The sequence below is a fragment of the Thalassophryne amazonica genome, chromosome 4, assembly GCF_902500255.1.
Source record: "Thalassophryne amazonica chromosome 4, fThaAma1.1, whole genome shotgun sequence".
Lineage (NCBI taxonomy): Eukaryota > Metazoa > Chordata > Actinopteri > Batrachoidiformes > Batrachoididae > Thalassophryne > Thalassophryne amazonica.
Genome location: NC_047106.1, coordinates 66,168,810 through 66,240,898, shown reverse-complemented (window position 1 = coordinate 66,240,898; position 72,089 = coordinate 66,168,810).

The window sequence follows — 72,089 nt, the reverse complement described above, 5'->3', positions numbered from 1 at the left end:
ACATTTAGGTCTTCTTTTTCAGAAAATCCTCCTCTATACCACTTCATCAAGAAGCTGTACAACTGGTGATGAAAAGGGGCCAAAAAGCAAATATTCTGCCAGGGGTATGTACAGTAATGTTCAGAATAATAGTAGTGCTATGTGACTAAAAAGATTAATCCAGGTTTTGAGTATATTTCTTATTGTTACATGGGAAACAAGGTACCAGTAGATTCAGTAGATTCTCACAAATCCAACAAGACATAGCATTCATGATATGCACACTCTTAAGGCTATGAAATTGGGCTATTAGTAAAAAAAAAAAAAAAAAAGTAGAAAAGGGGGTGTTCACAATAATAGTAGTGTGGCATTCAGTCAGTGACTTCGTCAATTTTGTGGAAAAAACAGGTGTGAATCAGGTGTCCCCTATTTTAAGGATGAAGCCAGCACCTGTTGAACATGCTTTTCTCTTTGAAAGCCTGAGGAAAATGGAATTTTCAAGACATTGTTCAGAAGAACAGTGTAGTTTGATTAAAAAGTTGATTGGAGAGGGGAAAACCTGTACGCAGGTGCAAAAAATTATAGGCTGTTCATCTACAATGATCTCCAATGCTTTAAAATGGACAAAAAACCAGCGTGGAAGAAAATGGAAAACAACCATCAAAATGGATAGAAGAATAACCACAATGGCAAAGGCTCACCCATTGATCAGCTCCAGGATGATCAAAGACAGTCTGGAGTTACCAGTACCTGTAAGTGCCGTGACAGTTAGAAGACGCCTGTGTGAAGCTAATTTATTTGCAAGAATCCCCCGCAAAGTCCCTCTGTTAAATAAAAGACGTGCAGAAGAGGTTACAATTTGCCAAAGAACACATCAACTGGCCTAAAGAGAAATGGAGGAATATTTTGTGGACTGATGAGAGTAAAATTGTTCTTTTTGGGTCCAAGGGCCACAGACAGTTTGTGAGACGACCGCCAAACTCTGAATTCAAGCCACAGTTCACAGTGAAGACAGTCAAGCATGGTGGTGCAAGCATCATGATATGGGTGGGCATGTTTCTCCTACTATGGTGTTGGGCCTATATATTGCATACCAGGTATCATGGATCAGTTTGGATATGTCAAAATACTTGAAGAGGTCATGTTGCCTTATGCTGAAGAGGACATGCCCTTGGAATGGGTGTTTCAACAAGACAATGACCCCAAGCACACTAGTAAATGAGCAAAATCTTGGTTCCAAACCAACAAAATTAATGCCTCGCAGATGTGAAGAAATCATGAAAAACTGTGGTTATACAACTAAATACAAGTTTAGTTATTCACAGGATTGCTAAAAAAGCAGTTTGAACATAATATTTTTGAGTTTGTAGCGTCAACAGCAGATACTACTATTATTGTGAACACCCCCTTTTCTACTTTTTTTACTAATAGCCCAGTTTCATAGCCTTAAGAGTGTGCATATCATGAATGCTTGGTCTTGTTGGATTTGTGAGAATCTGCTGAATCTACTGGTACCTACCTACCTACATACATACATACATACATATATATATACGAGGTCTATTAGAAAAGTATCCGACCTTATTATTTTTTCAAAAACCATATGGATTTGAATCACGTGTGATTACATCAGACATGCTTGAACCCTCGTGGGCATGCGAGAGTTTTTTCACGCCTGTCGGTTACGTCATTCGCCTGTGGGCAGTCTTTGAGTGAGGAGTCGTCCACCCGCTCGTCGATTTTTTTCATTGTTTAGGAATGGCTCAGAGACTGTTGCTTTGTTTGATAAAAATTTTTTCAAAACTGTAAGGCACAACTGAGTGGACACCATTCAATAAATTCAGCTGGTTTTCGGTAAAAATTTTAACGGCTGATGAGAGATTTTGGTCTGGTAGTGTCGCTTTAAGGACGGTCCACGGCACCTGACGGCGATCTGCGCTTCAAGGCGGCAGCGTCTCGCCGTTTCAAGTTGAAAACTTCCACATTTCAGGCTCTGTTGACCCAGTAAGTCGTCAGAGAACAGAGAACTTTCAGAAGAAGTCGGCATGAGGAGTTTATTTGGACATTCCATTGTTAACGGTCATTTTGTAATGAAAGAACGTGCGGGCAGAGTCGCATGTCGGGCTGGACCCGACCGCGGTGAGTCGTGGCAGGAAAAACACCTCCGTTGGAAATCTTAACGGGCAAGTTGGAACATGCCCAAGCTGTTAAACAATTTCTCAGTTACTCACTTGTTGAAAGCCATTAAAAGCCGCCTGAATTCTACAAATGGTTTTCAACACGGAGGTGTTTTTCCTGTCGCGGCGCACACAGATTTGCCGAGTCGTCACGGAAACGACTCGGCGAATTTGCGCGTACGTCTTTCATTAAAAAAATGTCCTTAAACAGTGGAAAGTCCGCATAAATTCCTCATGCCGGCCTCTTCTGAATCTTCTCTGTTCTCTTGCGATGTCCTGGGTGAATTAAGCCTTAAATTAGGATGTTTTCAGCTCGAAACAGGCCGACGACAGCGCCTGGAAGCGCTGCAGGACGTCCCGCTCCGTGGGAAGTCCTTACACCGACAGAAACACCCAATAATCTCTCATCAGCCGTTAAACTTTTCACAGAAAACCAGCTTAATTTCTCGAATAGTGTCCACTCGGATATTCCTCACAGGTCCAGAAAAAATTTTGATAAAGCAACGCGCGCCGTCTCGAGCAGCGTGTGAAACAAAGGAATTCAGCCAAGAGGGCGGGACCACATCTCACTCAAGGCCTGCCCACAGGGAAATGACGTCACCGACACGCGTGAAAAAACTCACGCATGCGCACGAGGGTTCAAGCATGATTGGTGTAATCGCATGTCATTCAAATCCATATAGTTAAAAAAAATAAATAAAAGGGTCGGTTTATTATCTAAGAGACCTCGTATATATATATATATATATATATATATATATATATATATATATATATATATATATATATATATATATATATATATATATATATATATATATATATATATATATACACACACACCATGGTCAGTGAGAATTCCATGTCTAACTGGCGTGCATTATTTTCGTATATATGCACAAATAGTTAACTCCAGACTGTCTTTGATCATCCTGGAGCTAATCAATGGGTGAGCCTTTGCCATTCTGGTTATTCTTCTATCCATTTTGATGCTTGTTTTCCATTTTCTTCCACGCATCTCTGTTTTTTTTTTGTTTTTTTTTGTCCATTTTAAAGCACTGGAGATCATTGTAGATGAACAGCCTATCATTTTTTGCACCTGCGTATAAGTTTTCCCTTCTCCAATCAACTTTTTAATTTAAACTACGCTGTTCTTCTGAACAATGTCTTGAACGTCCCATTTTCCTCAGGCTTTCAAAGAGAAAAGCATGGTCAACAGGTGCTGGCTTCATCCTTAAATAGGAGACACCTGATTCACACCTGTTTGTTCCACAAAATTGATGAACTCACTGACTGAATGCCAAACTACTATTATTGTGAACACCCCCTTTTCTACTTTTTTTTTTTACTAATAGCCCAATTTCATAGCCTTAAGAGTGTGCATATCATGAATGCTTGGTCTTGTTGGATTTGTGAGAATCTACTGAATCTACTGGTACCTTGTTTCCCATGTAACAATAAGAAATATACTCAAAACCTGGATTAATCTTTTTAGTCACATAGCACTACTATTATTCTGAACACTACTGTAAACATTTGAGCACAACTGTACAGTTTGAGCAAAATAGGATTGGACCTAGACACATCAGGTCCAATCCTATTTTTCCACTTCACTGAACAAGGTATTGATTATACACTTGTATCCACTTGCAGGTTTTTCTTTTCTTTTATTCCTTGGGTCAGTATCAGTATCACTCTTTTTCATATTCCTTCTAAAACTGATCAATCACAAAAGTAAACACATAAATAAATAAATAATTACACAAACCAACAACAAAATAAATATTTGGTCTAAACTATAAGTTTAAATTTTGTAAGCAGATCTGCTAATATTCTATTGCCCAAAATCCCAGTGTGGTAGTGTTTCTTGGTCAGCAACATGCTTCAGTCAATATCCCATAAATTATCTACTAAAGTGAGCAAACCTCCATTAATCCAATTGAATTTCAAGGTGCAAATTACAGGCGGAGGATGGGCAGCACACAATTGTGTATTTTTGTTATATCTGGTGCATACAAAATATATTTTATCCTTGTATTAAAAACATATATAATGTTGTTTTTGTTCCACTTGGGGTGCAGACCAAATTTGAACTCAGTCAGATAAGATTCAGAGGTCCCCCAGAGTGACACAATTTCTTCATCCTCCGCTGGCAAGGCAATGTCACCCTAACGGGAGAAGACTCTGATGCCATTATTTTTCTTTTACAGGTACATGTGATGGTTTCTAATGCTGGTGATTGGTCACCCAGAAGTCGTCTCCCCTTTTTGCTTGTTTGGGGAAAATTGTTGCTTTGTGGGGGACCCTTAAACAATTAGAACAGGGGTGGGCAATGAGGGCCAAGACCCTGCAGGTTTTCCTTGCAACCAATCATCTCACCAAGTGGGTTGCTGATGAGCTTCTCCCCTGCACATAAACACCTGGTTATCAATGAAATCACCTGCTGAGACACCTGAACATTAATGAGTTGTAGCAAGGAAAACCTACAATGTCTCAGCCCTTTATGGCACATGATTGTCCACTCCTGAATTAGAGGAACAAGAACAACACGTGGCCCAAAAGATTTTGTAACATTTGACATTTTGAACAGGTCTAAAACACACTCATACTGTCAATTTTGAGTCACTAATTCATCTGACCTGCATGTTTTGGAGACCGGAGGAAGCCGGAGCACCTGGAGGGGACCCACTCAACAAGGTCGGAGGCGAAAATAGGACCTTTTCACTGTGCACGAAGCCACCTTGCCACCAAAATACTGTCTTGATAAATTAAATGTATTAATCTCTCATCATATGGTTGAATTTTTAATGATTTTTTTTTTTTTTTTTTTGCTTTAACATTACCCATGATTCTGTCACATAAAATTCTAACTGCACAAACGCCTCACCATTTCTCTGAAGTCCAAAAAGAACTCAGCTAAACTTCCTGACGACACAGAGAAGGTTGTCTTTCTGCATGTCGAAATGACTGTTAAACAGTGATTTTCATGAGAAGTGATGAAAAACGATCCTGCATGTTTGTCGTTTTAGTCAAAACCAGCTTGGCAGAATGAAATAAAAAAAAAAAAAATAAATAACATTGCAAGAAAGTGCTTTTTAAGCTTTGGTAAAGGAAGTTGCCCTCATACTGTAGCTCACTGCCAAGAAGGTCTGGATTAGTCAAAAACAAAATGTTTTTCCCTCTGCATCTGCAAAGTTCAAATGAAGCTCTGACGGAGGTCACTGTTCGCTTCTAATATACTGGAAACATCTTTGTTTTTTTTTATTTCATGCCAACACCTTCAAACAATTTATTTATTTTTTTCTGAATGCAGTTTACAAATTCCTTCTTTCAAAAGTAAGAAAAACAGAAGACACAATAAAATGTGTTTATTTGAAGTGCCCAACTCAGATAAATTGATGAATTTCATTCCATTCACGGTGGTTTTGGTGGCAGTGAAGACATCAGACTGAATTACATCCTGCTGATATTCTGTCACACTGGAAAATCCATAACCAGTGTGTCTGTGGCACCAGCACTCCTGGGCCTGTACAGCAACAGCATAATCTTCACTGTCAAGGGAACTTGCATTTGTTTGTATGTTTGTACTACCTCAGAAAATATTGGGACAGTATAGAGAATGCAAATTAACAATAAGTAAACAAACAAAGAAATAAATCAGTGATTCTTACATTTACTTTGACTTTTATTTGATTTCAAACAGTATGAAGATAAATATGAATAATTCATGTTTTCTGTCAACTTAATTTTATTTGTTACTATAATACATTCCTGCATTTTTTGGATTGCCACACATTCCATTCATGCATTTTTGGACACTCCAAAAAAAAAATGTTGGGATGCTAAAGCATTCACCACATTGCATTTTTGCCATTCCTTCACAGAGTTTTACCATTCCTTCACACTGCAAGATGCTTTGGCATTGAGGATACCAGGTCAAGAGGTGTTGATGCCCAACCAGTCCCAGCAGAAGACTGCCCCTCCCTGAGCTTGGTTCTGCTGGAGGTTTCTTCCTGTTAAAAGGGAGTTTTCCTTCCCACTGTCGCCAAGTGCTTGCTCATAGGGGGTCGTTTTGACCGTTGGGGTTTTTCTGTAATTATTGTATTGCTTTTGCCTTACAATATAAAGCGCCTTGGGGCAACTGTTTGTTGTGATTTGGCGCTATATAAATAAAATTGATTTGATTTGATTTGATTTGATGCCACATCTGGATGATGTTAACATAAGGCTGATATATTTATTTATCTATTTATTTGCAAATTAAGTTTTTAATGGCAGTTGTGAATGTATCTCTGTATTGTAGTGATTGGCAAAGGTTGTCCAAAGTAATCCCTTGCAAATGTGGTTATATCAGCTATTGATGAAAGACAGTTCTTGATACAGTACCATCTGAATGATCAGTGACCACGAGTGTTCAGTTTTGGCATGTGGCCTTGCCGTTTATGCATTGAAAGTCCTCCAAATTCCTTGAAACATTTAACCTTGCTGTCATGTTCACGTAAAATCTGACCAATTTACAACTTAAAACACTGATAAATATTGTGTTTTAAATCAGACTGCCTCGAGGCCTAATGGTATCCTCCACACTGTCCACTTGAACATATAAAACTCATGATCACCATTTTTATTGAATTTTGAGTGGTTTACTCAACCTTGTTACACCTGCGGTGTTCCTGGTCAAAAGTGACCGCCGTAGGAAATGCATGAGTATCCACATTATATTCATTCATCAGATGAGAAAACATCCCTACACACACACACACACACACACACACACACACACACACACAAACCCCCCCCCCCCCACCCCCCATGTGAACCGCACCTTCCAGACCAATCAGTGTATGATACCTCACACAGACCACCAAAATACAGCTTGATGTTTGCCTTACATCCTTTTAGTTGGAGCACAATGAGTAGGTGATTGACCAGGCGGATTTTTGGCAGAGAGTGTCTGGACCAGACTTTAGAACAAGATGAAGGAACTGAAGTTGAACCAGAGATAGAGGAGGATGTCTCGGAAGTGAAAGACAACACTGATTTTGATCCAGAGTGTGAGGAGACTGACCAGTCAACAGATTGAGAGGAAGAGGCACCTGAAGAAAAGGCACCTGAGGAAACATTCCAGTCCAAGAGTGGAGAGTTGTTCTGATTTTCATCCCACCAGGACAGAGGAGGTAGAGCGAGAGTGGAAAACATCATAAAGATGATATCAGGGCCAAAACAGTATGCAGCATCTCATGTGGATGACATCAAGTCCAGCTTTCAACTCTTTTTGCCAGAGTCCACTGAGGGAATTATACTGGAGATGACCAACCTGGAGCGGAGGTATGCGTTTGGGAACACCTGGAGAGAATTAGACCTGGTAGACCTCCAAGCCTACATGAGTCTGTTGATTCTAGCAGGAGTATATCACTCAAACAATGAGTCAAACAAGTGTCAAATGCCACTCTTGTGCATCAATTCACATGCACACCAACACAGATGCATGCACGCATGCAAGCGCGTATATATATACACACACACACACACACACACACAACTTCATGTTGAGGAGTTTTCTCTCTGGTTTTCCATTTCTTTTTTACATTACATGTTCATTTTGGAATTCATTTTCAGTGCCTATTTGTATTTTCACTGCAGTTATTCATTTTAACCACTACTCTGAGACATTATTCACAGCTCAAAGGTGTGTTAAATAAAAATTGGTGGTGATTAATGGTTTTGTGTGAATTTAAGAACAGTTAAAACAGACTGGTCAAATTTGACTGGCTAAAGTAAAGGGTGGGGGTGATCACGGTAGAAGGGTTCATATTATGCTTCATATTATGCACTGTAGAGGGAGAGATATGCAAATCCTTTATGAAAACCATCGTTTTCTAAGCATTCCAATCATTTTCTAATGCATTTGTTAATGAACTGGAGATCCTCTGCCCATCTTTGCTCAAAGACTCAGACTTTCATGGATGCTGCTTGTTATGAGTTCATTTGAGGGAATTAATTTGGATTATTGGTGTGTAGCCAGTCGGAAGAGCTTTGGTAGGTTGGGGATAGGTACAGTGGTAATGGGGGAGCATCTACATCATGTTTTCAACCTGAGCTTTCAAATGGGGAAGGTTCCAGCACTGTACCACTGAAACCATCACGCCATTGCCTTATCCTAGTTCCAAAGAAGCCATACCTCAGTGAGCTGAATGACTTTAGCCCCATCAATTTAATATATTGTCTTGTTTTTTTTTTTGTTTGTTTTTTGTGGTGTACAGTAGCTCTGCAGGAGCACCCCAATTTCATTGTATCCACCCATATACAATGACAATAAACACTATTTCTATATTATAATAGCCAAGTGGCCTCTGTGTGCAGTCGTGTGTGTATGGCTTCCTTTGATCACACAGAAACTGGGGAGAGCTGACATCTGCCATTTGATATTCTTATGTATTTTGAATGCTGCAAAAACAGAAAGTTGATAGGACAAATATTTTTGGAGAAATTAGCAATTTTATATAACTAGTAAACAATGGCTGTTGTGCTGCAATGCATCATAGAGATTTGGGGGTATTAAATGTTGTAATTGTGCTTCATGTTAGGTTTACAATTTTGTCAAGTGTAATCGATTTATTCTGTTTTTGTAGTTCATTTGGTTTAGTCAATTTGTTAGTTAGTGTAATTTTTTTACATGCGTGCGTATGGTGTCCATCACGGAGAAACTGAGGACAGCTGACATTTGTCGTTTGGTATGCTTATGTATTTTGGGTCAAGGATGAAAGCTGTGGAAATGGAAAGCCGATAGGACAAATATTTTTGGAGAAATTAGCCATTTTAGCTAACCAGCAAACAATGGACATTGTGCTGCAATGCATCATGGGAGTTTGGGGTTTAAGGGTTTTAAATGTTATTGTGGTTCTTGTTAGTTTAACCATGTTGTTAGTGTTACTGATTTATTGTGTTTTTGTAGTTCCATTGGTTGCATCAGTTTAGTTAGTTAGTCATTTAGTTTACTTTTGTTGCTGGTACCATAAGTGAAATATGTAGTGCATTTGATGTTTTCCACCATCATCTCTGTTTGTGTCTAAAACTAGAAGCACTTACTTGTGGCAGAATGCGGAAAAGACATAAAGCTCTGTGTGCCTGCGTGTGTGTAACTTTGATCACAGACAATGTGAGGACAGTGATTTGCCATTTGGTATGCTTACGTATTTTGGGTCAAGGATGAATGCTTCCCAAATGGAACGCTGATGCAACTTATATTTTTGGAGAAGCTATGGATATTAGCTAACAACACTGATCAATGGATGTTGCTTACTACTTTATGGACTCACACACCGTTCCAGCAGAGGGCGGTAAGTCATCTTTGTATTAAAAGATTGAGTGTGGTGATTAACTGTAGTAAGTTCAATGTAAGTACACAATATAACTGTAAATATGTTAAAAATACATGTATGACACAACAAAGTGAAAACACATATTTCCATTGTGGTCCATTTAAAAATCATAAATAATTAACAGGAAATAAAAGAGCTCAGTACCTCTTCTAAAAATTGTTGTAATTTAAGGTTCTAAAGACATTCTGGACTCACACACCATTCCAACTCATTATACAAGCTTTTCTTAATTTACTACCACCCTTGAAAAATGCCATCTACCTATTTTATAAGCACTACACAATCTAGAGCCTGTGGATCCTCACAAACTAGTAGAAGTAATATGTTCTTGATGACTATAATAGTTGTTACTACTTGTTTGCTTGAGGCTGTCCTGCTGAGAAATATTAAAGCCAAAACTATCACTGAGGCACTCTTAGGGTTCTTTTCTCTATTTGGCTTGCCAAAAAAATTGCAGCATGATCATGTAAAGAGGTTATGTGTGATCTTGGTGTTTGACAAGTTTAATCAGCTTTTCACCCTTATTCTCAAGGAAATCTTGAATGGGCTCATAAGACTTTAATATAACACAATGCTAAAATATCTTTGGCCATATGAGCATAAAAATAGGAATCAGAATCTGACCCTTTAATCCATGAAAATAGGTCAAGGTAAGCTATCTTTGAATTTGTCCAAGGTCTCTGGCCCAAGAATGCTGCCTGTGAATTTGAAGACTCTGGCAGTCATAAATCTTGTCTATGGCTGATGCCTACACCCTGATTCATGCATTTGTTTCTTCTAGATTGGACGGATGCAATGTTCTATTTTCTGGTTTACCACAATCCAGCATTAGGGGTGTCCAATTTGTTCAAAATGCTGCTGCCAGACTTTTGACAGGAAGCAGAAAGTTTGACTCATTTTGGCATCTCTTCATTGGCTTCCTGTCTTTGTGAGATCACATTTTAAGGTTCTGTTATTAAACCTATAAAATTTTTCACAGACTAGCACCTCCTTTCTTAGCTGATCTACTTAAACCCTATGTACCTGCCTGGGCTCTGCGTTCTCAGGGGGCAGGACTAGTTTGTGTCCCTAGAGTGAATAAAAGTCTGTGGGTCACAGAGCTTTCTCTTATCATGCAGCTCGTTTGTGGAATGATCTCCCTGCATCAACAAAACAGTCAGATTCTGTGGAGACTTTCAAGTCCAGACTTAAGACACACTTATTTTACCTTTCGTATGGCTAGCATACTGACATAGTATGGTACTATGCTTTCTACCCTTTTAATTTCATTTTATTAGTAAACAGAGAGGGCCGCGGCCTCAACTTTATCTACAGTCTGGGTCTTTTAGTGAAACTTAGAGCTAGTGGTCGGCGATCATCTTAGCATTTCTTCTGTTTTTCTTGTTGCTTAATGCTGACAAATTATACTGTATCTTTCTGCCGCCTGATTCTGTTTTTTTTTTTCCTCTCTCTCTCTCTCTCTCTCTTTTCTCTGTTTGAGGTGGGGCTCCATCCAGAGATGGGAGTGGATGTCTTTGTTGGGTATTTTCTCCTCCAAACATTCTTAAAACCTTTAACAAGACAAACAGAGTCAAGAAACACCAGTGAGACAGAAAGTCAAATTTAGCTCGCGAGGAGTGCAGACAGTCCGTACATGTAGTACCACTGAAAGCACTGGGAACTGCTGCGCATGCTCACTCTTTTTATTAGGAAAACCTACCCACATTGTGAAACTTGTCCTAAGGGGGGGTTCGCATGACAAGTTTCCTCCCGTAATACAAAACATCTCATGGCACGTATGCCAATGGTTGCAGCTGTGTGGAGAAACGGTTCCTTTTGTTTAATCATATCTTTGAAGGTCAGCACATCTTGTTCTTGCAGGCTCCTCTGTTTGCACTTATCATCTGTTCTGCAAAAGCTTGGAGTGTCCTGTTTAAAACAGTAAGCATTTGTACAGCATAAGGTCAAAATAACCTCCATCTCTTCACTCCCAGTCGTTAGTGGCTACAAAAACAAAGTTGTGCTGTCAGTGTAATAATAACAAGTACATTCTCAGGGTTACGTTAAGACAGGTGCAAAACAGCTCAATAACATTTCATCAGAACAAAGACAAAGGAACAAATGTTTAACAGTGATAAAAATATATATATATATATAAAATCTTTAACAGTCTTCTTCTGCAGGCCTACCGCCCTGTGCACCAGCATGGACTCTCAAAATTTCCTTTATATTTGTATTGTCAATTGTGTCAGTAGCATGGCCCAAGCAGAGGGTCACCCCTTTGAGTCTGGTCTGCTTGAGGTTTCTGCCTCAAATCATCAGAGGGAGTTTTTTCCTTACCACTGTCACCTGTGTGCTTGCTCTAGGGATTGGTATGGGCCCCTTCACACATTGTGCGAATTTGGTCGATTTGCACATAAAGTACGCATCTGTGCGTGACTGTCAGTTCATGTGGACATGCAGCAGGCGATCTGAATATCATGTCTGGCAGGACATACATTGGATCATGAGGGCTGTGAGTAGCACGCCACAAGACCAGGACAACCCAATGCCCTACCAAACGCTGTTTGGTCAGTTATCACAGTGCTTTTTTTCTTTTTTAAGATACATTTATCTGCTTGTTGATTTTAGCCATTTCACACTCCTGTTACAAGACAGTGATTGCAGTGCAGTGGTAAAGTTTCTGTCTGGTAATCAGAGTGTGTGGGAACAAATCCTGTGAGTGGCATTTTTTATTTATTTTTTTTTTATTTAACCAGGGTTATTTAACTGCGGGCTTCTGTATTGCTTCCCCTTTTATGTATTATTTATATCAACCCAGTGATATTCACTAATTATGCAGCTGGTTTTTATTTTATTTTTCCTCCACATCAGCGGCACCATGTGTTGCACCTCGTCCCATGGAACACAATGCGAGCTCAAAAGACACCGTCGTGTGCACGAACTGTCGCACCGGGATCCTGCACACCTGCCCGTTGGTGGTGCGCTCATACAAGCTCTATCTCTGTGAGTCACCCTGAGTTGTGCGTATTTGCACTACATGTGAAGGGGCCCTAAGGTTAGACCTTGCTTGCATGAAGCTCCTTGAGGCAACTTTGTTGTGATTTGGTGCCATATAAATGAAATAAATTGCATTTATAGGAATGGACGTATGCTAATCACAGATGGACAGACGGATTGCAAAGTCTTCGCAATAACCGATTGCCATATTTTGGCCTCAGGTAAAAAACCATGTTGAAGAATTACAGCATTACATTTCCTGGTGACTGGGATGTTTCCCTTCCATTTTCACTTTTTGCTACGAGAGACTTGGTGAATGAGTTGACAGGATTCATCCCTTTTGAGCTGGTGTTCAGCCATGAGGTTAAAGGCTTGTTAAAATTGTTTAAGGAGCACTTGCTTCATACTGGCCCGGATACAACAATACTGTAGTATGTGCCTGAGGTTAAAGACTGTAGTGTGGATGGCAAGTTGCCAGGGAGAATCTTAACGAGGCTCAACTAATTAATTAATCGCCATTTTGGCCATAACATGCTTTTGTACGAAATCATGAATACAGTTACCTGTTGACAACACCTTTTTTTAAACAACACAATCATTTATTTATTTCCTCTTTGCTAACCCTAAACTAGGGGACAGATCAATGCTTTTTTTTTTAGAATATGTTGGTGAACTGAAATGCAGGAATGGATGTATACAGTGCATCTGGAAAGTATTCAAAACACTTCACTTTTTCAATATTTTGTTATGTTACAGTCTTATTACAAAATGGAGTAAAGCATTTTTTCTCTTATAGTTCTAATCCCAACACCCCATAATGACAATATGAAAAAAGTTTTTTTTTAATATTTTGCAAATTTATTAAAAATAAAAAACTAAGAAATCACATGTACATAAGAATTCACACCCTTTGCACAATACTTTGTTGATGCACCTTTGGCAGCAATTACAGCCTCAAGTCTTCTTGAATATGATGCCCTAAGCTTGGTGCACCTATCTTTGGGTAGTTTAGCCCATTCCTCTTTGCAGCATCTCCCAAGCTCCATCAGGTTGGATTGGGAGTATCGGTGCATAGCCATTTTGAGATCTCTCCAGAGATGTTCAACTGTCCCACTGTCTGAAGTCAAGAGGGCTCTGGAGCAGGTTTTCATCCAGGATGTCTCTGTAAATTGCTGCATTCATCTTTTCCTCAATCCTGACTAGTCTCCCAGATTCTGCTGCTGAAAAACATCCACACAGCACGATGTCACCACCAACATGCTGCACTGTAGGGATGGTGCTTGGTTTACTCCAAACTCCATTTACAGATGATGGAGGCCACTGTGCTTATTGTGACCTTCAAAGCAGCAGAAATGTTTCTGTAACCTTTCCCATATTTGAGCCTTGTAGGCAGTCCTGTCTCGGAGGTCTAAAGACAATTCATTTGACTTCATGCTTAGTTTGTACTCTGACATGCACTGTCAACTGTGGGCAGTGATGTGCCTCCCCTTACTGTTTCTCATCTGTCATCATGGAAAGAAAGAATGTAAAATGAAAAAAATAAATTAAATGGCTATATTTATCCAGTGATTTGTACTATAAAGTTGTTTTCCTTTTAACTTCACCAGTTTTAGATTATTTTTTTCAAAACTGCTGAATTTTCACGTATGCCGTTCAAATACTGAGAAGAGACGTGAGGTGAGGCAGCAGCCAGTCGTGCCTCACTGTGGATTGCACAATCACAGGGCTAATTGCTGGAATGCTGAGCAGAGAGACTCTGTCTCACTGTCTCTCTGTATGTTGCTATTAAAATGGTCAAACACTTTGGTTATTCCATAGTTTCCATAGAATTCCTTAGTTTAGTTGATGTACATAATGTACAGTGTTTTTTGTCAACATATGTATGTGTAACACAATCATAAAATGGCTGCAAAAAGGCACCAAGTGAGGCATGCAGTTCTCCTGCATAGTTGTAGGGGGCACTAGTGATCCCAGGGAATTTTCTTGCAGCAATTCCTCAGCTGCAGAATAAGTGACAGCAAGCTTCAATTTACAGTTAGCAAGTTTAAAGCCACGGTCCATTTATTGTACTTTCAGAATGGAGGATTAAATATCCAAACTGAAACAATTTTCTAAACTGAACTTTCAATCAAAGCAGGAGATAATAATTTAAGGAAGGGCTGCGGGACAGAAGACCCGCTCTTTTCAAACGGAGCGGGACACTCGAAAGTCTGGCTGTGTGGACGTCCAGAAAACGCCTTTTCTGCTGCCTTCTTTTTTCAACTTGTGATTGTCTGGACTCAGATGGGATATTGTGACCTGAAGAATTTTCTCATCAAACACGAGCAGTCCATCACTCACAAGCCAGATAGGAGGACTTTCTTCCCTGGCAGTGATCTCCACTGAGACAGAGACTTTTAAGACTGAAGGAAGATAAGGAACACTTACAAACAAGTCATTGATGCTTTTGTTCAGAAGGAGCGGCATATGTGGACTTCATTTATAAGTAAAGGCAAGACCATAATAACCTTTTTTTAATTAAATGTGCTTTTTTTGTGTGCTACACTTTGTATGCGGAAAGAATGCTGATATGAGATTTTACACATAACCCGTTAACTGCTGTCAATCAAACGGTGAATAAGCTACTCTTTGAGCCTCATGTTTGGAAATTTGATTGTGATGAAGTCAGCGCCATCAACCGCACCGCACGGACCTTATTTGTAGACAGGTGTGTGCCTTACTAAATCATGTCCAATCAACTGAATTTACCCCAGGTGGAAACAGGATGCATCTGAGCTCAGTTTTGAGCTTCATGGTAAAGGCTTTGAATACTTATGTACATGTGACTTCTTAGCTTTTTTGTTTTTAATAAATTTGCAGAAATCTCAAAAAACCTTTTTCACATTGCCATTATGGGGAATTGTGAATTTTGAGGAGAAAAAATATTTGACCCATTTTCCATGTAACATAACATGGAAAAAGTGAAGCACTGTGAATACTTTCCGGATGGACTGTATTTCAAATAAAATTCATATGAATTCACAAAACATAAAATATCTTGGGCTCATACTCTCTGCAGTGAAACAGAAGTCATTGTCAGAATCAAATCAGTTTGAAAGTCAAATGCCTTGACCTTGACATTTGCCAAAGTGAATACTTTAAGGATAATTTCAGGTCAGCTTTCATTGACAGAATACATTTGGTAGAAATCATCTCAAGGACCTGGGATGAGTATGCCCCAAGATTGATCTTTGGTAAATTTGATGTTGCTGGACAAATTTGAGTGAAAAACATAAACTTTGACCTTAATGACTTTGACCACAATGATGGATGTTTGTGTAATTTGATTGTGTATGGGCAATTCCAAAGTCCACCTACATAGTATGTGTCTTAATCTGGGGGGAGGGGGGAAATAAAAAAATAACCTTTGATCCCAGTGACCTTGACCTTTGCCAAAATAATGCTTTTAAGGGAGATTCTGGGACTAACATTCATCCACATAGCAAGTTTCTTGGAAATCAGACAAAGGATCTGGGAAGAGTATATCAGAATCAGAATAGCCTTTATTTGCCAAGTATCTACAAGAATACAAGGAACTTGACTGGGTTGATCTGTACTCTCTCTGTACAAGCATGTATAAATATACACTAAATAATTACCTCCGCCAGGGAGGTTATGTTTTCAGCCGCGTTTGTTTGTTTGTCTGTTTGTCTGTTTGTCAGCAGGATAACTCAAAAAGTTTTGAACAGATTTTGATGACATTTTCTGGAGTGGTTGGAAATGACAAGAGGAACAAGTGATTACATTTTAGTGGTGATCCGGATCCCGATCCGGATCCCGATGCTAACGCGTTAGCATGTCTATGGCATTTTCAATGTTAAAAGTTAGTATTAAGCAGTTGCAGCTGTCATCACGTTCGGGTGCGTTTGTTTTCAAATTGTAATATTTCTTAAATTTATTTTTGTTTATATATTAATAATCTAATGATTATTAGATACAATTTTAGAGAAAGAGACAAAAAGAAATAGATCAGTGTGCCAAGGAGGGAATCTCTTTAGGGTCAGTGACCCTATGGCCTTGTTTAGAGAAGTGTTTCAAAAATGTTAAAAAAATTCATATATTTGCAGTTTAGTTGAATAATAAATTGAATTTTGTCTCTTATTTGTTTTTGTCTATAAGCACATGCAATATCAATATCAGTGCTCAGATGACAGTAGCTTCTGGGAAAGGTATAAGTTGCAATAAACTGTGATGCCAAGCCCTAAGGATACATGCTATCCAGTCACAGCAGATGAAACTTTTTTTTACTACTGAGCAAACATCGTTAGACTTTTTTAGGTTCAATGATTCCACGGCGTGTGGATGTTATGGCGTCAGTGACCCCATGGCCTTGGCGGAGGTGTGCACTCTCTGAGTGCTTCTAGTTTATAATAAAATAATGTGCAAATAAAAATGTGTAATAAAAAATGTGTGCAAAGGAGAACAGATAGACTGAGCTGTACATGAGGAATATTAATTTGTGAGTTTTGTGGCAGGTTAAACTGTTCATGAGTGTGATGGCCTGTGGAAAGAAACTTCCTGTGTCTCGTTGTTTTGATGTACAGAGCTCTGTAACATTGACCAGAGGGGAGGAGTTTGACCAGTGTGTGTCCAGGATGTGAGGGGTCTGCAGAGATGTCACCAGCTTGCTAGATGGACAGACAGACAGAGAAATGTTGCTCATATTGTGATTTATAATGTGATTTAGTGACTTTTTTCTCAAACGTATATTGGTGAAAAATAATGTGTCATTCTTGGTATCTTTCTTCACAGAAAGATGGCAGGCAAAAAGCTATAGTTGGTCAGAATGGCACTGTGGATTTCTAAAGTGTATAATATCTAATAAGCAGACAATAAATGAATAAATAAATACATAATAAAAACAAATCAAAGCTCAACATAATGTGTGTGTATTTATGTATATTTGTAATTCAGCAGTGACCTTGAGCAATGTGACACACTTGACAAGCCTTTCTTGCAGCTGTGAAAATAAAGAGCGCTGTACAGATTTTATTTTTACGGCAATTAATGACGGGCTGTACAGAGAAGCGAGGAGCGTCGGAAACCTTGAAAGGCTAAATTTGATTTGTACCTTCCATGCACATTTTTTTTCTTTTTCTTTTGCATAAGGAAACAAACAAGTCAAAGAAGCCTTGTGACAATACCACAAAGATGAGCTCTGGTGAATTTCCCTACACATTAGTGCTGCTATCTGATGCAATTCGTGACGTGCTTTGTTTTGCAAGTGGCACATTTCTCGGCACAGCCAGAAGACAAAGCCTTCAAAATCTGATTGAAAAGATTTGTTTTCTGCACTTTTCAATTACCTCGTGCTTGACACAGAAGCTCTACTCCCACACAGTGTGACAATCCAAGGATAGAGAGAAAAGGAGCGGCAGCAGTGATTTTGGAATGCTTTCTATCAACACAAAATAAGCATTCGCACAGTTCCTGTTTTCAGAGACAATCAAGAAGAACATAAAGAAAACCTCATAATTATATTTTCTGTGTCAGAAGGAGTGGTGGTTCCAAAGTTTTGTTTCTGTCCTTGGTGGGGGCATCATTATTTAGTGTTGGGATGATGGTCTATTGGTTAAGCTGTGGCTTTGAGAGCAGAAGATCCTTGGTTCAAAGCCCCATCTGGCTGGAAAATCTTAAAGGGTCCTATCCCATTGTGCTGTGACTGCTTGTGACCGGCATTTGCGAGTGAAATCACGAGACTGTTGTGGAGTGGCGCTAACCCCTCGTATGAGTCGCTCACATGTTGCTTGAATTTTGAACATTTTGATGTTGGCAAGGTAACAAAACCCCTCGCCAAGTACTCGGAAAGCCTTCGCAGGCATCTCAAAGTGCCCTGATTGTCGTTGCCCTGTCTCATAATGTGCGAGAATCGTGAAGAAACTGTGGGTGGTGTGGCCACATGCGTGAGCTGTGGGGGACCATGCCACATTAGTGGAGATGATAGGAAAGGAACAGCCACTTTTAGAAGTGGCCAACCTGCTGACAGTCTGCTGGACATCAGGAGTTCTGGACTCATTCATTTAATACTTTGTTATTTTGTTTGTTTTTTAATTGAGGCACACAATTCTGCAGGAGTGCAGCACACAGCACAGTGTCACTTTTAATCTTTGTTTATCTGTAGCGCTGTCTCTGTCTCTCTCTCAATCTCCTGCTCCTCAATTTCAATTTTTTCATTTATTTTCATTAAATAGCACCAAATCACAACAGACTTGCCTCAAAGGACTTCACACAGGTAAGGTCTAACCTTACCAACCCCCAGAGCAACAGTGGTAAGGAAAGTAAGTAAGTAAGTAAGCTTTATTTATATAGCACTTTTCACAGACCAAGGTCACAAAGTGCTTCACACGATATAAATAGACAATAAAAACAACACATACAAATATAGAACAATAAAATAAATTGACACTAAAATGCCAGTTTAAAAAAATGTGTCTTTAGTTGCTGTCTAAAAACATCCACAGAATCTAGTGAGCGAAGAGAACAGGGAAGCTCATTCCAGAGGCGAGGTGCCACAGCTTTAAAAGATCTGTCCCCTTGAGTTTTAAAACAAGTTCGGGGAACCATCAGCAGGTTCTGATTGGAAGACCTCAAACTCCTGCTGGAAACATAAGGCTGGATCAGGTCCTTAATGTATTCTGGTGCCTGCCCATGTAGAGCTCTAAAGGTCAGCACGAGGATTTTGTAATTTATCCTGTAAAAAACAGGGAGCCAATGTAAAGACTTGAGGACAGGAGTAATATGCATTCTCCTGTGGGCGCGGGTAAGAAGTCGTGCAGCAGAATTTTGCACTACCTGCAGGCGGGCCAGCTCTTTCTTACTGAGGCATGTAAAGAGACTGTTACAATAATCAAGTCGTGAAGAAACAAATGCATGCACAATCATCTCTAGCTCATTAAAAGCCACCATTTTGCGTAATTTGGAAATGTTTCGAATTTGGAAAAAACAGTTCTTAACGAGCTGCCTGGTGTGATGTTCCAAAGACATCCCTCCATCCAAAATGACACCCAGGCTACGCAGGCTGCGTTTAACAGAGCTGCTCAGATTACCAAGGTGATTCTTAATGACAGACATAGCACTATCTGGAACTACAATCAATGTCTCAGTCTTATTAGAATTCAACTGCAGGCTGTTTTCAGTAAGCCATTCTGTAATTTTAGTGAGACAACTAATGAGAGAACAAATTTTCTGTGCTTCAGTTGTCTTAAAAGAACAGTACAGCTGCAAGTCATCGGCATACAAATGGTAGGACACATCGCAGAACTGCTGGATCAGCTTACCAAGAGGAAGGATATACAGCAGGAACAAAATTGGACCCAGGACTGAGCCCTGCAGGACACCCCACAAAAGATCAGCAGATTCAGACATCACATTGTTCACAGAAACACTAAAAGGTCTACCAACCAAGTAAGAGCTAAACCACTCTAATACAGGACCTGACATGCCAACCGTATTCCGCAATCTATTAATCAAAATGCCATGGTCAGCGGTATCGAATGCAGATGACAGATCCAATAAAACCAGCACAGAACATTTACCACTATCAGCGGCTATCATAATGTCACTAGCCACCTTCAACAGGGCAGTTTCAGTGGAATGAAACTCACGGTACCCCGACTGAAATGTGTCATAGATGTTGTTAGTCTGCAAAAATGATTTAAGTTGGACACAGACCACCTTTTCCAAGACTTTAGCCAAAAAGGGGGTCTTTGATATTGGCCTAAAGTTCTTCAGTTCCATAGAGTCCAATCCTGCTTTCTTTAGCCGTGGTTCCACAACAGCATGTTTAAAAGAACAAGGAAACACACCAGTCGACAAAGACATATTGAAAATTTTAACAATACAAGGCCCAATAGAGTCAAAAACATTCATAAACAATCTAAAAGGAACTACATCCAAAATACCAGAGGTTGGTTTCATTATGTTGATGACAGATAGAATGTCCTCAATTGTAACAAGCTTAAAAGAGGTCCAGCATTGAGTGTGAGGTCCCAAATACCGGGAATCACAACAAGAGGGCAATGAGAGCAGCAAACTATCTTTTATGACTCTGACTTTGTCAATGAAGAAATTAAGGAACTCATCACTACTTGTTTTAGGAAGAACAGGAGTTACAGCAGCAGCAGGTGACACAATAGAGCTGATTGTGTCAAAGAGCACTTTGGGATTTCTCTTATTTGAGGCAATCAGCCGATAAAAATAGCTTTCCCTGGCCTCCTCTAACATCTTATTTAAGGAGGATATTAGATCTCTTAAATGTAGCCTGTGGACCTCCAATTTTGTTGATTTCCATAAACGTTCAATCTGACGACATAATCTCCTTTGATTCATAATCACATCATTGATCCAAGGACAGAATCGGCCATGGGAAACCTTATTAGCTTTAAGTGGTGCTATCTGATCCAAAATAATAGCACAATGGCTGTTAAAACAGTGCATAAAGCCATCAATTTCAGTAAATTCACTAAAAAGTAAAGGGTCAAATTTATCACAGAACTGCATAGCGACTGCGTCTGTGATAATCCTCCTCTCCACCCTAGTAAGTACTGATCTAGGCTCAGGTGGGGCCATCAGATCAAAGAAAACACAGCAATGGTCACTCAGAAAAACATCTTCCACACACACATTGGCAATATGCAAGCCCAATGCAAAAACTAAATCCAAGGTGTGACCTTTAGTGTGGGTGGGGCCTGACACGTACTGCTTAAAATTAAAAGCCTCAACCATTGATATAAGTTCCCTAGCTGGGCTGGAAGTGTCATCATCAATGTGTAAATTAAAATCACCAATAATCAAAACCTTTTCCAGACAAATTATAGATGTTAAAAAATCAGTTAAATCCTTAAGAAAAGTCCCAGCATGACCTGGAGGGTGATAAATCAATATGCAATAAAATTTATTCGAGGAGCCAACTTCCATCATAAGCGCCTCAAAAACTCCCTCTGAGGAAGAAAACCTCAAGCAGACCAGACTCAAAGGGGTGACCCTCTGCTAGGGCCATGCTACAAACATAAATTACAGAACAATTCACAGAACAATTCACAGACAAATATACAAGAAATGCTATTGGGACACAGGACAGGAGGACTGGCAACACGAATACAACTCCCATCTCTGGATGGAGCTGCACCTTAAACGGAGAGAAAAAACAGAATCAGACATCAGAAAGACAAGTATAATTTGCCAGCATTAAACAACAAGAAAAACAGAGAAATACTAAGGTGATCGCCGGCCACTAGCCCTAAACTTCACTAAAATATCTATCTCTCTCTCTCTCTCCTCCCTCTGCCTCTCTCTCATTCTCTCTCTCTCCCCAGCTGTCCTCTCTCTGTCTCTTTCCCTCCCCTCTCTGCCTCTCTCTCTTTCTCTTTTTCTGAGGATGTGTGATGGGAATTCTTTGATGTGCTTGTTGTGAGGGACACATGAACAGGGAGGAAATATGATGACATGCTTTCATTACAGGCACACACTTCTCATATCCAGCTCCAACAGTGCACATATGTGTTTTTAAACTGCTTTCTGCTAAATGCTGTACCATGGACATGCCACGTCATTTATCCATCAGAGCCAAAATGCAGGCAGACCAAGGAGGATGTGCCAAATCAATGTGCAGATCCACTTCAGATCCGCTATGGACACCCTGAGTAAAAACACCAAGGCAACAGCGGAAGGGACTGACAGTGTTATTCTAGAATAAACTGAATCAAAGGATGCGCACCCCTGAAGCAATGGTGGACATTGCTGCATCATGGATAAAAGGCATTTCCAGTGTGGGAATGATCTGCTGTAGGCTTTACTGCTATTATATAGTTTGTATTAATTATAATTTTATTACTTATTTCATTTAATTTTGCTATTAGTGGGGGGAATTTTCAGTCTATTCACAGTCTATTTTTTCAGTCTATTTCGTGAGCAGGTGAGAGAGGCACTGGATGGAGGAGAAGCAATTTTGGACAACTGGAAAAGTACTGCAGATGTGGTGAGGGAGACAGCTAGGAAGGTACTGTGTGTGACATCTGGACAGTGGAAGGAAGACAAGGAGACTTGGTGGAGGAACGAAGATGTCCTGGAAAGCATACGGAGAAAGAGGTTGGCAAAATGAATTGGGATAGTCAGAGAGATGAAGAAAGTAAAGAGCTGTACAAGGAGATGCAGTGTAAGGCTAAAAAAAAGTGACAAAAGCTAAGGAAAAGGCATTTAGTGAGCTGTGCAACTTCTTGTACAGCTCACCCTGACTGACTGAGCTGCAGTAACTACAGATGCATACATCATTAAGTTATGGGAAAAAGTCACAGAATCTAGTCTTAGAAAATGGGTGATGATCTGTGAGGAGCAATATGGTTTCATGCCGAGAAAGAGCACTACGGGTGCAATGTTTGCTCTGAGAATACTGATGGAAAGTATAGGGAAGGCCACAAGAAGTTACATTGTGTGTTTGTGGATTTAGAGAAAGCTTATGCTAGGGTGAGAAGAGTTGTGGTATTGTATGAGGACGTCTGGTGTGGAATATGTCAGGAAATATGTCAGGGTAGTGTAGGGAACATAGAAGGATAATGTGACAGTGGTGAGATGCGTAGTAGGAAAGACAGACTCATTCAAGGTGGAGGTGGGATCACACCAAGGATCAGATCTGAGTCCTTTCTTGTTTGCAATGGTGATGGACAGGTTCACAGATGGGATCAGACAGGAAGACTCCTGTCTGATCTCATCCCATGAACTATGATGTTTGGAGATGACATTGTGATCTGTAGTGAGAGTAGGGAACAGGTTGAGTCTAGCCTAGAAAGGTGGCGATATGCTGTGGAGAGAAGGGAAATGAAAGTCAGTATAGGAGCAAGACTGACTACATGCGTGTGAATGAGAGGGAGGTGGAATAGTGCAGTTACAAGAAGTTGAAGTGGTGAAAGTAGATGAGTTTAAATAATTGGGATCAACTGCCCTAAGTATTGGAGAGTGTGGTAAAGCGGTGAAGAAGAGAGTGCAGGCAGGGTGGAGTGGGTGGAGAAAGGTGACAGGAGTCATCTGTGATCGAAGAATATCTGCAAGAGTGAAGGGGAAAGTTTACAAGACAGTAGTGAGCCAAGCTATGTTTTACAGCTTAGAGACGGTGACACTAATAAAAAGACAGGAGGCAGAGCTGAACATGTTGCAATTCTCTTTCAGAGTGACAAGAATGGACAGGATTAAGAATGAACATATCAGAGGGACAGCTCAGATGGGACAGTTTGGAGACAAAGTCAGAGAGGCAAGATTGAGATGGTTTGGACATGTGCAGAGGATGGACCCAGGATAAATAGGGAGAAGGACATGGAAGATGGAGCCACCAGGCAGGAGGAGAAGAGGGAGGCCAAAAAGGAGGTTTATGGATGTAGTGAGGGAGGTCATGCAGGTGGTTGCTGTGACAGAGGAAGTTATAGTGGACAGGGTGAGATGAAGTTGGGACATTGTGTAAAATGTAAATAAAAACAGAATACAATGATTTGCAAATCCTCTTCAAGCTATATTCAATTGAATACACCACAAAATCAAGATATTTAATGTTCAAACTGATAAAGTCTATTATTCTTGTGCAAATATTTGCTCATTTTGAAATGGATGCCTGCAACACGTTTCAAAAAAGCTGGGACAGTGGTATGTTTACCACTGTGTTACACCACCTTTCCTTCTAACAACACTCAATAAGCATTTGGGAACTGAGGACACTAATTGTTGAAGCTTTATAGGTGGAATTCTTTCCCAATTCTTGCTTGATGTACGACTTCAGTTGTTCAACAGTCCGGGGTCTCCATTGTCGTATTTTGTGCTTCATAATGCGCCACACATTTTCAATGGGTGACAGGTCAGGACTGCAGGCAGGCCAGTCAAGTACCCGCACTCTTTTACTACAAAGACACGCTGTTGTACGTGCAGAATGTGGCTTGCTATTGTCTTGCTGAAATAAGCAGGGACGTCCCTGAAAAAGACGTTGCTTGGATGGCAGTATGTGTTGCTCCAAAACCTTGATGTACCTTTCAGCATTGATTGTGCCATCACAGATAGGTAAGGTGTCCATGTCCTGGGCACTAACACACCCCCATACCATCACAGATGCTAGCTTTTGAACTTCTGGATGGTCCTTTTCCTCTTTTGTCCAGAGGACACACGATGTATATGGTTTCCAAAACCAATTTGAGATGTGGACTCATCAGACCACAGCACACTTTTCCACTTTGCATCTGTCCATTTCAAATGAGCTCAGGCCCACAGAAGGCGGTGGTGTTTCTGGATGTTGTTGATGTATGGCTTACGCTTTGCATGGTAGAGTTTTAACTTACACTTGTAGATGTAGCAACGAACTGTGTTAACTGACAATGGTTTTCTGAAGATAGCTAGCTAGCTAGCTAGCTAGCTAGCTAGCTAGCTAGATAGATAGCTAGATAGATAGCTAGATAGATAGATAGATAGATAGATAGATAGATAGATAGATAGATAGATAGATAGATAGATAGATAGATAGATACTTTATTAATCTCATGGAGAAATTCAGTTGTCGTTCGTACAGTAGCAAATCCAATTTTAAAAGACAGAAAGACAATAAATATATAAAAATATTTTTTTAAAACCCTGTAAGATAACCCCCCACACACAGCTAAATCAACAATAGTCATTGTGGGCTCAAATAGCAGCAGGAATGAAGGATCTCCTGAAGCGCTCTGTCCTACACCAAATGGACAGGAAGTGCTCAGATCTATTACTCCTCTGGACGGACAGAGTCTCATGCAGAGGGTGTCTGTTGTTATTGAGGATTGCCTGCACCTTCCTCCTCATACACCTCTCCGCAGCTGCCCCCATGGTGTCCAGTGATTCAGTGGCCACAGGAGTCCACTTTCTGAAAATCCGTGTTGTTATTGGCTTTGCAATTACACAAGGCTTATATACAGGTCTTAGATAAATCATGTTGGGATCAGATTTACCTAAAGGTGGGAGTGCAGAAACAGTATAAGCCTCTTTGACATTAACATAACACAAGTCAAGACTTTTTTGCTCCCTTGTGGGGCAGTCCACATATTGTGAGAATCCAGTCAGATGGGGGGCAATATTTACATGATTAAAGTCGCCAGAAATAACAAACAGAGCTTCTGGATGTAATGTTTGCAATCTCGCGACAGTTTTGTGAATGACATCACACGCAACTTGCGTCTCCGCTCTCAGGGGGATGTAAACAATCGTGGCGATGATGCTGTTAAATTCTCTCGGAACATAATAGGGTCTCAATCCAACTGCCAGGAGCTCAGTGTCTCTACAACACACTGCTGCTTAACAGAAATATGACCGGGATGACACCATTGCTTGTTCACAAGTGCAAGACCCCCGCCTTTACTTTTCCTGCTTGATTTCACATCTCTGTCCACTCGTACCAGGGTAAAGCCCGGAAGCTCCACAGCACTATCAAGTATATTATCATTGAGCCAGGTCTCTGTAAGTCCGATCAGGCAGCGTTCTCGGAAGGCTCATTCATGCTTGACAAACGCCAACAGCTCATAATATTTGTTCAGGTAGGAGTTAACATTACCCATCATGATCGAAGGCACCGTGGGCTTAAACCTCCGCTTCCTAGCCTTTAGCTTAGCACCCGCACAGCAGCCTCTGAAGGGTTTCTTAACATCCAGAGGAATAGTATGTTTAATTCCATGCCCAGATCAGCACAGCAAAAGAAGTGCTTCTTTGCTGTACACAATTCCACACATGACAACAACCAAAAGCAATAAAACTATAAAACATCCGGAGCTACTGTCAGACGTGCTGCTTGCGAGAGCGCACTCTCAAGACTCCCTGAAGTGTTCCTGAGCCCACGCAGTAAGATCCTTTACACAATGATGTCGGTTTTTAATGCAGTGCCACCTGAGGGATCGAATGTCATGGGCATTCAATGTTGGTTTTCGGCTTTGCCGCTTATGTGTAGAAAGTTAACCAGATTCTCTGAATCTTCTGATTATATTATGGACTGTAGATGATGGAATCCCTAAATTCCTTGCAATTGAACATTGCATAAAAACATTGTTTTTAAACTGTTGGACTGTTATTTCATGCAGTTGTTCACAAAGTGCTGATCCTTGCCCCATCTTTTCTTATGAACAGCTGAGACTTTTGGAGATGGACCTTTTATACCCAGTCGTGACACTCACAATTAGTGTGTTCAGTTCCCAAATGCTTATTGAGTGTTGGTAGAAGGAAAGGTGATGAACACAGTGGTAAACATACCACTATCCCAGCTTTTTCAAAACCTGTTGCAGGCATCCATTTCAAAATGAGAAAATATTTGCACAAAAACAATAAAGTTTATCAGTTTGAACGTTAAATATCTTGTCTTTGTGGTGTTTTCAATTGAATATAGGTTGAAGAGAATTTGCAAATCATTGTATTCTGTTTTTAATTTACATCTCACACAACATTCCAACTTCATTGGAATTGGGGTTGTAGACACATCCCTCCCCAAACATGACATGCAAAAACACCACCGCATGATAAATAATAAACCAAAATCATCAGGCTAACTAAAGGACAAAAATACCAATCATAAGTTCCAAAACAGTGAACGGGTGCCAAATCACGGCACAGACAAAAAGTGACACAGAGACAAGATGGACCAAGAACCGAGAAGCAGATGAAACATGAAGGAGACTGACAGCGGTGGACACGCACACATCCACACACACTGACGCGAGACCCACATGCGAAAAGACACGTACACACAGGATGTCACACACATGGTCACACATCCACATGACAAACACAGCCCAGGGGTGACAGGTACACACGCACCCACACACACACACACACACACCGGACTCAACCACGAAACAGGGGAACATGCAGGGGCGGTAAGCCAACGCACCAAGCGCAGAGCGTGCACCCCCAGAAACACTCGCAGGACACAGAAGACAGACACACATACATGCACAGGAACTTGGACACACACAGGCACCCCGCACATCCACATACACTTGCTCCTGACAGACAGAAGACACAGACTCAGACGGGGGAGCATGCCCACACACTTCCCAAATGCCGAGCGTGCCCCAACAGATGCCTAACACAGATCTAATGGGAGACAATACTAAACCGAACCCTGACTGAACCCCAACAGTACCCCACCCCATGGTGTGGCCCCCAACAGCCCAACTTTCCCCCCCAAAAAAACAACCCGACAGGACTAGAACAAAAATGGGACACAGAACACACACAGAGACACCAAACAACCCCCCCCCCCCCAAAAAAAGCATGGCCCCTAAAACACCCATGAGGTGGGAGGCGGGGGCTGGAAAGGTGGACAGATCCCCAAACCAAGGTGCACCACCGCGGAGACCATGAGTCACAAACAGCTCATCAAACATATTGCATGGAGTCCACCCACTGGTGGCCAAGACTGACCCCTGCCGAAAGCAGAGGCTGGCAGCTGGCCAAAGAAACCCCCCCCCCAAAAAAGCATGGCCCCTAAAACACCCATGAGGTGGGAGGTGGGGGCTGGAAAGGTGGACAGATCCCCAAACCAAAGTGCACCACCACGGAGACCATGCGTCACAAACAGCTCATCAAACATACTGCGTGGAGTACACTGGACTGGTGGCCAAGACTGACCCCTGCCGAAAGCAAAGGCTGGCAGCTGGCCAAAGCTGAGTCCAGGAGTTCAGCTGTGCAGCCAGCTGGAGGCTGCTTACAGGATGGGGGAGCTGGTCCATTGGCCATCAGGAGTCCAACAAAGTAACAGGAGTCCAGTCCATTGACCGGCAGGAGGCCAGAGACGAATAAGGTGTTCGGTGTGATGACCAACAGGAGTCCAGAGATGAAACAAGAGCCCAGCCCGTTGGCCAGCAAGAGTCCACCAAAGAACTTAAAAGCTGATCTGTTGGCCAGCAGGGGTCCATGATGGCATCAGGTGCACAGCTGGAGGGCCCACTGGGAACCGCCTCAGGTACGGGCAGATGGCACCCTGTGATCTGCCTCAGTTGCGTACGGATTGCGTGACGGCCCCAGGAGATCTGCATCAGCCATGGGTGGATGGTCAGACGGCCCCAGGAGCTCCACCACAGCTGCATGCAGATGGCCGGATGGCACTCTGTGATCTGCTTCAGCCACAGGAGGGTGGGCGGACGGCACTCTGTGATCCACCTCAGCCGCAGGCGGCTTGCCGGACAGCCCCATGTTTTAATTACTTTTATATTGTTGAACAATCAAACACAATGGATGTTTTAGAACTTTTGATATTTGTTGCACTTCAATAGGCTGCAGTTGGCCATCAAATAAATCTAAACTTAAATTATGCTCGTTCACATATACATTCTTGACTTTTGTCTCAATGATGGGAAAGTAATGTCTGTACTTCCAGTTTAAAAATGTTAATGCTGCATGTATCTCAGTCATCATGGGGGTGGGGGGGGCTGGAGCCCATCCCAGCAGTCATGGGGCAAAATGTGAGGTACACTTTGGACAGGTTGCCATTCTGTTGCAGGGCAACATATAGACAGACAAACATTCAGACAACAGACAGACATTCACACCTCACAAACACCTACAGACACTTTAAAGTTTCCAATCCACCTAACCTGCATGTATTTGGATGTGGTCGGAACCCAGAGAACACGGAAGGAACCCACACAATCACGGGGCGAATGAAAGCTCCACACAGAAAGGCCACAGGTGGGAATTGAACCCATGTACCTCTTGCTGTGAGACAATAGTGCTAACCACTAAGCCACCATGCTGCTTTTGCACAACAAATACTCAATTTAAAAAAAATCTGTGGATCTAACACATCACAAAGTACCACTTGAATCATGTTTCTGTTTACATATTTAGATTCTGCATGCCAAAAAACACAAGTATATGGGTATTTTGTTTGCGTGAGATATGTCAGAACTGCCGGATTTGGGTGGCCATTTGTAAAACTGTCATCATCATGGCTTGACTTCGCGAACAAAGATTTATGAAGGACATCAGTGCCTGTTGCAGGCTCGCTGGTGGCTGACTAGTCCAATGCGGGACAGACAGTCTGTCTCAGTCATCGCCATGACATATTGCCGCCATGACATAAAACTGTCATGGCGGCAATAAAAAAGCATATTCAGAATGTCCATTAAACTACATTACATTGCCACACTGCAAAAACTGCCCCTCTCAAAATAAGCCAGATAATCCTAAATCTAGCCAAATTGTTATGTATTAAGCAAAAAAAAAAAATATGCCAATGGGGTAAGAAAAATTTGCTTGGTTAGAATTCTCAAAACTAGCAAACATTTTCCCAAAACAGGACTTTTTTTCTTATGTAGAAAATACGCGACAAGATTATTTTTCTTTTTAGACGAAAAATAAGTCAAATTTTCTTTAAACAAGTCATTTTTGCTTTCTTAGATATCAGTTTTTGCAGTGCATTTGTCCAGACTCTTGATCCATACCAGTTGAATGCTTCTCACATGGGATGTTTAGCGGACCTGTTTTTTTGCAAGCTACAGATTTCAGTCTCCTGATTGGTGGGTTTATTGTAGGACTGCTAAAATTGTGTGTGTGTTGGGGGAGGGGGCAGCCTCATGAACCCCCACTGTGGAGCTGACTGTGGTCAAAACAGCATAAGCAAGGCTGAGTGTCTTTGTGAAGTGGCTGTTGTCCTTCTCTGTGCACAGCTGTAATAGGACTCATGATAAAACTTTAACCTAGTTTCTTGAACAAGTTCAAAGGAAAACTCCCTCTTGTACGTCCCCTACTAGCAAGTGCCATAGATTCAGTAATTTAGTCATAGCATTGGAGGTAAAAAAAAAAAAATCTTCCATGCTCTATTCTGTGCATTTGGCCTCAATAACAAACATGCTCAATATGTCCTTAGAGTAAAGTAGTATGGTGTGCACACATTACTGATCTTACCTATTGATATGCACAACCGCATTTTTATGACTTTGTCTTCCAACACCAGAGACATGGACTTGCCCCGAGAAGTGTTGACGAAACGTAACACCAATCTTTGGCTGCACACGGTTACCCCAAGGACAAGTTCCCAAGGTCGGACTAATCAGACACATGATTCAAATTAGATTCCAACTGAAAGGGCCTCAACGACAAAATTGTGGAGACAGTCCACTATCAGCGAATAACAAGGCTTCTGTCCTGTTTGTCAAACTAAGTTTTGTTCTGATAGCTGATTTCCTCTTAAATTGTCAGTGGAATAGACACTATGGTTTGATAAGTTTATATTTCCTGTTTCACCAAAGAGTCATACAATATTTTTTACTTTTTGTTTAAGACAGCTTGCAGACACTGTTACACTGTGCTTTATATGCAGGGTAAGATGTCAAGGGAATCAGTTACCAGTCATGCTTTGAAGAGTTTCTCAGACTTTGTGTTTTTTTCCCAAGCCCCTAGCCATGCTGCTCTCTGTCAAACTGAATTGTTCTTTTCTCTTAATAACCTGACTGATGAATCCTGTCTCTTCCACTTGCTCGCTTTTCCTTCTCTTGTTCTGTATTTTGTCACAAATGCTTACTCATTTGAAAGTTCTTATTGCATCATCTGTTAACTCAGTCAATGTTAAAGAGTACCAAAAGGTACAAAGGAGGCTTGCATGACTGGCATTTATTCTGAAAGATTTTTTCTTGTAAAATATTTTGATTTTCATGTGGTTTTATTTAATGATGTTACAACGTAAATGTAGCCTCAGAATGTATGATGCTGTGGATTTGCTTTTATAGTTGCCCTTTTGTGTGTGTGTGTGTGTGTGTATGTGGTGTGGTTTTAAGCAGGCTGTCCATGCTCGGAAACCAACAAACCTCAGATGTTTTGTAAAGAAGAATGGTCCAAAATACCTTCAGCCAGAATCCAGACACTCATTGGAAGCTATAGGAAGTGTTTAGAGGCTATTCAATCTACTAAAGGAGGATCTATTGATGTATTTTTTGTTGTTGTTGGGGTGCCCAAATTTATCCACCTGCCTATATATATATATATATATATATATATATATATATATATATATATATATATATATATATATATATATATATATATATATATATATATATATATGTGTGTGTGTGTGTGTGCGCGTGTGTTTATATCAAGATGATGTACCATTTTCTGTGGTTTGCCCACATGCACGCAGAAAAGGTCTATCATCTGTTGCCTTGTGTGGCGCATTGCCACATTCACAACAACAGAGAACTGTCTCGAGCCTAGGGTGACAACCACCTAGGCATACAAGCATTCCATCCCCTCTCTTGAAAGTAACCAACTACAACCCCTGGCAAAAATTATGGAATCACCGGCCTCGGAGGATGTTCATTCAGTTGTTTAATTTTGTAGAAAAAAAAGCAGATCACAGACATGACACAAAACTAAAGTCATTTCAAATGGCAACTTTCTGGCTTTAAGAAACACTATAAGAAATCAAGAAAAAAAGATTGTGGCAGTCAGTAACGGTTACTTTTTTAGACCAAGCAGAGGAAAAAAATATGGAATCACTCAATTCTGAGGAAAAAATTATGGAATCACCCTGTAAATTTTCATCCCCAGAACTAACACCTGCATCATATCAGATCTGTTTGTTAGTTTGCATCTAAAAAGGAGTGAACACACCTTGGAGAACTGTTGCACCAAGTGGACTGACATGAATCATGGCTCCAACACGAGAGATGTCAATTGAAACAATGGAGAGGATTATCAAACTCTTAAAAGAGAGTAAATCATCACGCAATGTTGCAAAAGATGTTGGTTGTTCCCAGTCAGCTGTGTCTAAACTCTGGACCAAATACAAACAACATGGGAAGGTTGTTAAAGGCAAACATACTGGTAGACCAAGGAAGACATCAAAGCGTCAAGACAGAAAACTTAAAGCAATATGTCTCAAAAATCGAAAAATGTACAACAAAACAAATGAGGAACGAATGGGAGGAAACTGGAGTCACCGTCTGTGACCGAACTGTAAGAAACCGCCTAAAGGAAATGGGATTTACATACAGAAAAGCTAAACGAAAGGCATCATTAACACCTAAACAGAAAAAAACAAGGTTACAATGGGCTAAGGAAAAGCAATTGTGGACTGTGGATGACTGGATGAAAGTCATATTCAGTGATGAATCTCGAATCTGCATTGGGCAAGGTGATGATGCTGGAACTTTTGTTTGGTGCCTTTCCAATGAGATTTATAAAGATGACTGCCTGAAGAGAACATGTAAATTTCCACAGTCATTGATGATATGGGGCTGCATGTCAGGTAAAGGCACTGGGGAGATGGCTGTTATTACATCATCAATAAATGCACAAGTTTATGTTGATATTTTGGACAATTGAAAGGATGTTTGGGGATGATGAAATCATTTTTCAAGATGATAATGCATCTTGCCATAGAGCAAAAACTGCAAAAACATTCCTTGCAAAAAGACACATAGGGTCAATGTCATGGCATAGGGTCAATGTCAATGAGCAGATCTGATTTGATGCAGGTGTTAATTTGGGGGATGAAAATTTACAGGGTGATTCCATAATTGTTTCCTCAGAATTGAGTGTTTCCATATTTTTTTCCTCTGCTTGGTCTAAAAAACTAACCGTTACTGACTGCCACAATCTTTTTTTCTTGATTTCTTATAGTGTTTCTTAAAGCCAGAAAGTTGCCATTTGAAATGACTTTAGTTTTGTGTCATGTCTGTGATCTGCTTTTTTTCTACAAAATTAAACAACTGAATGAACATCCTCTGAGGCCGGTGATTCCATAATTTTTGCCAGGGGTTGTAGTTGATTCACACTGACAAAACATGGGCATTACCTTGACCATCTCCAGTTACTGGGATGCTCAACACTGAGGCACCTACATGCTGGATCACGGTTATAGAAATGTGCCATATGGACAAAATGTCAAACTTGATGTTGCCGAACAATGCAAGAGATACAACTTATCTGAGTCTCCTTGAGTAAAGTGCTGATTTGATGCAAAGTCATTCCAGTTGTGCCTAGGGCTGAGTATGACATACATGCAGTCATCACCGTTGGTCACTGATTAGCATCCAGATCTTACAACACAGACTAAAGGCCCCCTGACACTTTCACAAGTTTGATGCACGCACTTGCATGCACGTTGTCGTGATGATCCCACCCACTGTGTTCCCAGCTGGACACTGTGCTTTGTTCCACTGGCTTCCATGCTTTGTGCTGTGGACGCTGCATATATAAAATAATTATTAATCATTTTCTCTGCAAGTTGGCTGTTGAAAACGTCTCTAATTGCTTCCTGAATCACAGAGGAGCACTACAGCCGCAGCTGTTCGTGGGCATGCTGAACAAGCTGGAGAAAGCATTTGGAGCCATCTAAAAAGGTAATTATTTGTCATGTTTACATTGTCAAGGTTTGGTAAAACAGTTACATGTTCTTTCCTTCTTGTGTGCATCTGTAATAGCATGTTTATGCAGATTTAACACCTCGTTATAAATGTTCATATGAGCTGCACTCTGATGCGGTGCGCTGACGCAACTACTAGCACTGTTCACTTTCTTTACTCGACTTGATGAGCTGCACGTAGTGTTGGTGAATAGATCGCACAACGTTGCACGACATTTATGCGTGAAAGATATTTTGAACATTTCAAAATTCTCTTTGCGCAATTGCACTCGCCTGGGCCACTCTCACATTCAGTCTACACCCGTTAAAGACAAGTTTACTCTCCTGCACGACACAGTGCGTGCAGGTGTGTGCATCAAAGTCATGCAAGCATCAGGGGGCCTTAAGACAGGTAGCACTAGGATGATAAAGACTTGGATCTTCTTTGTCTTGCAAAGAAATCACCATCATAAGACACCTTTGTCCAGTGACTTGTCCTCAATCGTCAAGTCTAAAGATCCAGAGCCATAAATATCTCTGCTGAGACTAGTGAATGTCCCCACAAGTTCAATATTTTTGCAACAAACAGTTCTGCTGGCTGGTTCTTAGCATTGATCCAGTACAAATGCAAACACTCTCATTCCTGTTATCAATATGATAAATGAAAAAGCTCCATAATTAATTACAATTAATCAATGGAAAGGTTCTATGCTGGAGAAATGCAGTCCATTTGCCAAACATTCTTTTTACAATTATGATTGTTTTCAAATGTTGTTCATAGGAATGTCATGAACCTGAGGCCCATTGGTGCTCGTGCTGGTCTCCAGATTCCATAGCATCAAGCGGATACAACCCAAATTCCAATGAAGTTGGGGCATTTGGTAAAATGTAAATAAAAACAGAATACAATGACTTACAAATTCTCTTCAACCTATATTCAATTGAATACACCACAAAGACAAGATATTTAATGTTCAAACTGATAAACTTTATTGTTTTTGTGCAAATATTTGCTCATTTTGAAATGGATGCCTGCAACACATTTCAAAAAAGCTGGGACAGTGGTATGTTTACCACTGTGTTACATCATCTTTCCTTCTAACAACACTCAATAAGCATTTGGGAACTGAGGACACTAATTGTTGAAGCTTTGTAGGTGGAATTCTTTCCCATTCTTACTTGATGTACGACCTCAGTTGTTCAACAGTCCGTGGTCTCCATTGTCGTATTTTGCACTTCACAATGTGCCACACATTTTCAATGGGCGACAGGTTTGGACTGCAGGCAGGCCAGTCTAGTACACGCCCTCTTTTACTACGACGCCATGCTGTTGTAACACGTGCAGAATGTGGCTTGGCATTGTCTTGCTGAAATAAGCAGGGATGTCCCTGAAAAAGACGTTGCTTGGATGGCAGCATGTGTTATTCCAAAACCTGGATGTACTTTTCAGAATTGATAGTGCCATCACAGATGTGTAAATTGCCTATTCCATGGGCACTAACACAACCCCATACCATCACAGATGCTGGCTTTTGAACCCTGGGCTGGTAACAATCTGGATGGTCTCTTTCCTCTTTTGTCTGGAGGACACGACGTCCATGATTTCTAAAAACAATTTGAAACGTGGACTCATCAGACAACAGCACAGTTTTCCACTTTGCGTCTGTCCATTTCAAATGAACTTGGGCCCAGAGAAGGCGGCAGTGTTTCTGGATGTTGTTCATGTATGGCTTTCGCTTTGCATGGCAGAGTTTTAACCTGCACTTATCAAATGAAAACTTTGTGAGCTGAGTCTAGAGCCTGACCAATATAGATTTGTTTGGGGTTTCAATACGATACCACATTTGGGAATGAAAGATTTACAATACTGATATACATCAAAATTACAATGATTGCAAATATTTCATTTTCAAAACCTTATGAAATAATGCAAAAAAGTAATTGAAGCTTGATGTGCACTTTAATTGTGAACTTTATCATCACTTTATCATCATTAACTAGAAATATAACCAACAACCAACCAATGTTGTTGTGACACTGTCTTCACTTGGAGTGGCAATTGACTTGTCATTTCGAGCAAAGGCATCATGATGACAACGTGACATACACTGGTTGGTAGCCAGTGGAATAGCACCCACTTGTCTCTTGTCCCTGTAAAATACTCACTCGATGAATGGCAGCTTGTCACTTTGCCTCTGGCTCTTGTAGCTAATGACAAAGGGTGACAGGTGTCCCAGCCATGCTTGACAACATTGTAAACTAGAGCACTGCGCTCACAGAGTGAACACCTCTGCCAATATCAATCAATCAACTTTCAATCAACTTTTTTCTTATATAGCGCCAAATCACAACAAACAGTTGCCCCAAGGCGCTCCACATTGCAAGGCAAGGCCATACAATAATTATGAAAAACCCCAACGGTCAAAACGACCCCCTATGAGCAAGCACTTGGCCACAGTGGGAAGGAAAAACTCCCTTTTAACAGGAAGAAACCTCCAGCAGAACCAGGCTCAGGGAGGGGCAGTCTTCTGCTGAGACTGGTTGGGGCTGAGGGAAAGAACCAGGAAAAAGAGATCGATCACTAATGATTAAATGCAGAGTGATGCATACGGAGCAAAAAGAGAAAGAAACAGTGCATCATGGGAACCCCCCCACAGTCTACGTCTAAAGCAACATAACCAAGGGATGGTCCAGGGTCACCCGATCCAGCCCTAACTATAAGCCTTAGCGAAAAGGAAAGTTTTAAGCCTAATCTTAAAAGTAGAGGTTAGGTTTCAATCTCACAATTTTTTACCATTGAAAAAAAATTTCAAGGTCAAAGTCCTCTTAGATGTGCCTTTTCATGAGCTAAATTGGATGTGATCAAATGTCATGAGTATGCATTTAGTTCATGCACTTGAATCAAATTGTTTTGTGGCGTCAGGTTTTATTTTCAACATTTTCGGTTTCTGAATTTTTTTTTAAGATAATTTTCACAGAATATGCGACATGATTGCACCACCTGTGTTAAAAACGCGCTCCCCCAAATCACAGTCACCTTGGTTCAATGATTCCCTGCATGACCTCAAGCATAAGGCAAGAGGCCTAGAACGGAAATGGCGTCATTCAAAATTAGAAGTGTTCCACCTTGCATGGCATGATGCTATCTTAGACTATAAGCATGCATTATTGGCTACAAAGTGGACCTATTACTCTGATTTGATCAACAAAAACAAGCATAACTCAAAGTTCTTGTTCGACACGGTGGCAACACTTATTCATGGACAACCACCTGTAGTTCACTGTCCTTTTACAGCACAAGATTTCCTGAGTTACTTTGAGAAGAAAATAGAAGGTTAAACATATCCCAGCAGAACTTAACCCAGCCACTACACCCTGCTATTGAGGTGGACGCCATTACTGAGGTATTACCTAGATTTACAGAGTTTGATAGTATCTCACTAGGCATGCTGACGAAACTCGTAACATCAACAAAAAGCACAACTTGTTCATTGGATCCTATACCAACAAAATTGTTTAAGGACCTGTGGCCCACCAGTCGGCCCACTCTTGGGCCGACTGTGCTGGAAATGATTAATCTTTCTTTAACTTCTGGATCTGTTCCTAAATGTTTCAAATCTGCAGTGATTAAACCATTACTTAAGAAACCTAATCTTGACCCTAGTGTATTGAAAAACTATCAGCCGATATCAAATCTATCATTTTGCTCTAAAATTCTGGAAAAAGTGGTGTCACGGCAGCTCGTATACTATCTTACTGAGAATAATCTCTTTGAGCCACTGCAGTCAGCTTTTAGAAAATATCATTCCACATGCTCACTAAAGTGGTGAATGATCTTCTGCCTACAATGGATTCGGACACCACTAAGGTTCTGGTGCTGTTAGATCTCAGTACTGCATTTGATACCATAGATCATCATATTCTACTTGATAGGCTGGAAAATCATTTTGGGATTACTGGGAGTGCCCTTGCATGGCTGACATCATACTTGACCAGTCGTTCTCACTGTGTTTTGTACAGTAACACTACCTCTAACCTTAATGACATGAAATTTGGGGTTCCACAGGGGTCTGTCTTAGGCCCCTTGCTTTTCTGCCTTTATATAGCACCCCTTGGGCACATATTGTGGCATTTTGGGATTACCTTTCACTGCTATGCTGATGATACTTATGCCGATAACTCCTGGTAATCTCGTTCACATAAAATCCTTAGAAGATTGCCTTGCATCAGTGAGAAGTTGGATGTCTAGAAACTTCCTACTTTTAAACTCTGATAAGACTGAAATGATGGTTCTTGGTCCAGTGAGACATCGGCATCAATTTGACCAGTTAACGCTCAGCCTCGGCTCATGTGTCATACCTCATACTGACAAAGAGAGGAACCTCGGGGTAATTTTTGATCCTACATTGTCCTTTGACCTCAACATTAGAAATATTATGAGGACTGCTTTCTTCCACCTGCAAAATATAGCAAAGATTTGTCCCATCCTGTCTATGGCTGATGCTGAGACCCTGATCCATGCGTTTATCTCTTCTAAATTGGACTACTGCAATGTTCTATTTTCTGGTTTACCGCAGTTTAGCATTAGGGCTCTCCAGATGGTTCAAAATGCTGCAGCCAGACTTTTGACACGAAGCAGAAAGTTTGACCACATTACACCCATTTTGGCATCCCTTCACTGGCTTCCTGTCCCAGTGAGATCAGATTTTAAGGTTCTGCTACTAGTCTATAAAATTGTTCATGGACTGGCACCTCCCTACCTAGCTGACCTAATTAAACCTTACGTACCAGCTGGGGCTTTGCATTCTCAGGGTGCAGGACTACTTTGTGTTGTGTCCCTAGGGTGAATAAGAAGTCTGCGGGTCATAGAGCTTTCTCTTATCATGCCTCTGTTCTGTGGAATGATCTCCCTGCATCAATAAAACAGTCAGATTCTGTGGAGACTTTCAAGTCCAGACTTAAGATGCAATTATTTTTCCTTTCGTATGGCTAGCATACTGGTATAGTTTTGTTTTACGCTTTTTACTCTTTTCATTCATTTTATTTGGAAACGGAGCATGCTGCGGCCTCAACTTTACCTAAATTCTGGGTCTTTTAGTGAAGCTTAGGGCTAGTGGCCAGCAATCACCTTAGTATTTCCTGTTTTTCTTGTTGTTTAATGCTGGCAAATTATACAATATTTCTTGTCTGTCTGATGCCTGATTCTGTTTTTTTCTCTCTGTTTAAGGTGCAGCTCCATCCAGAGATGGGAGTTGTATTTGTGCTGGCGACCCTCCTGTCCTGTGCACCAACAGCATTTCCTGTATATTTGTTTTGTGAATTGTTCTGTGAATTGTTCTGTAATTTATGTCTGTAGCATGTCCCAAGCAGAGGGTCACCCCTTTGAGTCTGGTCTACTTCAGGTTTCTTCCTCAGATGGAGTTTTTCCTTACCACTGTCCCTCTGGTGGGTTAGTAAGGTTAGACCTTACTTGTGTGAAGCGCCTTGAGGCAACTTTGTTGTGATTTGGTACTATATAAATGAAAATAAATTGAAATTGAAAAAAATATTGGTTATCTCTGCTATGCATAATTTTTATTGCTTTTTGGCCCTTGGTTTCTGACAGAACTGGAAGACAGACATACAGGCATAAAATTGGAACTTACATCCAATTTGGGTGGTGTCAGTAAATCTGTAACAGAAAATATGAGAGTGAGTGTGACACTTTTGACTAAGATATAATGCAAAATGTACACCAAATGGGCTTTCAATATTAAATCCAAATGTCCACAAAATCCACAATCTGGATCAGATCCACATCAAACTTTGCCAGGTAATAGTGAGTGCCATTTTGCACCTCACTGTCAAATATGAGAGTTACTTGAGACATGTTTGATTAAGATATAATGTAAAATATACATGAAATAGGGTTTTCATTGTTAAATTTAAATGGCCACAAAATCTAGTTCAGATCTGGTGTCGCCGATCGAATGGTTTCCCTAAAAATCGGCCCCCCAATGACACAGTTCATGGATTAATGCTTTGTTTCTGCTTCAAACTGCACTCCACTCATCATCTGTCTCAGCGACAGATATCTGAAGCTTTTGTAATACAATCATTTCCAAATGAATTCAGCATTATTTCATCATAAAAGGCAGCGGAAGCAATCAGAGCACTGCGGTTAAGTGAGTCGCTTGCTGATGCGTTCACCGCGTGTCGGACATTTCAAAGCGTCACAGAATTTCACCTCGTTTCTGCTTAAAACAGCCTAGTTTCACCTTAAAATATGTTTGGGTCAACCAAAATATTGGTTGAGCTCTAACTGAGCCAACTTGAGTATAAAATTTAGAGCATTGAGAGCAGAGCAGATAGATAGAACAGGTTGCTCAGTGGAATAGAGTTGCACTGCCAATATGTAGACCTGGGGTTCTTTCCCATTTACACTACCTGTCTGTCTCCTTTGACAAGTTACTTCATTGGCATTGTTACAGTCCACACAGCTGTAAATGGGTGCCAACCTTGGCTTGGGAAGTAACCTGCACCGGCATCCCATCCAAGGGGATGGGATACCACTTCAGTGCTGTTAACACTCATCTGCTTCATAGTATGGAATCTGGTGATAAATACTGGTGCTAATAAGCATAAATTCTTTTTTTTAAGAATGGAATCACAGTTATTATTCAGAATATTCAGAACACATTCAATATTTGCCACAGACACAAAGATGACAATTATTACAAGAAAACATTGCTCAAGTCACCCAGAGATTATGCCCAGTTTGGGGGCTGACTTGACCCTGCCTGACAACCATGCTTTTGTCCAAAGTAAGCATCGGGGTTCCCCTTGTCGTTGTTGAGTGGCTAAGTACTTTTCTTTCTTCGATTTAATGTATTATGTACCCATGTGATTATGAACAAAGCCTGGCCGTCCGACTATTTCTGGTTGGGCCATTGTGAAGTGCCATACCAAAAGGGCAAGGCTGGAATACTGTCAGTGAGTAAAAAAATACAAAGTGTGACAGTGGAAAGTGCACCCCAAACTGTGAAAGCTGTACTCATTATTTTTTGTGGAGATTGTGTCTGAGAGGTGTTTATCTGTTCTGCTATAATTTCTGAAAGCTTTTAAATTACACAGGATTATGTGGAGCATTTTTATGCTGTATTTAATGTTATTAATTTAAATGACACATAACAGCCTGAACAAATTACATTAAACATCATTGCATTACATTTGACAGGTCTTTATAATTGTCTCTTTTTTTAATATTGGTTATAAACTAAGCACCAGTTAAACCAACTTTTTTGTGAGTAAAAATGGTGTGTTTGTAAAAATCATTCATTACTTTCTAAAATAAAACCTTAAGGAGAACTATTGCAAAAGCAATTTTGTACCATTTGCAGATCTCCTGGCCTCTGATGGATTTTCACACTGAGTACCTTGAGGCTGGCCTCATACTGAGTTTAAGAAATCATTGATCCAGCCAGACATTCTGTGAGAAAGGAATTCTGTGCCTTGTAATTGTTAGAGACATGTTCCCAGCCTAATATGACCCTCCTCTGTGGATAAAGAGACTTGAAAGTCATCTCTATTCATGTTAGCAAACCTACCACTGATTCTCTCTCTCTCTCTGTCTCTCTCTCTCATTCTCTCTCTGGTGATAACATCTGAAAGCAATCCAGTGGAGAAGTGTCTACTCTCATTGAACAGTAATACCTCTGCTGTCTTAGTACTGCACTGGTGTGGCAGGCAGTACATGTGACGGATCTCTCACCACAATGCTCCTTAAACAAAAAAAAACAAACAAGAGTTCAACTTGCTGCTGCCCAAATGGAACAGCCTGCAGACTGCAAATATCTTCACACCATAGGTCTGCAGATTGGTGATCTTAAGTGCTCCATTCGCTGAATGCAATTCTGCTGTTTTTTTACCTCCACCAAGGAGGTTATGTTTTTCGGTCACGGTGGTTAGTTGGTTGGTTGGTTGTTTGTTAGCATTCTTTTCATTCTTGACATACTGGGTCTGATTTACTAAGATCCCAGATATCCATCCATTTTCTTCTGCTTCATCCGAGGTCGGGTCACGGGGGCAGCAGCTCAAGCAAAGCCGCCCAGAACTCCTGATCGCCACACACCTCCCCCAACTCCTCCGGGGGAATCCCGAGGCATTCCCAAGCCAGCTGTGAGACTTAGTCCCTCCAGCATGTCCTGGGTGTTCCCCGGCGCCTCCTCCCGATGGGGCATGCCCGGAACACCTCTCCAGCGAGGCACCTAGGGGGCATCCGAAAAAGATGCCCTAGCCACCTCAGCTGGCTCCTTTCCATGCAGAGGAGCAGTGGCTCAACTCTGAGCTCTTCCAGAGTGACCGAGCCCCTTACCCCTATCTCTAAGGGAGCACCCAGCCACCCTGCGGAGGAAACTCATCTCGGCCGCTTGTACTTGTGATCTTGTTGTGTTGGTCATGAGCCAAATCCCATGACCATAGTTGAGGGTCGGAACGTAGATCGATCAGTAAATCGAGAGCTTTGCCCCCCTGCTCAGCTCTCTCTTCACAACGATGGTCCAATACAGCGACCGCATCACTGCAGATGCTGCACCGATCCATCTGTCGATCTCACTGGTTGGGTGAACTCCCACGAACCCTCGAGCACCCGATGGAGGGTGTAGAGCTAGTCCAGTGTGCCGTGACCAGGACGAAAACCACACTGCTCCTCCTGAATCCGTGGTTCGACTCTCGGTCGAATTCTCCTCTCCAGTACTTGGGAATAGACCTTACTGAGGAGGCTGAGGAGTGTGATCCCCCTGTAGTTGGAACACACCCTCCGGTCCCCCTTCTTAAACAGAGGAACTACCACTCCGGTCTGCCAATCCAGAGGCACTGTCGACTGCCACGCGACATTGCAGAAACATGTCAACCAAGACAGTCCCACAACATCCAGAGACTTAAGGTACTCTGGACGGATTTCATTGCTTAATCTTGATCACTGATTGGATTACTGATTAATTAAAAAGCTGAAACATTCATCAGACTCAGACTCAGATTCACTTTATTGACACTCGACCCTTACAGGCAGAACGAAATGCAGTTTCTCTGGGTCTTGGTGTAGTTAACTGGGACAATTTAACCTAACCTTTGTAAACTTTTGCAATGTACAATATGTGCACCCCTGTGGCCATAGAATATATATATATATATATATATATATATATATATATATATATATACATACAAGGTTGGGTAGGATTACTTTGAAATGTAATCGAAAAGTAATCAGATTACAAGTAATCCAAATGTATGTACATACATGTAAGCCATATGTATTCTTTCAAATTAATCCTACTCAACCTTGTATATATATATATATATATACATACAAGGTTGGGTAGGATTACTTTGAAATGTAATCAAAAAGTAATCAGATTACAAGTAATCCAAATGTATGTACATACATGTAAGCCATATGTATTCTTTCAAATTAATCCTACTCAACCTTGTATATATATATATATATATATACATACAAGGTTGGGTAGGATTACTTTGAAATGTAATCAAAAAGTAATCAGATTACAAGTAATCCAAATGTATGTACATACATGTAAGCCATATGTATTTTTTCAAATTAATCCTACTCAACCTTGTATTTATATATATATATATATATATATATATATATATATATATATATATATATATATATATATATATATATATATATATATATATATATATATAAACACAAGGCACAGGGTCAGCAGCAGCAGCAGTCTGGATGTTTTTGCCAGGATGCTGCGCAGCCTCCTTCCAGAGGGAAGTGGTGTGAACATCAGGCGCCAGGATATACAACCCCTGGCAAAAATTATGGAATCATCAGCCTCGGAGGATGTTCATTCAGTTGTTTAATTTTGTAGAAAAAAAGCAGATCACAGACATGACACAAAACTAAAGTCATTTCAAATGGCAACTTTCTGGCTTTAAGAAACACTATAAGAAATCAAGAAAAAAAGATTGTGGCAGTCAGTAACGGTTACTTTTTAGACCAAGCAGAGGAAAAAAATATGGACTCACTCAATTCTGAGGAATAAATTATGGAATCACCCTGTAAATTTTCATCCCCAAAACTAACACCTGCATCAAATCACATCTGCTTGTTAGTCTGCATCTAAAAAGGAGTGATCACACCTTGGAGAGCTGTTGCACCAAGTGGACTGACATGAATCATGGCTCCAACACGAGAGATGTCAGTTGAAACAAAGGAAAGGATTATCAAACTCTTAAAAGAGGGTAAATCATCACGCAATGTTGCAAAAGATGTTGGTTGTTCACAGTCAGCTGTGTCTAAACTCTGGACCAAATACAAACAACATGGGAAGGTTGTTAAAGGCAAACATACTGGTAGACCAAGGAAGACATAAAAGCGTCAAGACAGAAAACTTAAAGCAATATGTCTCAAAAATCGAAAATGCACAACAAAACAAATGAGGAACGAATGGGAGGAAACTGGAGTCAACGTCTGTGACCGAACTGTAAGAAACCGCCTAAAGGAAATGGGATTTACATACAGAAAAGCTAAACGAAAGCCATCATTAACACCTAAACAGAAAAAAAAAACAAGGTTACAATGGGCTAAAGAAAAGCAATCGTGGACTGTGGATGACTGGATGAAAGTCATATTCAGTGATGAATCTCGAATCTGCATTGGGCAAAGTGATGATGCTGGAACTTTTGTTTGGTGCCGTTCCAATGAGATTTATAAATATGACTGCCTGAAGACAACATGTAAATTTCCACAGTCATTGATGATATGGGGCTGCATGTCATGTAAAGGCACTGGGGAGATGGCTGTCATTACATCATCAATAAATGCACAAGTTGATATTTTGGACACTTTTCTGATGTTTAAGGATGATGAAATCATTTTTCAAGAAGATAATGCATCTCGCCATAGAGCAAAAACTGTGAAAACATTCCTTGCAAAAAGACACATAGGGTCAATTTCATGACATAGGGTTAATGTCAACGAGCAGATGTGATTTGATGCAGGTGTTAGTTTTGGGGATGGAAATTTACAGGGTGATTCCATAATTTATTCCTCAGAATTGAGTGAGTCCATATTTTTTTCCTCTGCTTGGTCTAAAAAAGTAACCGTTACTGACTGCCACAATCTTTTTTTCTTGATTTCTTATAGTGTTTCTTAAAGCCAGAAAGTTGCCATTTGAAATGACTTTAGTTTTGTGTCATGTCTGTGATCTGCTTTTTTTCTACAAAATTAAACAACAGAATGAACATCCTCCGAGGCCGGTGATTCCATAATTTTTGCCAGGGGTTGTAGTTTTAAACTGGGTCAAAAGCAATTTAAGCAGAAGGAGTTTGTGAAGCTGGGAGACAGTTTTACTTCATGCTTGGACATCAACTGAGGTGTTTCCCAGATGTCATTCCTTTTATATATTAATGACCAGTGGCGGGCACAGCTAACCAAAAAAGTTAGCTTTGATAACCGTTAATCCGCTAACTGAAAAGTTAACTTTTATAAAGCTAAACCGATGAACCCCTAAGAAATTTAGTGGAAGTTACAGCTAAAAGCTAAGCTGATAACTTTTAGTATTGACTCCAGTGCACTAGCAGCTACTAACACAACAAGGAGCCAGTGTTTTTGTCTCAGATCAGCCTTCACTCAGTAAAAGAGACCTGGTGACCAGAGAGAAAGGGGAGAGAAGAAAGAAAGAAAGAAAAGGAGCAAAAAATAATTTATATTCACACTGTTATGTGCTGACGCAGGTCAGAGAACCGAACCAGCATCTGACAATGGCCCAGCGCTAAATAACCAGAAAGCGGTTCCAAGAAACAAATTTATTCCCCCTCATGTGCAATAATCCGTGTACAACATAAATAGTCAGCTGTCTTTGCAAGGTGAAGGACGATGCGCTCTCCAGCGCCCAAATGGATCAAAGCCCGGCACTTCTGGACTCAGATTCACCGCCGAACACCCCCCAGGTGAATACAACAAACTGACTCTGTGAAGGATGGAAAAGGTGAGGTAAGTCAACAGCTACAACAAATATCCTTCAGAGGCACACACTATCAGCAACACTTTCAGGTCTGAATTTAAGCCTTATGTAAATGAGCAGCTTCTCACAACAGGTGGAGGATCATCAATCCGTACGCCACGGCAGTGAGAAGCAAACTGCACAATTCTCATCAATGTTCAAATATACTGCGTAACAAAACGCCAAATTACTATTAACGATTATTCAGATGATAATCACCTCTGATGTGTGCTGACAGCATGTGTCCCTCACCCGTCCTCCTTCACAGGCACGATGTGTCAAACCCTGGCGCGGTCCTCAGCGTCTCACAACCGAACGTCACAAGGTCGAGTTCCCGGCAATTCTGCTCAACTCACTCATGGCTTAAATGCAGAACGCCATCTCATTATCTGCTTCAGCTGAAAGTCTTTAAGTCTGCACATGAGCATCATCCACAGGTGCTGCAAGTTGTTAGGCCTGCACGTGAACATCCTCCACAGGTGCAGCCAATAGTTCTGATGAGGGTGAAGGACTCTTCCGCCAGCACCTTCTCCACAGAAAAAAAACAGTTTGCATACCACCTGGAGAGCAAAGAAAACAGCACCCAAATGTTCAGCCAAACCCCCCAACACACAACACACACCATACAGACTTGCACAGGCAGACAGTTTTAACTTATAAAATTTTAAACAAACTCATTCAGGACAAGTTATTGAAATTAATGTCAAAATTAGTTTGCTGTCATCAGTGGTTGGTCGGTATAGCATAACATAAATTACTGAAACGTGTGTCAATTTTTACAAATAAATCTGTATTTGTAAATATGTCATTTTTTTCATTTGGAAAAAAAGGCAATTTGAAAACTGAAACTTCTATTTGTTAAGTGATTCAGCACTTTTAGCGAATATGTGGCAATTGCTGTTCGAGCCCAACCAATATGGATTTTTTGAGGCCGATGCTGACAACGATATTTGGATAGAAAAAAAATGCTGATAATCGATAAATTGGCTGATTTGCCGATACCCGATAAATCAGCCGATATTATATATATATATTTTTTTAAATGAATAAAATGGGGTTTTTTTGGACCCTTAACAAAAAAGGTATGAGCTAAAATCTGAAGCTTTGTCCTCATATTGATTAACTTTATAACAGAGAAGAATTTTCAAGTTCAAAAAATGCAATCAAGAATTAAACCTTTATGAAATTAGCAAATACATATCCTTAAAAAAGAGTTGTGAAATAGATCTGATCTTGTACCTGTTGTTGCTGCAACTTAGATATAGGTTATATTACAGGTAGAAAAACTTTTTCAGTTGCAGACAAGTAATTGTGAGAGGAAAGAAACACAAACACTAAGGAAACATTATTTTCGCAACACTCCTTTATTTTTCTATTCTGCAACTTTTGAGAACAAAAAACTTTCAAACAACCTTAGTGCAAGCAGAGGTTGGTTTTAGTGCTGGTAGAATATTTTAACAAGAAAACATGGACCCTGATATAACATGTGAGGAAACTATCATATACCAGTAAAATAAAATTGTTTTCACAAGACCTTGTAGTATGTTTGTGCAATTTTCAAGAACAATAACAAAGAACTGTCTAGTACAAAAAAAAAATCTGTGCAAAGTTGCATTAATCTCTAAGGAAAAGATAAATAACATTACAAAAAAAAAAAAACCTCAACTCTACAAAAGTTATTAAACAAATCTTGAAACATTCGCCCTTCATTCTTGGTCCCTTTGGGTGCAAATCAAACAGATGATAGGACTGGTAGGATATTTTTCATTATGTAAACATAAGTTAACTTTTTCACAAGCCCCTTTTAGTTTCAGGTACTCTTAATATTGCCACTTACTTGTATGCTTTTGTCAGCTGATCAGTGCAGTGTGACGGCGAACTACGGGGGCCGGTGATGAACACATTTAAGCAGGGGTGTAAGCAGTTCTCAGTTGAATGGAGTCAGAGCTCCATCTACTGGACAAACGGTGCAAGGACATTTTACATTGCCGACACAAACATTATTTCAGTAACTGTTCTGTTTATGAGAAATTATCGGCGTTCTATCTGCAAAATTTAGTCCGATAGTGAGTACATTGAAAAGGGCTTATATTGACCGATAATATCGGCCGACGATATATCGGTCGGGCTCTAATTGCTATTCACACTGCCAGAACACTGCCATCTACTGGATGGCCAGTAGATGGCAGTGTTTATGGCAGTTTGTGATATGAAAATGTAGCACGTTTTGTGACAGGAGCATGAATTCATTTTGTGATCGTATCACAAAATGCAGAGTGACGTGAGGGGTCTGTGGGGATTATGATTAGGGTTAGGGGAAGGGAGAGTGTTAGATTATGGTTAGGGTTAAGGGAATGGGGTAGGGTTAGAAATAGAAGCATCTTTCAACCATCAAGAAGAATAACAGTGTTATCCTTCTTGATGGTTGGAAGCCACTTTGTGTTTCAGGAAGATAGCAAGTGGTAACATGACATAGACAGGAGTATGTAATGTGTTTCTAAGGCTATAGTGACATAATCCCATGATATTTATTGACATCATAATGTTCCGCATACAGTGCATCCAGAAAATATTGACACTGCTTCACTTTTTCTGTATTGTTTTATGTTACAGCCTAATTTTAAAATTGATAAAATTGCTATTTTCCTGTGAGCAGGACCGAATCCCAACACTTGCTCTGTTAAAAAGCACTCAGGAAGATTTTGAAGAATAAGAAAATTTCACAGGGGAAAATTTCATAAGGGGGGAAATAAATTTGTCCTTATCTGTATTAACAAATTATTTGCAGTTGAGCACACAAACAAAATCTATCTTGGGTTCATACTGTCTGAAATGACATAGAAATCAATGTAAATGAAAGAATCACTGCTTTTTTGTTTGTTTGTTTCATTTTTCATACATCCCTATTTTTCTGATATGGGGTTAAACTACACACACACACACACACACACGCACGCACGCACGCACACACACACACACACACATATACATACACACACACTTACAAAATGTGAGATGACAGCCTGAAATGAACCATCACCAAATTATACCATTTCTATGATTGTGAAATGCTGAAATACATAATTGAGAGGTTGTAGCATATTCAAAACTAACACTATACTTAAAAAAAAATGCTTCACTCTGCTTTTAGCTGAACCTCACTGGCTGACACAGAAATGCTCTCACACAAAGCTCTGAATAGCAACATTATGTTTACATGACAGACCCTTTTTGTTCCATATTCTTCACCATCACTCTGATTTTCTCATGATGCCCTGTTACATTTTCCAACACAAAGTAAACTGTAGATGCAGCTTTTCCCAAATATGCACCTAACACTGTGTAATGACCCACACAAGACAAGAAATAGACCATTCAGTGATTATAAATGTATCACTTACACTCCATACAAAGTAATGTAATAACATTGATATTATATTTATATGCTATATTATATTATATTATATTATATTATATTATATTTATTCAGAGTTTAAATTTTCAAGGTTATTTTTCCACCTTAAGGTTATGACTGCATTTTGCAGCGATCTGCTCTGTGCCTGATCCCGTCGGATCTCAGAAGCTAAGCAGTGCGGGGCCTGGTTGGTACTTGGATGGGAGACCTCTTTGGAACACCAGCGGCTGTGTGTGTTTCTCAGGTAAATCGGGGTTGCGTCAGGAAGGGCATCCGCTGTAAAACTTGTGCCAACTACCTGTACGGATCTGGCTGTATCTGCTGTAGCGACCACGAAAACAAAATGGGAGCACCTGAATGGACAACAACAAGGTTATGACTGCATTTTACTTATTTATTTTCTGTAAAGATGTATGCATTTGAAATTGCTCTAATGATCTATTTTTAATACAAAGTAGTTTGGAGCACACAAGTAGATTTTTACAAAAACTAACATTTATATGGAACATAGCCATAGCAGAGCACATTAAATTGTGTTGCAGATCCAGATAAAGGGGTGATTCAAGCTCAGTCATCATCAGCAATTACTGTGAAGGTTGTATCAGGAAATTCACTGACTCATGTTTCAGCATGAATCGACTAGCACCCAGATCTACATTTATAGTTGCATAACTTAGCTATAAAACTTACAACAAACCCTGGATTTTGCTTTGCCATAGCACAAATGCTGCTCATAGAATACACTATAAAACCTGTCTCCCATTGCCGATTTTTGGCACTGATTGATGTCCGCATTCTAAATCTGTGGTAGTCGGGCCAAATGGTCCACAACAATGGTCTAAAGTTGTATATTCTTGTTTTTTTTTTGAAGACATCATGGGTTGACAAAAAGGCAGAGACAGACAAATGTTGATCGCTGATTGTAAAATACAAGAATTTGATTTGAAAACCAAAACCAAATGATCCATATCACATACAAACCACCAATCAAAGGATCTATATTGCATAAAACTTACTTTTATATTGGAGAAGGGAAAGGAAAAACTACCTGAGCAGTTATACATGAGCATTTCATAGGTAACTTTTTTCAGTGCATGGAAAATTCTAAAGTTTATTTGCATTAATGAATTCAGAAGCATTACTATGCATCACTGATCACTGAGGTTTCTGATCTGTATATCCTGTAATTTTTAGTAGTATAGTCACACACTTAGTAAGTTACACCCGAGTTGCATTTGCAGATATATTTCACTATACAGGGAGGAGGTACAACATGTGACCCAGTGGTGTTCAGAGAATAACCTGCTTCTGAACACCACCAAAACCAAGGGGGTCATTGTGGATTTCAGCAGGACCAAGAAGACCACCTCCCCTCCCCCCAACCACTTCACATAAATGGTGAGACGGTGGAGGTGGTGGACAACATCAAATTCCTGGGACTCCACATCACCAAGGACCTCTCTTGGTCAGTCAACACCTCTCACCTGATGAAGAAGGCACAACAAAGGCTCTTCTTCCTCAGAAAGCTGAAGCCGGCTTTTCTATCCCCTCAGCTTCTGTTGAAGTTCTACAGGAGCGCTGTGGGAAGCATTCTCTGTCAGGGCACAGCAGAAAACAGAAAAGACTTAGCTCAGGTTGGCTATCTATTGTTGTCTTATGCACCTTATTGCTCTTATATTTTATTTTTATTTATTTTATTTTTAGATTTAATTGTTGCTGCTACTGATTGGTTGTCACTGAAAAAAGTTTTGTTGTTTATAATGATGACAGTAAAGTCTCTCTTATCTTATCTCTTATCTCTTACAAGTCCACTGCACTGAAATGTTGAAATTAAATCTCTCCAATGGTTCCCCTGACTGAACTGTGACAGAAGTGTTTTCTTATTTATTTATTTTCCATCATATTATGCGGACTGAGATCAGCAGCTCAGCCCCACTGAATCCACCTTGAGCAATATGCTTGCTTTTATGTGCACCATCAAAGCAGGAGGTGATAATATGGCATCTGTGTATGATGCCATATAAGTTTTAATAATGTGCCGAAGCAGTAAATATCCATCAGATTCACTATAGTCTTCTTATTAATGGGCAGCATGGGTCACCAAGGTGGGATTTTAGCACTGGCTGAGTTTAATGGACTAGAGTCTACTTCTTAAGCAAAGTGCACATATGAAGGAGTTGTGCTGTGCATCAGCTGATTGGCCGTAACCTGAGAAGGAACAGCATTTCAAGGAGGCTGCCACGTCTTCCCGCCACTGTCACCACGGTCTTGCCTCTGAGAGTAGCTTTTACCTAATGAGGTGGGCGAGATAATTAACAGCAACAGAAGCCTCCAACAACACGTCCCATCTCCATCTCCTTTCTGCTCTTATACTCGACCCTTTCTGGCCTCTCATCTCATCACATTCTTTCATCTGTCCTTTTCTTGCCAAACAGATACAGCTTGTTTGTAGTGGGACAGACAGTCAGCCAATAAAACAGCAACACGAGTGACGGACAGGTTCTGCCACAGAGTAACTGCAGAAGAAAGCCATATTCCACCTCCCATAAGAGTGTACTCAGTCAAGGTGAACAGCAAGTCATGATGAAACCTGAAGCAATCTGGCCCCCGGCAGGTGAATGTTTTTCCTTGTGATCAATATTAACATAGGTATTTGTCTTCATAGGTATTTGACTTTGTAAGACCCTAATACAATTAAGGACATATTCATTGCAAGAAATGCAATAACAGAACTTTTCATTTTGAGGCCACAACGATGTGAGTGCTGCTGTCGTCCTTGTCAGGCTGTGAAGTTTCTATACCAACACTTGTCACTCATTTTGAAGAGCTGTCAAACCTGAAAATGCAAGTAGCCTGAGGCTGAGGTAACTGGAAAATATAAAGCCACTAGACATGTGAAAGAGTTTGAGCATAAGCAATCTCAAAAATAAAAAAAGAAGCAACGTGTTTGGTTTCTCTTTTTGTATCCTGCAATCATTTAAGCTTCACTGTTATTTTAATTCTTTGTGGGGGTTTTTTCTCTAAAGTTTTTGAATTTATAAAAACTTCAGAATGAAAACAACCTCCTGCAAATTAAATGTGTGTGATTTCTTTTGTCTTCCTGACAGCCACAATTTATTACATCTTTGCACAGTTCACCACACAGGTGTACAGCCGCCTTTTCCATCGGTGAGGATGCGGAGTATTCACATTAAAGCCCCTCGAGAACTGAGGTGGGGAGCGGCCTCTGCAGATTGATGTTCACACGCAGTAATGAGAGACGCGGTGCAAACTGCAGAGCTGGTTAGTCACGCGGATGGATGGGCAGAGGCTGGAGAAAGCGGGGGCTGGATGAGAAGGTGTGAAGAAGGTGAAAGGAGTTGGAAGTCAAAGCTGTCTGAAAGCGCTGAGACAACGCATGTGAGTTGCATGGCCTTGTCCACTGCTTGTTCTCACTTCAATCTTACAATCCTTCTATTGATTCTGTGTTTCCTAATGAGCTGTTTTGGGCCATGAGAGAATTTTGTCTGGCAATGTTCCAATTGCTATATCTTTTTGATGAGAAAGTGGTGTTGTTTTCTATTATAAACATGGGAATCTGCAATTTCAGGAAATGTATAAGTCACTCTCTTATGTCGTGCCTAATTTCCAAGGAAAATTGAGAACGCGTAACCTACACAATAAAGTGGTGATGCAAAATGCAAAATTTGCATTGTGCAGAATCTCAATTATATATATATATATATATATATATATATATATATATATATATATATATATATATATATATATATATATATATATATATATATATATATATATACACACACAGTTGTATGCAAAGGTTTGGGCACCCCTGATGATTTCCATGATTTTCTTTTTATAAATCATTGGTTGTTTGGATCAGCAATTTCAGTTAAATATATTATATAAAAGATAAACAGCGATATTTGAGAAGTGAAATGAAGTTTATAGGATTTATAGAAAGTGTGCAATAACTCTTTAAACAAAATTAGACAGGTGCATAAAGGCACCCCAACAGAAAAAAATACATCAATATTTATTAGATCCTCCTTTTGCAGAAATAACAGCCTCTAAACACTTTCTATACCTTCCGATGAAAGTCTGGATTCTGGTTGAAGGTATTTTGGACCATTCTTCTTTACAAAATATCTCAGGTTTGTTGGTTTCTGAGCATGGACAGCCCGCTTAAAATCACACCACAGATTTTCAATAATATTCAGGTCTGGGGACTGAGATGGCCATTCCAGAACCTTGTACTTGTTCCTCTGCATGAATGCCTTAGTAGATTTTGAGCAGTGTTAAGGGTTGTTCCCTTGTTGAAAGATCCAGCCCCAGCGCACCTTCAACTTTGTCACTGATTCATGAACATTGTTTTCAGGAATCTGCTGATATTGACTGGAATCCATGTGACCCTCAACTTTAACAAGATTCCCAGTACCTGCACTGGCCACACAGCCCCACAGCATGATCGAACCACCTCGAAATTTTACTGTAGGTAGCAAGTGTTTGTCTTGGAATGCTGTGTTCTTTTCCAGCCATGCATACTCCCCCTTGTTATGCCCAAATAACTCAATTTTAGTTTCATCAGTCCACAGCACCTTATTCCAACATGAAACTGGCTTGTCCAAATGTGCTTTAGCATACCTCAAGCGACTCTGTTTGTGGCGTGTACGCAGAAAAGGCTTCCTCTGCATTACAGCATCATACAGCATCTCTTTGTGCAAAGTGCGCTGTATAGTTGAACAATGCATAGAGACACTATCTGCAGCAAGATCATGTTGTAGGTCTTTGGAGCAGGTCTGTGGGTTGACTATGACTCTTATCACCATCCTTCCCTTCAGCTTATCTGAGATTTTTCTTGGCCTGCCACTTCGGGCCTTAACTAGTACTGTGCCTGTGGTCTTCCATTTCCTCACTATGTTCCTCACAGTGGAAACTGACAGCAGAAATCTCTGCAATACCTTTTTGTATCCTTCCCCTAAACAGTGATGTTGAACAATCTTTGTTTTCAGGTCATTTGAGAGTTGATTAGAGGTGCCTATTTTACCACTCATTAGAAGAGATGCAAAGATGGGAACATTTGTAAATGGCCACTTTAATTACCCTTTCTCATGATTGGCACGAAACCACCGCTGGTGCGTTGTGCACGCCTGTGTGACTGTGTATCCCTCATAATAGCAGGTGGAATGTTTCGTGGTTCCCCATTTTGTGTTCTTTCATGTTATGCATGAATGGGCCCTTATATTTAACTTGCATGTTTGTTATCTGATCTGGGCAATGACTGTTATACAGTAGGCTTTGATAGGGAAATGAGTCCATTTAGTGGTTACCTACTAAATAACTAATAGTTCTGGCGTCCCATAAAAAATAGACATCATGCAAATGACACAGATATTTTCATAAAAACTGGTATAATTACAGTACTACTGGTAAACAAATGGGGATATCAAACCAAATGACCATTGTTGCTGATAGACCAGTAGTTATCCATGTATGGCAAACTACACTTTGTTGAGATCATTTCCACGTTGTCATTAAACCAAGCTTTATCTTTAAAATCCACTTATGTACTGTGATTGCAATACAGCCCAAGTACAGAAAGGTATCCATAGTTCAAGTTCTTTGTACATGTCAGGAAATATGCTGTTTTGGTGAGGTTTGGGTCATCCATCCATCTGTAAAATTATGTATTTTGTTTGTGTTTGCTTTTATCTGTCTGGCTTTTACTGCATTTTCTTTTCTCTCTTCCAACAGGCAATCTGTGCTCCCCTGACAACTGACTCACCAGCTCTGAAACATTGCACCATGTGACATTTTATGTCATGTTCGGTGCCTCTATTTTATGTCAGTGTTGCAGAGGACATGAATCAATGAACAATTCCTGACCACTGATCTGTGAAGTTGGTGGGAGCTCCTCTGGGGACTGCACAGCATAAATTTATGCACGGGGATAAACCAGCTCTATATACCTCATATTTCGGTCAGTAATTACACAATTATTATAATGTTTTAACACCATTACCATGACAAGCTGAGATTTTATGAGAAAGGGTGGAGCTTAGGATGCACATGGGAAATAAACAATTATACAAACATTATTATGTTATATATTGTGCAATATTGGTGGTATCATGAGCAAATTGTGTAGTTATTGTAATTACTAGCTTATAGATGAAGACTGGAGGAAACTGCACATGGGTGGACAACATTCTTTGTAGGAGATACCAAGGGAGAGTGTAGCTAGACATCATGAGATGGATGTTGGTGTAGGATGACTTTAGAGGTGAAGAGAAAGAGAGTGAGGATCAGATGGTGGAAGCTGTAGGAGGAGACATGAAATTCATGGAGGAGGTGAGAGGCACTGAATGGAGATGAAGCAATTTTGGACAATTGGAAAAGTACTGCAGACATGGTGAGGGAGACAGCTAGGATGGTGCTGGGTGTGACATCTGGACAGTGGAAGGAAGCAAGGGAGACTTTGTGGTGGAACAAACTTGTTCAGGAAAGCATAAGGAGAAAGAGATTGGTGAAGAAGAATTGAGATAGTCAGAGATGAAGAAAGTAGACAGGACTACAAGGAGATGCAGCATAAAGTGAAAAAGAAGTGGCAAAAAGCTAAGGAAAAGCCTATAGTGAGTTGTGCATGAAGTTAAACACTAAGGAAGGACAAAGGACTTGTACCAACTGGCCAGACAAAGGAACCAAGCTGGAAAGGATGTGCAGCAGCTTAGGGTGATAAAGGATGCAGATGGCAATGTGCTAACAAGCGAGGAGAGTGTGTTGAGAAGGTGGAGGAAATATTTTGAGGAAGTGCTGAATGAAGAAAATGATAGGAAAAGAAGGCTGGATGATGGAGAGAATATATCAGGAAATGGAAGGGATTAGTAAGGATGAAATGAAGGCAGCTTTGAAGAGGATGAAAAGTGACAAGGCAGTTGGTCCAGATGACATCCCAGTGGAGGCATGGAAATGGTTAAGAGAGACAGCGGTGGAGTTTTGAACCAGACTGTTTAATAAAATCTGGGAAAGTGAGAGGATGCCTGAGGAGTGGAGAAGTCTGCTGGTTCTGATTTTTAAGAACAAGGGTGATGTGCAGAAACACAGTAACTACAAGGACATAAAGCTGATGAGTCACAGCATGAAGTTATGGGAAAGGGTAGTAGAAGTGAAGCCCAGAAAATAGGTGAAGATCTGTGAGCAACAATATGATTTCATGCCAAGAAACAGCACTACAGATCCAGTGTTTGTTGATGGAGAAGATGTAGCGGATATTTAATAAAGCCTCCACATGGGCGCACCAAAAGATGTAACCAAATTATTAAATAAAACATCACATGCGGGCAACATAAAGAATGTAGTGAATAAGCAGTTAAACACTCAAATTGAATTAGATCGGATTAGGCCCCATCTGATGAGTCACCAAAGTCATTAACAATTTAGGGTTTAATACTTATTATTTGGGCCAACTCCTATTTATAGCATAGGTACTTTAATTTAAACATTCATTAATTTATTAGTCTTAAATGAATTAATCGGCCTCAATTTAATTAAATCAGTCTCCATTTAATTAATCAGTTTCCAATCTGAAATTCTGAATTCTACAATACGGTTGACCGCAGGTTTCATTCTGAACACAAAATGAACCACAGCAGAAATATTTACAATTTATTTACAAGTACACAAGAAATGAACAGTTTACTGGCATTTTTGTGGACAGTAATTAAGTTCATTGATGGACACAATTCTTACAAACTCATGAGACGTTGAAAGAGAAAGAGATAAAGCTTATAAACTTTAAGTGAATAAATCTGATTAGAATTTAATAATGAAATTTGAAGCCAATTATTAAGAAAAATATTAAACAAACATATGAATAGGCTTAAAAGGAAGAATAATAATAAGGAGGAGCCACTTTGTATCCATTAACAACAAACCCTTTTTCTGGAACCTTTAATGGGATCACTTAGCTGGTCCGTTGAAAAGGTGGTTCAGACAGACCAGCTTACTTGGGTCAAGGGGTTAACTCAGTGGTCTCCCCAGGCAATTCCAAAGGCTTGTGTTGGCTTTACCGGCAGGATGGCTACTGGTTTGAAATCAGCACCATCGTCAGCTTGCAGGAACACAAAGGTGGAAGGTGTTTGTTAAAAATGGTTTCTGGTAGCTTTTAAAAGGTTTGTTGGAGCCAGATTAAAAATCTTTGTGAATTTAGGAAAAAAATTAAAACTTTAAAAGCGTTGAAAAAAGCAAAATAGCCGGCAGAAAAGGAGAGTCACTTTTCTGTAAATTCGCTATTAATTTGAAAAGTTCAGCTCGGAAGTTCTCTTAAAAATTCAAAAGACTTGACACACCTTAAAGCGTTAGGTTAAAACTTTGTTAAAATGATCAAAAATAAACAAAGAATGAATGCCACGTGGTAGCTTTAGCTTAGCTTAGCAATGGGGCATTGGTCCAAGAATAAAAATTAAGCATTTAAGAAAGGAAGAGAGAGAGAGGAGAGCAGGTAGAAGGAGAGGAACAGCACTCTGTTCTAACTTTTTAAGGGGGACTGACGTCACCCAACACTGCCCATTTAGGGTGTGTAATCTCACAGAAACTTCACATGTTCACAGGGCAGACCCAAATGATTCAATTATTTAACACTCTGGGGCTGATGCCATCGTATACAACGGCTAAGACCAAGCTTTACTAAATTATAAATAACTTTTTAATGATATGAGATAGAAACTTTGTTTTTTTTTTTGCTAAAAAGTTAACTCCACAGACTTTCGAGCCAGCCATCAGCCATTTTTATACTCCTCATAGAAGCTGTGTGATGATGTGCACAATGTGAGTGTCCAATCGGAATTGGTTCACCGTCACACGGTTTTCCAAAATCCAATCGTAGGGCAGATTCAGCTCACGTGAAAAGCCAAAGATCGTTTTCAGGAGAGATATGTTACTAGTTGGCCAGTTTGAATAGCCCCCTGGGTGCTCCAATGAGTACATACTATTGGGCTCCAAATGTGCCCTGCACCATTACGCACAGTGATCACTGAAAGCAGATGGAGCAGACAGAGAGCCTCTGATGACAATCTCATGTGCTCAAACAAAGAGTGTGTATCAGGATTGCTCCACTAGTTTGCATGTGAATGTTACTGGATAACTCTGTTGCTTTTACCATGAAGACAAAAAAACGCATAGACCATTTTGTATATATTGTTCAAAATGTGCAATTGTGTTTATTGTTTGAACCTTTTTGCTGTACAGTCTTTCACACAACACCTCAAATTACCTTTATAAAGTGTCAAAACAGTTGTTTAAATGTGAATAAATGTGTGTGGAAAATTATTTTCCGCTTTACTTTTTCCTTTCTTATTTCTGATTGTAAACCTTTATTACACTTATAAAACAGAACAAAAGCATATACATTATGGGAGCACAGGTTGTCCTGAAAAAAGAGACATAAAACTTGATTGTGGGATGCAGGGAGAGCTGTTAATATCAATAATAAAACATTTATGCCAAGCGAGTGAACTGTCCAAAAAATGCCCTTGGACCCCAGAGGGTTAAGAAACATATATCATTTAAATGGAATGATTATATGCAAAGCATTTTGTTTGATTAATCAATACCAACACCATTAGAAGTCTTTATATATGTGAATCAAAGAATATTGATGCAATTCTTTTAGTTTAAAAGAATGTCTTTCTTCAATTAAACCTAAAAATAATAGCTGTTATCAAGACAAATCTTATGACCACATGTTACCATGTGGAAGGGATATCGTCGTGCAGTCTTGAGAGGGTCTGGCCTTGGCGTCAGGCCATAGAAGTGAGTTCTTCAGGCCTGGACAATTTCAGATTCTGACGTGAAGCCATTATAATGTTATGTAATTCATAGTGACCGAAATTTAACCATCAAATAGGCAAGGGCTCCCCTTTGAAGAACTTTGAATTACAGTTTTGTTTTACTGTAAATCCCAGTGTTGGCCCATGGAGGATGTCTCCAAGCTTATCTGAAGATCTCCAGATGACTTAGGAATTTCTCAACTGAGATGGAAAACACAGTCTTTTGTCTGCAGTTCCAAACTCAAGTTTTTGTTATGGATTTAGAGAACGCTTATGACAGGGTGCCAAGAGAAGAGTTGTGGTATTGTATGAGGAAGCCTGGCGTGGCAGAGAAGTATGTGAGGATGGTAAAGGAAATGTACAAGGACATTGTGACAGCTGGGAGATGCACGGTCGGAATCATACAACCATTTAAAGCAGAGGTGGGATTACATCAAAAATCGGCTCTGAGTCCTTTCTAGTTTGCAGTTTTGACGGTCATGTCACCGGTTGCTGTTCCATTCATGTACTGTGAGAATTTACAGGGCAAACTTAACCTGTTTGTTTGGATTTTTTCTTGGAAGTTCACTGGGCTCAGGCAACAAATATAGGTCAGAATTAATCTTTTGTGTGGTGTAGCACATGGCCTCGATTTGCTATAATTAAATAAATACATTGATGCTTTCTCAGTAAAAACCTGAGGTTTTGACCTGAGGACAGACTGTGTTTTCACTCCCAACTGAGAAATTCCTGAGTCCATCTGGAGATGATCTTTGGAGACACCCCTGTGGGCCTCCACACTTTGGGCTCCACATCAACAGAACTGTAACTCAGAGTTCAAAGGAGCCCTTGCTTATCGGTTAAACTTCGGTCACTATGCCGTATAATTGCTTCATGTCAGAATCTGAGCTTCCCCAGGCCAGGAGAACCCAAATTTTATGGCTTCACGCCAAGGACAGAAACTGTCCAAACACTGTAAGAAGATCTCTTCCATGATAAAACGTGGCCATAAATCTTTGGGCCCTGACAACCAGCTATTATCTTTAGGTCTAAGTGAAGGAAAACACCTTGGCTTAAAATTAAAATTGAGTCAGTATTCTTTTATTCATATATAAAAACTTCTAATGTTGTTTGTATTGATTAATCAAGCAAATGCTTTGCATGTATTCCATTTAATTGATATGTGTTCCTTGCAACTGATGTGTGTTAAATGTGATGTTTCTGACTTATCCATGTTTTAATAATAATAATGCTTAAATAAGGTTATATTCATCCAAAAATGTCTTAGAACAAATAGTATGCCAAAATAGTTAATGTGTTTAAACAATTTAATCATTTTTGTCTGCCTTTCTGAGCACATGAAGTTTCTGTAAAGTTACACACCCTAAATGGGCAGACTTTAATGATGTAAGTCCCCTTTAAAAAGTTAGAACAGAGTTCTCTCTCTCTTGACTCTTCTCGCTTCTCTTCCTCTCTTCTTTTCTTTTAAACGCTTAACTTTATTTTTGGGTCAACAAGGCCCCAAGCAAAGCTATGTTAAGCTACCACGTGGCTCCATAAGGTTTGTCAAGCCTTTCGAATTTTTATGAGAACGTCCGATCTGAACTTTTCATAATAATAATAATAATAATAATTGCAAATTTACAGAAAAGCAACTTTCCTTTTCTGTACAACCCTGCTCTTAAAGTTTTTACTTTTTTCTAAATTCACAAAGACTTAATCTGACTCCAACAAACTTTTAACAGTGACCAGAACCCATTTTCAACAAACGCCTTCCACCTCTGGGGTCCAGCAAGCTGACGATGGAGCTGATTTCAAACCATCAGCCATCCTTTTGCTGAAGCCAGCCAATGCTGAAGCCTTGGGATCACCTGGGGAGACCACTGAGTTACCCCCTGACCCAAGTGAGCACCCTGCAAAAAGCCTAACACATCAACGACAGATGGACAGGTCATCCAAACCGCCTCTTCAATGGATCAGCTAAGTGACCCAGTTAAAGGTTCCAGAAAAAGGGTTTTGTTGTCAATGGATGCAAAGTGGCTTCTTTTTAAACATATTAATATGTTTGTTTAATAATTTTCTTAAAAATAATTGGCTTCAAATTTCATCACTAAATTCTAATCAGATTTATTTACCTAAAGTCTTTAAGCTTTATCTCTCTACTTTCTTTCAACGTCTCATGAGTAAGCAAATTGTTTCCATAAATGAACTTATTTAATCACTGTCCACAAAAATGCCAGTAAACTGTTCATTTCTGGTATACTTGAAAATAAAATGTAAATATTTCTACTGTGGTTCATTTTGTGTTCAGAAAAAAACCCTTGGTCAATCGTATTGTAGAATTCAGACTTTCAGACCTGAGACTGATTAATTAAATTAAGACTGATTGATTAATTTGAGACTGATAAATTAATGAATGTTTAAATTAAAGTACCTATGCTTTAAATATTATTCTAATTAAATAATTATTAAACCCTAAAATTGTTAATTATTTTGGTGACCCATTAAATGAGGTCTAGGCCAATCTAATTCAATTTGAGAGTTTAACAATACTTTTACTATTTTTGGTGCTCTCCGTGAGGCCAATAACACATTGCGAGGCTTAACGACTTATTCACTACATTAAATTGGTGCCCGTGTGAGGTGCCATTCATTCCAAATAATTAAATTAATATAATTTCATTACAGTTTATTTTGGTATGCCCATGGGCGATTTAGAATTTCGCTGCATATATTATATTGGTGCCCCGTTGTGAGGCATGTAAAAATGCTATAGTGGATACAATTAATTATTTTGCCACAAGCAACTGCCGAATTTGAAACAACAAAAAAAATTTGTGTAATTTCTGACGGTTCTTGAACGCAGCAGCAGCGTCAGCAGCAGCGTCAGCAGCAGCCATCGCCTCCTGTGTGCACTTATTATTTTTTATTAACTAGAATAATATGAGTGTAGGAATGACAATCCAGCCCTTGTGTACATGTGGCAACAGGTAGATGATTCAGATGATTATATAAAGAGCTGTTCTGGAAAGCAGAACTCACATGTGCACACATATCTCCACAGTGGATTGGATCACACACTTCTGTTTGCAGTTTCTCCAGGACTCAGGTGCTATGAGCTCCATCCCAGTGCCGAGTCCTGGAACGCAGAGATGCAGACACACACTGCTCCAGCTGTGGACCCAGGTGCATTTCGTTTAAAGCATGGAGATGAACGTTAGCTTCGGTTTAGTTTTGTTCCTCTTTCATCCTTTTTGTGCTCTTGAGTCGCAGGCTATTTGGTGATAAAGCTCGTTCATCCAACTTAACAAATTAAGAACCAGGGCTTTTATGCAGGTGTTGATGAGTACTGGACAGGTGAAGATAATCAGCTCTGTGACACGGCACCTGCAAAAATAGAAGGGGAGGGGGGGCAGAACAGAGCAAACACCAAGGCAAGCACCACATATATTTTATTTTTTTTCCCATCCTGTCTATGGCTGATGCTGATACCCTGATTCATGCGTTTGTTTCTTCCAGATTGGACTACTGCAATGTTCTCTTTTCTGGTTTACCGCAGTCCAGCATTAGGGGTTTCCAGGTGGTTCAAAATTCTGCTGCCAGACTTTTGACAGGAAGCAGAAAGTTTGACCACATTACACCCATTTTGGTGTCTCATCGCTGGCTTCCTGTCCCTGTGAGATTCGATTTTAAGGTTCTGTTACTAACATATAAAATTATTCATGGACTAGCCCCTCCCTACTTAGCTGATCTACTTAAAACCTACGTACTGTCCCGGGCTTTGCGTTCTCAGGTGCAGGACTACTTTGTGTCCCTATGGTGAATAAAATGTCTGCGGGTCATAGAGCTTTCTCTTATCATCCACCTGCTTTGTGGAATGATCTCCCTGCATCAATAAAACAGTCAGATTCTGTAGAGACTTTCAAGTCCAGACTTAAAGAAGCACTTATTTTCCCTTTCGTATGGCTAGCATACTGACATAGTATGTTACTATGCTTTCTACCCTTTTAAATTCATTTTATTATTAAACAGAGCGGACCGTGGCCTCACCTTTATCTAAAGTCTGGGTCTTTTAGTGAAGCTAATTATTTCTTCTGTTTTTCTTGTTGCTAAATGCTGTAATCCTGTATTGTCTATTGGGTCAATAGCATGGCCTAAGCAGAGGGTCACCCCTTTGAGTCTGGTCTGCTTGAGGTTTCTTCCTCAAATCATCATAGGGAGTTTTTCCTTACCACTGTCGCCTGCGTGCTTGCTCTAAGGGTTGGTAAGGTTAGACCTTACTTGTGTGAAGTGTGTTGAGGCAACTTTGTTGTGATTTGGCAGTATATAAGTGAAAATAAATTGAATTGAAACACTGGATCCAAATACTGACCTTGGTGTGTTCCCTTGACTTAACTGATTTTGTCAAAATCTTTTTTTTTTTTTTTTTTTTGCGCTTGGCTAATCCTCAGTGTATGGTCCAAATCAGATCAAAACTATCTGAGATACACACAAGAATAAAATGCCCTGCCTGGGCTATTACATATGATGGTAAAGATAAATAAACATTCAAGGACTCAGAACGTTCTCACATTTTAGAGGTTACCACAGGGAACACACAGAATCATTCATCAGTCCTAAGACTTATTTAGATTAGAGAGAATTTTATTGATCCCTTGGTAAGTCTCCCTCAAGGAAATTGAGGTTCCAGTAGCATTTTATAGCAGCACACAGGGTAAGAAGCACACAGAGCATCAAAAGTGAAACTTAAAAAATAAAAACAGTTTGCAAATATAAATATAAATACACAGATATACAGTTGTATGCAAATGTTTGGGCATCCCTAATGATTTCCATGATTTTCCTTTATAAATCATTGGTTGTTTGGATCAGCAATTCCAGTTAAATATATCATATAGCAGACAAACAGTGCTATTTGAGAAGTGAAATGAAGTTTATAGGATTCACAGAAAGTGTGCAATAATTCTTTAAACAAAATTAGGCAGGTGCATAAATTTGGGCACCCCAACAGAAAAAAAAATACATCAATATTTAGTAGATCCTCCTTTTGCAGAAATAACAGCCTCTAAACATTTCATATAGCTTCCAATGAGAATCTGGATTCTGGTTGAAGGTATTTTGGAACATTCTTCTTTACAAAACATCTCAAACATCTGGGCACCAGTAGATGGCAGTTTTTATTTATTTTGACCCTGGTTATATCAGATGGTTGTAAAATCAACTTTTTGGCTTTGCAAATGGCTTTTTTTTTTCTTTTTTTTTTTTACAAATTAAGTTTAAAAACAGAACAAAACAACAACAAAAAATAACATTACAAGACAGCTCTGCGGTGTTTGCACAGGCACAATGCGAGCGGTTGGACGCTTGTAGCCCCTCAGCAGCAGGATAACGTCACGACGGCCGACCAGAATAATATCAAACAGGTTTGATTTTCATTCGACCATACGATCGGCGATCAGGAGGTGGTCGTGAGATGTTAAATGCAGCTTGTTACTCCATGTACACTACACAATGTAGGACGCACAATTAACCTGAAACTCGGTCCAAAAAATTCTCACATGAATGAAAAATCTGAAAAAGGGCCAAAACTCGCACAGTGTAAAGCCAACATTTATGGGTCAAGACTATTGAGTGCACGTTTTACAACATCAACAAACGTGCGCACGGCACTAATAAAATGAGCGCACATTCTCTCCACATGCAAAACATTTTGTGATGACACTTCTAGGGCTCTGTAAAAATGCGTGTATTTACAAATAAAAAATGGAATATTTTACAAAAGCACATTTATCTGTAAACACCAACACACAACACATGTCACATTAATGTGTTGGTTTACATATTGAATGACTGAACCAATCAGTGTTTAGCAGAGGCACATTTTACCCAGAATCCTTTGCGATCTGTCTGTGTTTGTTACAAAACCTCAGAATTAGTGCATTATTCAACATTAAAAGATATATGTTATATTTTAACTTTTTACAACTGACAGAATTGACATTAATGGAGTTATTCTATCGGTATTAATGTTATTAACAAATCAAAACCATAAGTCAGCATGAATTTATTTTCCAAGACCTCCGCCTGACCAGAGCGTTGTGATTGATAGAGAGTTGGCTTTATGGCTGCTCTCAGAGAGCCTCTGTGCTGGAAGCTGTGTAGTAAACAAGCGCTTTCAGCAGGGACAGGATGTTCAAAGACAAAAGTGTGGTCTCATTGTTTGGGTCTGTTGTTACTTTTAATATTACTTGAAGCTATTGTGGCGTTAAAACTCAAATTCAGTTTATTAGTAGTTGCAAATGTACCAGAGACAATATTGGAATTTATCAGTTATCTGTAACTTTCGATGCATTTTTGGGTGGTTTATCATTTTATCTTTATCAAAGATAACTTTCCAGTTATCTGATTATCTGTTATTGAAGTTAATTTTTTGGTTATCTGTGCCCACCACTGTCTGTTTGTGGCATGTACGCAGAAAAGGCTTCCTCTGCATTACAGCAACTCCTTGTGCAAAGTGCGCTGTATAGGTGAACAATGCACAGAGGCACTATCTGCAGCAAGATCATGTTGTTGGTCTGTGGAAAAGGTCTGTGGGTTGACTAAGACTGTTCTTACCATCCTTCACTTCTTCTTATCTGAGATTTTCTTGGCCTGCTACTTCTGGCCTTAACTAGTACTGTGCCTGTGGATTTTCCATTTCCTCACTATGTTCCTCACAGTGGAAACTGACAGCTGAAGTCTCTGAAATAGCTTTTTGTATCCTTCCCCTAAACCATGATGTTGAACAATATTTGTTTTCAGGTCATTTGAGAGTTGCTTAGATGCTCTCATGTTGTCACTCATTAGAAGAGATGCAAAGAGGGGAAACATTTGCAGATGGCCACCTTAAATACCCTTTATCATGATTGGATTCACCTGTGTAAGGAGGTCAAGGGACATTGAGCTTACCAAACCAATTTTGTGTTCCAATAATTCGTGCTAAATGTATTCAAATCAATAAAATGAAAACGGTGTCCAAATTTATGCACCTGCCCAATTTTGTTTCAATAATTATTGCACACTTTCTGTAAATACTAGAAACTTCATTTCACTTCTCAAATATCAATCAATCAATCAATTTTATGTATATAGCGCCAAATCACAACAAACAGTTGCCCCAAGGCGCTTTATATTGTAAGGCAAGGCCATACAATAATTACGTAAAAACCCCAACGGTCAAAACGACCCCCTGTGAGCAAGCACGTGGCGACAGTGGGAAGGAAAAACTCCCTTTTAACAGGAAGAAACCTCCAGCAGAACCAGGCTCAGGGAGGGGCAGTCTTCTGCTGGGACTGGTTGGGGCTGAGGGAGAGAACCAGGAAAAAGACATGCTGTGGAGGGGAGCAGAGATCAATCACTAATGATTAAATGCAGAGTGCTGCATACAGAGCAAAAAGAGGTGAATACAAAGAAACACTGGGTGCATCATGGGAACCCCCCAGCAGTCTAAGTCTATAGCAGCATAACTAAGAGATGGTTCAGGGTCGCCCGATCCAGCCCTAACTATAAGCTTTTTCAAAAAGGAAAGTTTTAAGCTTAATCTTAAAAGTAGAGAGGGTGTCTGTCTCCCTAATCTGAATTGGGAGCTGGTTCCACAGGAGAGGAGCCTGAAAGCTGAAGGCTCTGCCTCCCATTCTACTCTTACAAACCCTAGGAACTACAAGTAAGGCTGCAGTCTGAGAGCGAAGCGCTCTATTGGAGTGATATGGTACTATGAGGTCCCTAAGATAAGATGGGACCTGATTATTCAAAACCTTATAAGTAAGAAGAAGAATTTTAAATTCTATTCTAGAATTAACAGGAAGCCAATGAAGAGAGGCCAATATGGGTGAGATATGCTCTCTCCTTCTAGTCCCCGTTAGTACTCTAGCTGCAGCATTTTGAATTAACTGAAGGCTTTTCAGGGAACTTTTAGGACAACCTGATAATAATGAATTACAATAGTCCAGCCTAGAGGAAATAAATGCATGAATTCGTTTTTCAGCATCACTCTGAGACAAGACCTTTCTAATTTTAGAGATATTGCGTAAATGCAAAAAAGCAGTCCTACATATTTGTTTAATATGCGCTTTGAATGACAATGCACATATTAAACAAATATGTAGGAAATATCAATATGTGTAAAACAAAACAAATATCAATGTGTTTGTCTGCTATATGATATATTTAACTAAAATTACTGACTTCATTTGTAATGTCATATTTGTTCCTTTGCATGAGTCAACATGATTTTACCTTACAGTCTGAATAACGTGAATAAATGGAGTTATAAAAAGTCATCAAAACTGATAAACACAACATGCTTTTTTTCTTATTGTGAGCAACTGTTCTTGTCAAAGCAAAATCAATTCAGACCTGTTTGATGCAAGCTGTTTTGTTTTTTTTTTTCCTCTGGGGGAGGTTAGTGATCTGAGAACAGCATCCTGCAGACAGCAGCTACATGTTTTCCTCACCTTCAGCTGATGGAGCTAAGTGAAGACAACAACCTCCACTCCAGTGTCAAATACCACCCACCACTTTCCGGCCTGCTGCTAATGATGCATGTGTGTGACTATGGTGCAGAAAGAAAGAAACTTTTTGCTTTGTGTGATGTGAGTCTGTGCTTCACTGTGTGGGTCATAAATGAGGATGGAAATAAACATGCAATGTTTTATAATTCACAGATAAATGTTTGGATTCTAAAAGCTGATGCTGCTCTGAAAGTGACCTGATAATAATAACTGTTTCTTAAAGAAGTTTCAATATACATTCAAAAATTTGAATGAATGCTGAGATATTGATGATCAGACATGGAGTTTGGTGATAAAAAAACAAACTATATGCTTCTTCTTCTCTCTCTCTCTCTCTCTCTCTCTCTCTCTCTCTCTCTCTCTCTCTCTCTCTCTATATATATATATATATACGAGGTCTATTAGAAAAGTATCCGACCTTATTATTTTTTTCAAAAACCATATGGATTTGAATCACGTGTGATTACATCAGACATGCTTGAACCCTCGTGGGCATGCGAGAGTTTTTTCACGCCTGTCGGTTACGTCATTCGCCTGTGGGCAGTCTTTGAGTGAGGAGTCGTCCACCCGCTCGTCGATTTTTTTCATTGTTTAGGAATGGCTCAGAGACTGTTGCTTTGTTTGATAAAAATTTTTTCAAAACTGTAAGGAACAACTGAGTGGACACCATTCAATAAATTCAGCTGGTTTTCGGTAAAAATTTTAACGGCTGATGAGAGATTTTGGTCTGGTAGTGTCGCTTTAAGGACGGTCCACGGCGCCTGACGGCGATCTGCGCTTCGAGGCGGCAGCGTCTCACCGTTTCAAGTTGAAAACTTCCACATTTCAGGCTCTGTTGACGCAGTAAGTCGTCAGAGAACAGAGAACTTTCAGAAGAAGTCGGCATGAGGAGTTTATTCGGACATTCCATTGTTAACGGTCATTTTGTAATGAAAGAACGTGTGGGCAGAGTCGCATGTCGGGCTGGACCCGACCGCGGGGGGTCGCGGCAGGAAAGACACCTCAGTTGGAAATCTTAACGGGCAAGTTGGAACATGCCCAAGCTGTTAAACAATTTCTCAGTTACTCACTTGTTGAAAGCCATTAAAAGCCGCCTGAATTCTACAAATGGTTTTCAACACGGAGGTGTTTTTCCCTGTTGTGGCGCACACAGATTTGCCAAGTCGTCACGGAAACGACTCAGCGAATTTGCGCGTACGTCTTTCATTAAAAAAATGTCCTTAAACAGTGGAATGTCCGCATAAATTCCTCATGCCGGCCTCTTCTGAATCTTCTCTGTTCTCTCACGATGTCCTGGGTGAATTAAGCCTTAAATTAGGATGTTTTCAGCTCGAAACAGGCCGACGACAGCGCCTGGAAGCGCTGCAGGACGTCCCGCTCCGTGGGAAGTCCTTACACCGACAGAAACACCCCATAATCTCTCATCAGCCGTTAAACTTTTCACAGAAAACCAGCTTAATTTCTCGAATAGTGTCCACTCGGATATTCCTCACAGGTCCAGAAACAATTTTGATAAAGCAACGCGCGCCGTCTCCAGCAGCGTGTGAAACAAAGGAATTCAGCCGAGAGGGCGGGACCACATCTCACTCAAGGCCTGCCCACAGGGAAATGACGTCACCGACACGCGTGAAAAAACTCACGCATGCGCACGAGGGTTCAAGCATGATTGGTGTAATCGCATGTCATTCAAATCCATATAGTTAAAAAAAAAATAAAAGGGTCAGTTTATTATCTAAGAGACCTCGTATATATCTCCCTCTCACCCCTCACCACCCCCTGGGAGGGTGGCATGTGTGTTGCTCAAGCTCGAGTCCTAAACCAGAGGCCTGGGAGTTTGAGGGTTTGGTACAGTATTTTAGCTGTTCCTAGGACTGCAATCTTCTGGACAGAGACCTCTGATGTTGTGCCTGGAATCTGTTGGAGCCACTCTTCCAATTTGGGGGTTACATCTCCTAGTTCTCTTATTACCAATGGGACCTCTTTGGACATCACCTTCCACATCTGCTCGAGCCTGTGGTACTTCTCTGTTTTCTTGTGCTCTTTCTTTCTGATGTTGCTGTCAGCTGGGATTGCCATATTGATTGCAACTTTCTTTCCCTTCTCAACCGCCGCTATGTCTGGTTGGTTGGCCAGCAGCTGCTTGCCTGTTTAGAAGTCCCACAGGACCTTAGCCCGATCATTCTCAACCACCTTTGGTGGTCTCTCCCAACGGGACGTGGGGACTTCTCGTCCATATGCGGCACAGATGTTCCTGTATACGATTCCTGACACTTTGTTGTGCTTCTCAGTGTACACTGTCCCAGCTTGTATCTTGCATTCTACTACTATGTGCGGGGCTGTCTCTGGGACACATTTGCACAACCTGCAACTCAAATCCTTTTGACTGTTGTAGACTCCTGCGTCTCTGGATCTGGTTCTTAGGGTTTGTTTCTGTGCTACCATGATCACAGCATCTGTGCTGTCCTTTAGGCCGGCATTTCCTAGCCACTGGATGGACATCTTGATGTCAGCCACTTCCTCTATCTGTTGATGGCAAATCCTGTAGAGGGGCTTGATTTCTATGATGTCTCCTCCTCCTGTTCCAATATATATATATATATATATATATATATATATATATATATATATATATATATATATATATATATATATATATATATATATATATATATATATATATATGAGGTCTGTCCATAAAGTATCGTACCTTTTTATTTTTTTTTAACTATATGGATTTGATTCATATGTTTTCACGTCAGACAAGCTTGAACCCTTGTGCGCATGCGTTTGTTTTTCCACGCCTGTCGGTGATGTCATTTGCCTGTGAGCACGCCTTGTGGAAGGAGTGGTCCCACTCCGTCGTCGGATTTTCATTGTCTGGAAATGGCGGAATGATTTGGGCTTTTTTTCCATCAGAGTTTTTTCAGAAGCTGTTAGAGACTGGCACCTGGAAACCATTCGAAAAATTTATCTGGCTTTCAGTGAAAATTTTACGGGCTTCACAGAGAATAAGGTCTGTTAGTACAGCTTTAAGGACCCCTTTAAGGACCCCTTTAAGGACGCTCGGCGCACCGTGCTCCGAGCTGCGACGATGCAGCACAAGCCACCGGACCATTTCTAAACGGATGGCTCTGTGGATACGAGACCGTCGTGTGCTCTTTCTCTGGTTATCACAAGAGCTGGACATCAGCCATTTTCCGGCAGTTTTCACTTTTAACAAGAGATTTTGTCATGGAAAGCCGCGCGGAGGCTTCACGCGTCACGACCGATTCGCTTTGGAAGTGAGACAAAGGAACACCTCCGTTTCGGCGTGTCAGAGGACACGTTTGGACATGTCTATCTCGGCTTTCAATGCTTACCAGTCGAGTGAGTTATAAGAGAAATTGTGGAGAGCTGGGCATGTTCGAACTTGTCCTCTGGCACGCTGAAACGGAGGCATTCTTTGTCTCGCTCGAACAGCGAATCGGTCGTGACGCACAAAGCCTCCACGCGGCTTTCCACAACAAAATCTCTTGTTAAAAGTGAAATCTGCCAGAAAATGGTTGATGTCCAGCTCTTGTGATAACCAGAGAAAGTGCACACGACGGTCCCAGCTCCACACAGCCATCCATTTAGAAATGATCCGGTGGTTCCTGCCTGTCGTCACGGCTCGGAGCGCGGCGTGCCGAGCACCATTGTGAGCCATCCTTAAAGCTGTAGTAATAGTCCTTATTCTCTGTGAAGCCCGTAAAATTTTCACCGAAAGCCAGATAAATTTTTCGAATGGTTTCCAGGTGCCAGTCTCTAACAGCTTCTGAAAAAATTCTGATGGAAAAAAAGCCCAAATCAATCAATCAATTCAATCAATCAATTTTTTTATATAGCGCCAAATCACAACAAACAGTTGCCCCAAGGTGCTTTATATTGTAAGGCAAGGCCATACAATAATTATGTAAAACCCAAACAGTCAAAACGACCCCCTGTGAGCAAGCACTTGGCTACAGTGGGAAGGAAAAACTCCCTTTTAACAGGAAGAAACCTCCAGCAGAACCAGGCTCAGGGAGGGGCAGTCTTCTGCTGGGACTGGTTGGGGCTGAGGGAGAGAACCAGGAAAAAGACATGCTGTGGAGGGGAGCAGAGATCGATCACTAATGATTAAATGCAGAGTGGTGCATACAGAGCAAAAAGAGAAAGAAACAGTGCATCATGGGAACCCCCCAGCAGTCTACGTCTATAGCAGCATAACTAAGGGATGGTTCAGGGTCACCTGATCCAGCCCTAACTATAAGCTTTAGCAAAAGGGAAAGTTTTAAGCCTAATCTTAAAAGTAGAGAGGGTGTCTGTCTCCCTGATCTGAATTGGGAGCTGGTTCCACAGGAGAGGAGCCTGAAAGCTGAAGGCTCTGCCTCCCATTCTACTCTTACAAA